We start from the raw sequence: 72,089 nt of genomic DNA on the forward strand, positions 1-72,089 counted from the left end.
TTCGAACGGAGTGCGAGGTTTTACTATTTCATTCCATTTACGACTTATGTTTACATTTTATGCCATCATTATTATTATTATTATGCCCGAAGGGGCCAGGATCATTATTATTATGTCGGGACCGGCATGCCCGAAGGGGCCAGAGTAGTATTATGTCGGAACCGGCATGCCCGAAGGGGCCATCATTATTATTGAGCCGGAAGCGGCTGCTTGAAGGGGCCATCATTATTATTGAGCCGGAAGCGGCTGCCCGAAGGGGCCATCATTATTATTGAGTCGGAAGCGGCCGTCCGAAGGGACTATTGTGATATTATATTTATACTGTGGGTTCTAGAATTTGTGTATGCTGTGTTTATATTGTGTATGCTAGAGATTGTGCAAATTACTATATGGCATGGTTCAAAATGTTGTTCCAGGTACTCCCGGGTTGCTTCTAAACTTGTTTACTGTTATGCTTCTCCTTGTTTATGATTCAGTAATGCTTTACATATTCAGTACATATTCCGTACTGACCCTCCTTTCTTCGGGGGACTGCGTTTCATGTCGCGCAGGTGCATACAGATGAGTAGAGGATATTGCCAGAAGATGTTCCAGTTGAATTGGTGAGCTCCATTTCCTTCCGGAGTGTCGCCGAGTCAGAGTACTTACGCTATGGTATTTCGTCTATATTAGAGACTTTGCAGACAGCGTCCTGTGGTACGTTTGTCGAGATGTCGACAGAGTAATGTCAGCTGAACCATTTGTGTATGTTAAAAGAGCATGTTTCTTAGATGATTTCAATTGGGTTAAAGTACTTATTTGATTGAAAGTTTTCATAATCCTTATAAAGATAATGATTTCTATGTGAAAAAGTTTCATGTTTTTTTTTTAAAGTTTTTTGAAATGACAGATTTTGATAGAGCGAATGTCTAAGGGTTCGTTCGACTCTGATGAGAGTCGGGTGCCCATCATGCCCTATCAAGATTAGGGTGTGACAGTATTGTGACATGGAATGATGATTTGAGTATTGATACTGAGAAGGTAAGAAACACTGTTCTGTGAAGAGGTATGGGAAGGCACACATGTGACCTAGATTATGAGCTTGTGGTCCGAGGTTAGTTCTGGAAACGAGAGGTATCATGTCTCGTTTCCGAGGTTCGTTTCGGAGCGGAGGTTTATGCTCGAGTTCGAGGAGTATTCCAGAACGAGTGGTACACATGGTCCCCTGCAGGTCATGATTACTGAGCAATGACATCAGTTAGCATGTGTGTACAGTGAGTGTGTTATTGTGGTTAACTTATTTCTGTTGTGGCTTACGTGATTGTGATTCTTGACATCTTGGTGATCTGATTTTAATTGTCCTTGGTTGACTTGTTGTGGTTTATTGATATTCATGTGTGTTAACTGGTTTGTTTGTTCTATTGATTTTATGAAATATGCATGATACTAATCTTAGTCGGCCTATGATATCTATCGGTACATAGTATTTGTACTGATACTACCTCTTTGCATTCTTTTGAGTGCAGATTGCGATACAGAGACTGCTACCTGCCCTCACATCTAGCGTGGAGGACGTTTGCTGATAGATTTAGGGTGAGCTTCTTCCTATGCCGGGCCGCCCGAAGTTCTTCTTCTTATGATGTCTTTTCTTATGCTGGACATTATGGATATTTATTAGCCAGATTTCATTCCTTAGACATTTTTAGATTAGAGTCTTGTACGATGACTTTCGAATTTTGGAGGTTTTGTAATAGTTATAACTTCCGTACTTATTTTAGTATTTTATGGCATGACTTATTTTGTTCATTTGATGTTTGAATGAGTAATAATTGGTTAGCTTGGCTATATAAAATCGGATTTGAATGGATAGATGTGTTGTGTGTTAGTTCGCCCACTAGGATTTAGTTGGGTGCCAGTCGTGGCGGGATGGGTCGTGACAGAGTTAGTATCAGAGCTTTATGTTCGTCGTTCTCATCGTACATAGACATGTCTAGTAGAGTCTTGCGGATCGGTATGGAGACCTCCATATTTATTTTCGAGAGGCTACCGGGCACTGCGAAAACTCCGTTTTTTTTTTTTTGCTTTCGTGCTAATTGATTCCAATTGGTATCTGCTGATTCAAATTGGTATCTGACTATCCTTCATTCTCTCGTAGATGGCAAGAACACGTGCGGCCGCAGCTAGAGGTGGAGGAGCTAGCAGAGGGGCGGCCCCAGCTGGGGGCGACGTCCTAGTGGTTGACCCTATGACTTTAGTGGTTCCTAACGAGGCAGCGGAAGATGCAGCCGCACCAGCCCAGCCTGCAGCAGTACCAATTCTGCCAGGAGCTACAGCTGCTCAGGGTATACTAGATGCTATGGCACAGGCTCTGAATTGGTTGCATGGGTTAGCACAGGCCGGAGCTATACCACCCGATCCAGTAGGTAGGGGCACAAGAGTAGTAGCCCTAGGTCTGGACAGAGCACAAGCTCCGGAGGTTCGGCATACAGCAGCAGTGGCACCTCACTTGGAGGAAGTTTCGGGTTTTGAGGCCTTCCCGAGGTTAGTTGCAGGGCCGGTGATGACTGGCGAGGAACATGATCTGTTTTGGAGGTTTACTAAAATGAAGCCTCCTGTGTTCTATGGTATTGAGTCAGAGGATACATATGAGTTCAGCATCGACTATCACGAGAGGCTCCATAAGATGGGGGCCGTGGACAAGTACGGCGTAGAGTTTGTGAGCTTCCAGTTCTTGGGTGATGCCAAGCTTTGGTGGAGGTCTTATGTGGAGTGTAGGCCTGCTGGATCTCCTCCGTTAACTTGGGTTCAGTTTTACTCTGTGTTTCTGGATAAGTACGTTCCGCGTACTCTGAGGGACTGAAGGAAGGATGAGTTCGCTACTATTGATCGGGGGAACTCGTCTATCACTGTGTATGAGTCCCATTTTCGCTCTTTGTCCCGATATGCTCTTCAGTTGTGCCCACTGAGGGGGAAAGGATACGGCGATCTGTGAAGGGGTTGAACATTGGGCTTCAGTTATCGGCTCTTCAGCTTGTAGCAACTAAGGCTTCATTCCAGGAGATAGTGGAGCATGTCCGCATTGTTGAGGGTATAAGGCAGGAGAGCCATGCGAAGCAGGTAGAGAAGAAGACCGTAGGGGTGGGATGTTCAGCAACTTCTTCTCGAGGGGTCAGAGTTCACAGGTATATTCAGGGCGTTCGGTTCAGTCCGCGATGCAGGTGTCAGTTGGGGGCTCATCAGTGGAAAATTATAAGGCTTCCCGTCAGCATGGAGGCTACACTGCTTTATCAACTTCTGTTCATCGGCCTATGCTGGACCATGCTTGCTTCGAGTGTAGTGAGATAGGGCATATCAAGAGCTATTGTCCGAGACTTAGACATAGTGGGCAGAGAACTCAGTATCAGGCTCCCGAGCTTCGTTTGCTCCAGATCGAAGGGGTAAGGATCGTGCACCAGCAAGGCGGGGTGGCCACACCGGGGGTCGGGGTAGTGGCGCAGACTAACCGAGGCGGTCCTCAGGCAGGTAGAGCTGGATAGCAGCCCGGCAGGGGCGAGGATCAAACTGGTAATGGCAATCGCATTGGCTCACAGGCGACAGGAGGGTGCATTTATTTATACGCTTTCCCAAGTAGACCCGAGGTTGAGGCCTCCGATGCGGTTATCACAGGTACTATCTCAGTTTATGACCGGATGCCTTCTGTTTTATTTGATCCCAACTCTACTTTTTTTTATGTGTCTACATATATTGTTATGGGTCTGGATATGAGGTGTGATACCCTTGATGCCCCTATTTATGTATCTACTCTAGTTGGGGAATTTCACGACCTAACTAGGGGGCCATGACTGGTACCTAGAACTGACTACCGAGCACCACTCGTTACGCTAGTCATCATACTCATCCTGAATACATATAAACTCCCAGGCAACACATAAATATACATAAGCCCTCACGGCTGCAAAAAAAAAAAGATATACAAAAATGTACACTGATGTATCCATGAAACATCTAATACCCACGCGTTCGTATCTACGAGCCTCTACTAGAGTACTGTGACATAAGGACGGGACAGGACCCCGTCGTACCCAAAAAATATGTATACACACTAAATAATGTATCGAAATGGCACCTCTAGAATAATGGATTGCTCTTGTAAATCTGCTGACAGCTCCTAAGAATCTGGGCCACCTCCCTGCCTACCTGTGGGCATGAACACAGCGTCCAAAAAGAAAGGACGTCAGTACGAACATTGTACTGAGTATGTAAGGCATAAACAATAATAACATATCGATGAGATAAAGAAGCATCAAGTAAGGAAACAACCAGCAACTGAATGTCACTTAAGACGGAATAATGCATGCTAACTTACATCATAAACATCATCATATCAAGTATGCGAATATAAACTGCCCGACCATGTAGGTACGGTGTGATCATCATTAGCCCGCGTCCAGGGTAAACATCTCTTGCCGCCCACTAGTGGTGTCTGCCCATGCCATCTAGGCATGGTGTACATGCTGCCCGGCTTAGCGGTGTCTGCCCGACCATATAGGCACGGTGTAATCTCATCATTATATATACTTATATAAAGCATACATAAGAACTCGAAGACAAACTGTAACTCTATCGGGGTGACGTAAGGTCGAGAACCCTCGATTCCATTATAGAGTAGCCATGATCATCATGCCTCACCTTGAAGGAACTAGCATTATAAGGTGAGTCTAGCAACAATGAATAACATCAAAGAATCGTATAAATATCATTAGCTTCGTAAAAGTATCATATCATGAGCTTTAGAATCTCTAGACTTAGACTCATCATCATCATTATCATATTCGTAACATATCTCTTAACTTTATCTCATGAGAAGCTCTTTATAAACATGGACTCATAGTGTCCGGAATGTAAAAAGGTCATGGGAAAACAAAACAAGTCATGTCATAGGAATCATGCCTTAGAAAAAGAAGGGACTAGCCTCACATAACTTTATGTCTCTTTAGCTTTATCAATTAAACGCTTCCCTCCAATGTTCACGATTCTACATCCAACAGAATTCGTACTAAGGTTAGATAATAGGAAACATACTTGAGCTTAAGCTAAAGCTAAGGAAAATTGGGAAGCATCTCCTTTGTTTTTACAACTTTCCCCATAAAATATAACAACTCCCAAACATCAACGACACACCCACAATATCATAATCGATAACTTCGTCAAGCTAGTCATTATTCAATTCTCAAAATTTCCTCTTAAGGTCATCCATAACCATGGCCATCATACAATACCACATCCATTTTCATATAATGCTTTTCCAATATTCTTAATATCATTTATAACAAGATTATACTCATAACATCTCAAGAATTATGATTTAAGTCACGTTACCATTCAAGAATATAACAATTTCCATATTTGAACTCCATGTTCTACTTTCTTCCTCAATCCAAGCTATTCAACCATTCAATTTTCTAAATAACATTAAATGATCATAAAACTCACCTGTGATAGTATAGGAACGAGTTTTGGAGGGAAATGCTTCACTTGAAGAAAACCCTAGCTCCATTCGCAAAGAAATTCTTGACTTCTAGCAACCCTAAAGAGCTTCCTTGCACTTGATTTCCTTGGATTAATGATGTTGATCTTTGATTTGTCTTGAATTTATGTAAGTGAAGGGTGTGTAAGGTTCTAGAGAGAAGTGGAGAAGTTGGAAGAATGAAATTTTAGAAGTGGGAGCACATTTAAATACTTGGAAAGTACTCAACCCGTCGGGTGTTATACGGACACTTATACTGTCCGTATAACATTATACGATCTGTATAAGTGATCGTATTTCACCATTAGGGAAATCATCTTTTCTGTTGGGTTATACGGACCCTTACACGGACCGTATAAAGTTATGCAAACCGTATAAGTGGTCGTATAACTCCACTTTTCTGAAATTATTTCTGTCATTTCATTTGATCTCCAATCCTTATGGAACGTTCTTAGCACTTGTTTAACACTTCATTAACAATCTAAGGAGCGTCATAACTCTTCCTCAAGTGATTACTAAGTCGTCATTAGCTAAATACTTTGCAAAACCTTTCTGAAACACAGCGTATACTTTATCTTTCTTAACGAACCTTCTTCTCTTATTTCAAACGTCTTTGGAATCTTAATTAGAACCGTTAAGTACTACTTCTTACCTGTAGAAACATCATATACTTCTCACCCGGCGTTATTCTATCTACCATGCGACGACGTGAAATTTTCTGAAGTGTAATACTCTTCCCCCTTTTAAAAACATTCGTCCTCGAATGTTAAGTTCTCGGGAATTCTACATAAATTTCGCCAGAGTTTTCGCTGTAATATGGCGCTACCATCCTGTCACAACAACCCACAATAACAATGCCTCATAGGCCTATAACACAATAGCAAGAAACTATGATCACACACGACCAAAAGCATAAAAAGAAAGCATATATACCTCATAATATTGATGTCTCATCTTGGATCTCTTCCGGGGGTTAAAATAAGTGCGGGTACTTGGACTTCATATTTTCTTCTGCTTCCCAAGTCATTTCTTCTCGGTTATTATTTCTCCATAAGACCTTGACTGAAGCTACTTCTTTGTTTCTAAGTCTCCGCACTTGCCTATCTAGTATGGCAACGAGTACTTCCTCATAGGTCAACTTTTCTGTCACTTGAACATTATCTACCGGCACGATCCTAGTAGGATCTCCAACACACTTGCGGAGCATTGATACGTGAAAAACTGGATAGACCGATTAGAGTTCTGAGGGTAAGTCCAGTTCATATGCTACTTGGCCTATCTTGCGGACAATCTTATAAGGTCTATGTATCGAGGACTTAATTTTCCCTTCTTGCCAAATCTCATCACACCTTTCATCGGTGATACCTTCAGGAATACCCAATCACCAATTTGGAATTCTAAGTCTCGCCAACGGTTATCCGTATAAGATTTCTGGTGACTTTGGGCTGTCAATAGTTGATCTCGAATAACTTGGATCTTTTCCACTGCTTGTTGGATCAACTCCGGACCTACTAGTTATATCTCTCCTACCTCAAACCACTCAATCGGGGATCTACACTTTCTTCCATATAGGGCTTCATATGGGGCCATATGTATACTGAAATGATAGCTGTTGTTGTATGCGAACTCAATAAGAGGTAAGTGGTCGTCCCAAATACCACCGAAATCTAGCACTAATGCCCGTAACATATCCTTCAAGGTCTGAATAGTGCGTTCGGCTTTCCCATCAGTTTGTGGATGGAACGCTGTGCTAAGCCTTGCTTGACTACCCAAACCTTCTTGGAGACTTCCAGAATATAGCCGTAAATTGTGCTCCTCTATCCGTGATAATAGATATCGGGACACGATGAAGTCGTACGATCTCTTTAAGATACAACCTTACATAATCTTCTACCAAATATGTGATTCTGACTGGAAGAAAATGAGCTGATTTCGTGAGTCTGTCTATGATCACACATATGGAATCATACTTGCGTCGGGAACGAGGCAACCCTACAATGAAATCTATGTTAATCACTTCCCATTTCCAAGTTGGAATTTTCATTGCTTGCAATAATCCTCCTGGATTTTGATGCTCAATTTTCACTTGTTGGCAATTTGGACATTGAGCTACAAATTCTGCTATGTCTTTCTTCATTCCATCCTACCAATACATTAGCTTGAGATCGTGATACATATTTGTCGCTCCTGGGTGAATGGAATACCGAGAGTAATGGGCTTCTTCTAGAATCCGACGACGTAGTTCGGTAACACATAGCCTGTGTCGGTACCTAAGAACTCTATCTGTAGAAACTTCAAATGAGGACTTCTCTTTCTCATTAAATGTATCTCTGTAGTGGCTCAATTGGGGATCTTTATATTAACACTCTCTCACCTCCATATCTAAGGATGAAACAGTTGGGTTGTGAATACCAATTCATGCATTGCCTGAATCAATTAGACGAACTCCGAGGTCGGCTAGCTGGTGGAGCTCACGAATTAATTTTTTCTTCTCCAGAGGAACCTCACATAGACTATCCATTGATTTGCGGCTAAGAGCGTCGGCCAGCACAATTGCTTTTTCGGGGTGATATAAAATACTCACACCATTGTCCTTCAGCAATTCTAACCATCGCCTTTGCCGTAGATTTAACTCCTTCTGCTTGAAAATATATTGGAGACTCTTGTGATCTGTATAAATATCAGCATGTACACCGTACAAGTAATGTCTCCACATTTTTTGCGCATGAATAACTTCATCCAATTCGAGGTCATGCGTTGGATAGTTCTTCTCATGTTTCCGCAGCTGCCTTGAAGCATAAGCAATGACTTTGCCGTACTGCATCAACACACAGCCTAACCTGACACCAGAGGTATTACAATACACAACATAACCATCTGGCCCTTCTGGGAGTGTCAGGACTGGGGCTAAAATTAATCTATCCTTCAATTCTTGGAAATTGTGTTCACAAGCATCGGTCCACTGGAATTTTGCCGATTTCTGAGTTAACTTTGTTAATGGTGCTGAAATAGAGTAAAACCCTTCCACAAAACTTCTATAGTAACCTGTCAATCCCAAAAACACTACAGACTTCGGTAGGCGTTGTAGGGTTTGGCCAAGTCTTCACAGCCTCAGTTTTCTGAGTATCAACTCGAATGCCATCAGCTGAAATAATGTGGCCTAGAAAATTCACAGAATTTAGCCAAAACTCGCATTTCGAAAATTTAGCATACAATTCCCGAGTCCGAAGAATTCCAAGGACAATACGCAAGTGATCTCCGTGCTACATTTCTGACCGAGAATATACTAAGATGCCATCGATGAACACGATCACAAATAGGTCTAGAAAGGGCTTGAATACATTATTCATCAGATTCATAAACACCGCCGGAGCATTAGTCAACCCAAATGACATCACCCGAAATTCATAGTGGCCATATCTCGTTCTAAAAGCTGTTTTGGGAATATCTTCTTCTCTAACTCACACTGGATGATACTCCGATCTCAGATCAATTTTGGAAAACCATTTGGCACCCTGTAATTGGTCAAACAAATCATCAATTCTTAGAAGCGGGTATTTATTCTTTATCGTCACCTTGTTCAGCTGCCTATAGTCAATGCACATCCGTAGGGAACCATCTTTCTTTCTCACAAATAGGACAGGTGCTCCCCACGGCGACGAACTAGGCCTAATGAATCCCTTCTCAAGCAAATCTTTCAGCTGTACCTTTAGCTCTTTCAATTCTGCAGGAGCCATTCGGTAAGGAAGAATAGAGATTGGTTTAGTATTCGATAGCACATCAATATCAAAGTCAATCTCTCTTTCCGGAGGAAGGCCCGGAAGTTCATCTGGAAATACATCCGGAAATTCATTCACTACCGGGACGGATTGAAAAGTCGGTGGCTTTGCTTCGGTGTCATGAACTCGGACTAAGTGAGAAATATAGCCTTTAGCTATCATCTTCCTTGCCTTAAGGCAGGAAATAAACCTACCTCTTGGAGACGCTATATTACCTTTCCATTCAAGCACTTGTTCTCCTAGAAATTGGAATCGAACTATTTTCGTTCTGCAATCCACATTAGCATAACAAGAAGCCAACCAATCCATGCCCATAATCACATTAAAGTCTAACATTTCCAGTTCTATCAAATCAACTTTAGTCTAACGATCACATACCACAATCACACAATTTTTGTACACCCATCTAGCTACTACGGGATCACCAACCGGAGTAGATACCTCAAAAGGTTTAATTGGCTCAGGTTTCACCCTAATACGACCAGCAATATAAGGGGTGATATAAGATAATGTAGAACCCAAATCAATCAATGCATAAAACTTATGAGAGAATATGGATAGTATACCCGAAACCACATAGGGGAGGACTCCAGATCCTGACGTCCGGCCAAAGCATAAATACGGGGCTTGGTGCCACCTGAACTAGATGCCCCCCTCTGCCCCTACCACGGCCTGTTGGAATCTGGGGAGTCTGCCCTATCGGGCGCACAGACGAAGAAGAACCAGCTATTGATCCTGTGGGCTGAACCCCAACTCTACCACTCATCGATGGACAATCGCGCATTATATGCCCAACCTAACCACAGGCATAGCAAGCATCTGAACCTCGGCGACACTGACCGAAATGTAATCTACTGCACCGGCTACATCGCCGCATTGGTGGTTTCCGCTGGCTAGGATCACCTCCAAACTGAGAACCTGAGACTCTCGAACTCTGACCCGAACCAGAATAAATAGGGCGATCAAATCTCTTGCCCGCAAACCTAGGAGGTGCACTAGTCGCGGAATGGCCTGAATATCTGGAATACTATTGCTGACCCCCTCTATACTCGTTACTAGCAGATCTGGCCCTCTTACTCTTCCCTCTATCAATATCACGCTCACCCCTTTGCGGATGTTGCTGCTCTTCTAGGTTCTGGGCATGGGCCTGAATATGGGAAATATCCATCCCCTCTTGCAATGAGGCTGTCAAACAATCTTTGAATAAATGTGGCCCTAGGCCACTCACAAACCTATGTACCCTGCCTCCCATATTGGCTACCATAGTAGGAGCATACCTAGCCAATGAATTAAAGTGAAGGTTATACTCCCGAGCACTTATATTCCCTTGCTTTAGATTCAGAAACCTATCAGCTCGGCCCCTTCGAATCTCGAGTGGCAAATAGTGGCGGATGAAAGCATCTACGAATTCTTGCCAAACTGGGAGAGATGCGTTTTCCTTTCTCGAAGATATCCAGTTATTATACCAAAGAACCGCCACATCCCGGAGTCTATAAGAAGCCAACTCCATAGATTCAGTATCAGAGGCATGGATAATTCTCAACGTTCTCAGCATGTCATCAACAAAATATTGCGGGTCTTCATCCAGCTTTGACCCGAAAAATTCTAGAGGATTTAAACTCATGAAATCACGGGCTCTAGCATTAGTCGCCCTGTCACATGGACCCGTACTTTGACGTTGAGCCTGAGCGGCAACTAGCTGTGTCAATAGCTGAATAACTTTGGTCATTTGTTGACCCGAAGCACCCGGTGGAAGAACTGGAGGCATAGGAGCTGAAGTAGAAACACCTTCCTGTTCTTCTAGAATAGGCGGAGTGTGGGAGGTATTGGATGGAGCCTCATTATGAGATTCACCTTCTTCTATATTTGTTGGTGGCTCCCTTTCCATCCGTCTTTCTGTCGTAGCCTTACCCTTCAGGGCGGCTATGGCTTTTCTCTTTACCGGCATTGCTAAAATCATAACGCACAATTAGGGAGAAGAAAATCATATAACATGATTCTATGGCACGATCTAATAAGAAGAAGAATGATCATTTTTTCTAAATGCCCCGCAGCTTATTGTTTATAAGTGTTGAGCGCTTCACACCCATAAATGAGACTCTGCTGGACACAGCTCGTAGACACACCCTAGGATGGAACTGCTCTGATACCACTTTTGTCACGACCCGACTAGGGGGCCATGACGGGTACCCGGAACTGAATACCGAGCACCACTCATTACGCTAGTCATCATACTCATCCTGAATACATATAACCTCGAAGGCAACACATAAATGTACATAAGCCCTCACGGCTGCAACAAAAAAATGATATACAAAAATGTACACTGATGTATCCATGAAACATCAACTACCCATGCATCCGTATATACGAGCCTCTACTAGAGTACTATGACATAAAGACGGGACAGGACCCCGTCGTACCCAATATATATATATATATATATACACACAAAATAATGTATCCAAATGGCACCTCCAGAATAATGGAGTGCTCTTGTAAATCTGCTGATTAGCTCCTAAGAATCTGGGCCACTTCCCTGCCTACCTGTGGGCATGAACACAACGTTCAAAAAGAAAGGACGTCAGTACGAACATTGTACTGAGTATGTAAGGTATAAACAATAATAACATATCGATGAGATAAGGAAGCATCAAGTAAGGAAACAACCAGCAACTGAATGTCACTTAAGACGGAATAATGCATGCTAACTTACATCATAAATATCATCATATCAAGTATGCGAATATAAACTGCCCAACCATGTAGGTACGGTGTGATCATCATTAGCTCTCGCCCAGGCCTCCCGCATCTGGGGTAAACATCTCATGCCGCCCACTAGTGGTGTCTGCCCGTGCCATCTAGACATGGTGTATATGCTGCCCACCTTAGCGGTGTCTGCCCGGCCATATAGGTACGGTGTAATCTCATCATTATATACTTATCATAAAGCATACATAAGAACTCGAAGACAAACTGCAACTCTATCGGGGTGAAGTAAGGTCGAGAACCCCCGATTCCATTATAGAGTAGCCATGATCATCATGCCTCACCTTGAAGGAACAAGCATTAGAAGGTGAGTGTAGCAATAATGAATAAAATCAAAGAATCGTATAAAGATCATTAGCTTCGTAAAGTATCATATCATGAGCTTTAGAATCTCTAGACTTAGATTCATCATCATCATTATCATATTCGTTACATATCTCTTAACTTTATCTCATGAGAAGCTCTTTATAAACATGGACTCATAGTGTCCGGAATGTAAAAAGGTCATGAGAAAACAATGGAAATCATGTCATAGGAATCATGCTTTAGAAAAAGAATAGACTAGCCTCACATAACTTTACGTCTCTTTAGCTTTATCAATTAAACGCTTCCCTCCAATGTTCACAATTCTACATCTAAGAGAATTCTTACCAAGGTTAGATAATGGGAAACATACTTAAGCTTAAGCTAAAGCTAAGGAAAATTAGGCAGCATCTCCTTTGTTTCTAGAACTTTCTCCATATAATATAACAACTCCCAAACATCAACGATACACCCACAATATCATAATCGATAACTTCGTCAAGCTAGTCATTATTCAATTCTCAAAATTTCCTCTTAAGGTCATCCATAACCATGGCCATCATACAACACCACATCCATTTTCATATAATGCTTTCCAATATTCTTAATATCATTTATAACAAGATTATACTCATAACATCTCAAGAATTATGATTTAAGTCACGTTACCATTCAAGAATATCACAATTTCCATATTTGAACTCCATGTTCTACTTTCTTCCTCAATCCAAGTTATTCAACCATTAAATATTATAAATAACATGAAATGATCATAAAACTCACCTTTGATGGTGTAGGAACGACTTTTTGAGAGAAATGCTTCACTTGAAGAAAACCCTAGCTCCACTTGCAAAGAAATTCTTGACTTCTAGCAACCCTAAAGAGCTTCCTTGCACTTGATTTCCTTTGATTAATGATGTTGATCATTGATTTGTCTTGAATTTATATAAGTGAAGGGTGTGGATTGTTCTCGATACTTAGAGAGAAGTGGAGAAGTTGGAAGAATGAAATTTTAGAAGTGGGAGCACATTTAAACACTTGGAAAATACTCAGCCCATCTGGTGTTATATGGACACTTATACGGTCCGTATAACATTATACGATCCGTATCGGTGACCGTATTTCACCATCAGGGAAATCATTTTTTCTGTTGGGTTATACGGACCCTTATACGGATCGTATAAGTGGTCGTATAACTCCACTTTTCTGAAATTATTTTCGTCGTTTCATTTGATCTCCAATCCTTATAGAACCTTCTTAGCACTTTTTTAACACTTCATTAACAGTCTAAGGAGCACCATAACTCTTCCTCAGGACATTACTAAGTCATCATTAGCTCAATACTTTGCAAAACCTTTCCGAAACACAGCGTATACTTCACCTTTCTTAACGAACCTTTTTCTCTTGTTTCAAACGACTTTGGAATATTAATTAGAACCGTTAAGTACTACTTGTTAATTTTAGAAATGTCATATACTTCTCACCCGGCGTTATTCTATCTACCATGCGATGACGTGAAATTTTTCGAAGTATAAGAGAGATTCTATGGTAGTGGATAATGTCTACCCTTCTTGTGCGATTACTTTTATGGGGTGTAATACTTGGGCGGATTTGATGATCTTAGACATGGTAGATTTTGATGTCATCTTGGGTATGAGTTGGTTGTCCCCGCACTATGCTATACTAGATTGCCATTCCAAGACTGTTACACTAGCTATGCCCGGGGCACCTAGATTCTAGTGGAAAGGTAACCTTAGTCCCCTCCCTAAGAAAGTAATATCCTTTGTTCGTGCTAGGAAGCTAGTAGAAAAGGGTTGTCTAGATTATCTGGCACATATCCATTACACCAGTGCACATACTCCATCTCTTAATTCAGTTCCAGTGGTATGCGAGTTTGCGGATGTGTTTCCCGCGAATTTGCCTGGTATGCCACTGGATCATCCTATCTCTATCCCACCTTATAGGATGGCGCCAGTAGAACTCAGGGAATTAAAAGAGTAGTTGCAAGATCTTCTAAGTAAGAGGTTTGCTCGCCCGAGTGCCTCTCCGTGGGGTGCTCTAGTATTGTTTTTTGAGAAAAAGGATGGCTCCATGCGCATGTGTATTGATTACCATCAACTGAATAAGGTAACTGTCCGAAACAAGTATCCTATTCCCCGTATTGATGACTTGTTTGATCAGTTACAGAGAGCTTCTGTGTTCTCTAAATTGATTTAAGGTCAGGGTACCATCAGTTGAAAATTCGAGATGAGGATGTTCCTAAAATTGCTTTTCGGACCAGGTATTGGCACTATGAGTTCTTGATTATGTATTTTGAGATTACAAATTCCCCAGCTGCATTCATGGATTTGATAAACAGTGTGTTTAAGCCCTATTTAGACTCATTTATAATTGTGTTCATTGATGATATCCTGGTGTACTCTAGAAGTATGGAAGAGCATGAGAAACATTTGAGAATTGCTCTTGGGGTATTGCGGGAGAAGGAACTGTATGTTAAATTCTCCAAGTGTGAATTCTGGTTATCCTCTGTGTCTTTCTTGGGGCATGTAATTTTGAAAGAGGGTATTATGGTGGATCCTCAAAAAATTCAGGCAGTCAGGGAATGGGCTAGGCCCATATCAGTGAACGAGATCCGTAGTTTCTGGGTCTGGCTAGCTACTATCGTCGGTTTGTGGAAGGGTTTGCCTCTATTTCTTCTCATTTGACCCGCTTGACTCAAAAAGAGGTACCATTTCAGAGGTTCAACGAGTGTGAGAAGAGCTTTCAAAAGCTCAAGACATTGTTGACTACAACACCGATTCTAGTATTGTCTGTGAAGGGCAAGGATTTTGTTGTTTATTGTGATGTTTCACGTTCTAGTTTGGGTGTTGTTTTAATTCAGGAAAAGAAGGTGATTGCTTATGCTTCTCGGCAGTTGAAGGTGCATGAGAAGAATTATCCTACTCATGATCTAGAATTGGCAGCAGTGGTGTTTGCGTTGAAAATATGGAGGCACTACTTGTATGGTGTCCATTATGAGGTGTACATAGACCATCGCAGTTTGCAGCATGTGTTCACTCAAAAGGATCTGACTCTAGACAGCGGAGATGGATGGAACTGCTGAAGGATTATGACATCACCATTCTGTATCACCTGGTAAGTCAAATGTAGTGGCTGATGCATTAACCAGGAAGTCGGCTAGTATGGGGAGTCTGGCTAGTTTAATTTCTTTGGAACGTCCTTTGGCTAGAGAGGTTCAGACTATGGCTAACAGTTTTATGAGGTTGGATATTTCCAACACAGGTGATAACGTCCAAATCCACCCTATTAATTAGAATGGGCACGGTCGTATGCAAATATAATTTACCCAACTATGAGTCGGGGTCGAATCCCACAGAGAACAATATGTAGGTGATTTAAGCAGATTAGGAATTATCACTAACAATAGCTATGCCCGAACGCATCAATGGTGATTTTTTTATAAGGTTTTGATAAAATACGGAAATATAAATTCTAATCTAGAAAGCAAGTAAATTGATCAATGACAACAAGAATGGAAGGAGGGAAACTACTTCTCAAGTAACGATCCAATCTATTTCACGAATTGTAAATAATAGCAAGTTTATGTTATTTAGCCTCGGATAATGACTCTAAATTAACTTCTTCCGAAGATTAACTAGACTACCCAATTGAAGATCCCTCAAGCAATTAGGAGCATTAAGAACACCCGAATATGGCTACAAGTGGTATTGCCTATTCCTAGGTCAACTTCCATTAGATGAGGGTTAACGCCCCAAATTCATGTTAATTATCCTATCCCAACTCCGTTTTTCCTCTTCCGAGTTTCAAACAAAGTAAATGGGCGAGTTCAAAGGTTAGCTAATCCCTTGAAAACATTCATGAACAAGAATAATTAAAATAGCAAAAACTTACTTGATTAAGAACAATGCAAATGAATAAATAAGCACAACAAGAGTGTCAATCTTAATTGTCACCAATAGATTTCCATCAACAAGGATTAAAAAGAAGAAAGAACAATTTGTGTAGGAACCCTATCTTCCAACTTGTGGGAGCTGCCAAAGATAATCTGATATTTTGCCTTAGTTTTCTATTTATATGAACTGGGATGGAAGAAATCGTCAAAATCCGAGTTCTGGTCGAAATTGCCGAAAATCCTTCATCGCGATCGCGCCATGTGTCTGCGCGATTGCGTGGATGACGTCAGCTTCCACTGCTCCCTTCATCGCGATCGCGTGTCGATACTGTGCGATCGCGTGGAATTAACAATGCGCGTAGGCGCGATCGCGTTAAATTCCAGCGCGATCGCGTGGAGTACATTTCCCGCGTGGGCGCGATCGCGTGGGTACTCTGCGCGATCGCGCAGAGTATTTTTCCACGATATTTTCCAGAACCTCCAGTAAATTCCAGTTTTGCAACTTTTTTGCTTGTTTTCCACACTTAGGCTCTAGGGACCTCGTATTACCTGAAACATGACAAAAACTACGTAAAATGACATAGACTTGCTTAAAAACAAGTAAAACTTATAGTTAAAAAGCATCGATTGTGGCATAAAATCACGCCACATCAACACCCCCAACTTAAAGTATTTGCTTGTCCTCAAGCAAGTCATACAAAACCATGACTCAATCTAACACCTAGATATTATAGAATAACAATGTCTACATTGGTTTTGACTCTGAACTACCGGCATGCATGTTTTCCTTTAAACGACCACCCCAACTTTCTACTTTAAAACAATATGCATAACTCAAGAACACTACGACTAACCATGAAGCTTCAATGAATGACATCATATTATCGAACATATTATGGTGCACACAAACGCTACTTTAGGCGGTCACTTTATTTTGTTCAATTTTCATCCTTATGCCCTCACATAGACCAAAGAATGTCCCAACACACATATATACGACAAGAATGGGACGAAGACGAAAGAGAAGAGAAAAACACTCACACTCACAAAGAAAATTCATATTTACACATGCAAATACCATAGGCTTGCCCTTATTTTCTATGTTCTCATCCTAGGATTGTTCGGTTGTGATCTCATTAGGACTTGTTTCGGCTTGTAACGTAGGTTTAGGGACGGGTCGGATACTTTTTGGATATTAGTGACTCACCCTCCTTGAACACTACAACATCTTTTCACCTTAGTTCGCCTCTTTTCTTTCCACCCCTTTATTTTCTTTCAGTTTTCAACCTCGATGTGGTTTTACTTCTAACCAACCTAGAATTCTTTTTGCGTTACAGTTTTCTGATTTTTTTATTTTTTTTATTTTTTTATATATATATATATATGCAGCTACCACATCGAATCTTCACTAGCAACCTCCACCACCCCCAACTTATGTTTTGAACATGTACTTCCACATTTAATTCACCTCCAACTTAGACATTTTGCCTCATCTAATTAATAGCATCAAGGAGGGAACGGGTGTGAAGATGAATTAATTTCACAAAGGGTAAGGTTTCATAATTGGCTAGCCAAGAAAAAGGTCAAAAAGGCTCAAAAGGGGAAACTAGGGGTATTTTCAGCTTTTGGAGAGGCTTATTTAGGCACAGTGACTTATTTACCCAAAGAAAGCCTAAGATCATTTCACAACCAAACTAACTTTCGTATTTCAAACAAGACCAACCGGGCAAGTTCTAGATTATACATGCATAAACAGAATCAAACTAACACTTCACACACACATCGGCATAAGGACAATAATTTTTACACTTGTGACCTCCTAAGTAGTAATTCATCACACACAACACCCCAATAATCACAATGTCATATAAAGAATGAATCATGTCAGACAATAACTGTTCTAAGTATGCATTTTTTAATTTTTCGAGGGGTCCAAAAATTTCAACAAACACAATACATGCCATTAGTTATCAAGTAGTACCAAATAAAACAAAATTATTCTATTCAACCTAAGCAACATCCTAAACATGCCAGTTTCAACAAAATAAAACTCTCCTCAGGAAAAGAACCCTGGCAAAGAAAAGCCGAGGAGGTTCCTACCCCTAACCAAAAAACTTGCAGTGTCCTCACTGCAGTACATCAACACAGAAAAAACTTTTTTTTTTTCATACCTCCTAGCACTGCGTGCTATGGTCATCTCTGATCACTCTCTGAACTGGAGCTGCTGGGCTCTGGCAGGACAAAATCGTCCTCATTTTCCTCCTCTTCATGTTGTGCGCCGCATACACTCCTCAGAATGCTCATCATTTTGTTCAGGAATTTGCTTTGCTTCTTGGCGTGCTCCCTTGCCTTTTTCTACCTCCTCTCTATTTTTCCCTGCTTTTCTTTGATATGCTTCATGTCCTCCACAATACCTGCTAATGTTGGACCAATAGGAACAGAGGGAGCTGTAGATGTGCCTTCTCCATGTGGGCCCGCAGGGAGACTAGCCACTAGCTGCTGAAGCCGATTGTCCATCCCATGGACCTGGGTGGAGATATATTAGAAAGGCCTGGCTGCTTCTTGTATTGGTGGTAGGATTGGTATAGCCATAGGAGGAGCAGATGCCCCACCAGTAGAATCTGATGCAGTAGATGTAAACTGCCCAAATGACGAGCCTGCTATATCAATCTTCCTTTTCTTTTGTATAGCAACAGACCCTCTCTTTTTCAAAGGATGAATTGGTCCCCCAGGCCCCTTTTCTTTGTCACCTGGCCTTGTGGGCACTCCATCAGTGGAGCACATGTAAGTGATCAATGACGGGAAGAATAGACTCTTAGTCCGTTCAAGCACCACCTCCCGGATTTCTTGCATAATGAGCCTCCCCACGTCGACAGGCAACCCTTCCATCACAGCACAAATTAATTTGGCCCTCTCAATGGGCACGTCTGACTCATGTTTGGAAGGCAACACCCTGGATGCGACAATATCAAGCCAAGTTTTGGCCTCAGCAGTGAACTCTGCAGAGTCAATTTTTCTCTGCATTGTTGTCAGCCACTTTGGTTGCTCCCCACCGTGGAGGTGGGTCACAAACCGTTGTTGCCGCAGTTGTTCATACATCTGTGTCATCTCGCTGTTGTCACCATCCTGCAGTTTGTAATAGGCATTTATTCTTGAGGCATTGCACAGGACATCCACACCTCTGACTTTGACAATTGCCCTATGTGTAATGTCTGCCTCTGCAGCATTTGCGTAGAATTCCCGCACAAGGGTATGGTTTGCCCTGATTGGTTCATCTGCAAAGCGTATCCAGCCACTTGTTACCAACCTTCCATAGAACTCGGGCATCTTTTCTTCCAGATTTTCTGTTACAAAGCCCCTCTCTTCAATGAAGCTCTTTCCCAGCAGCCTATCATACAGCTTCGAACATTTTGCTGACTGGAAGGTGGTGGTGTCATAATATTCAATCAAGGGTACTTGGGCAGCACTGGATGATGAAGCCATTTTTTAAAGTTTAAGTACCTACAAAACAAACACAATGCATATGAACACCTACAATGATGTATAATGAGGAGTTGGGTTAAGGAAATTGGTCCCCCAAGTTTTGAGCAGCTCTGCGCGAGCATTCTGTTTGGGCACTGCCATTTTTCCTTCAGCGCGATCGCGTGGTAACCAGGCGCGATCGCGCCAATTTGAGATATTCCTTTAGCGCGATCGCGCAAGGAACTGGCGCGATCACGCAAATTTGAGCCATTTATTCAGCGCGATCGCGTCTATTATCAGCGCGATCGCGCTGAGTCATTTCAGATTCTCAGAAACATTTTGACAAACAGGTGGCGTGCATGATTTTTTTGGGGCTTCGATTCAACGATTTTAAGCTTGTATTTTGCCCCATTTTTTTCTTCATATCAACATCCATCTCTCAACTCACATCACTCAACAACAAACAACCATTTATATAACAAGAAATTCAACAATTTTATCATATATTCATGCTTAAACAAGTGGAAGAAAAATTTTCTTTCACAATTTCTAACATGGAAAGATGATAAAAACAACCCTAGGATCAAGACAATGAAAGAATCACATACCTTGTGGTTGCAAGTTGAAGAATTCTTCTTAAAAATTGAAGTTGAATTTGAGAGAAAATAGAGAGAATTTTTGAGAAAAAGTGAAGGAAATGATGGGTTTCTACCGTTTTGCCTTTCTTTACTCTGTTTTGAAAACTGAAAACGCGCCTCTATGCGATCGCGTGGTGATGTGGCGCGATCGCGTAGAGTAATTTTTTTTTTTTTTTTTAGCAAAAACTTACTTGATTAAGAACAATGCAAATGAATAAATAAGCACAACAAGAGTGTCAATCTTAATTGTCACCAATAAATTTCCATCAACAAGGATTAAAAAGAAGAAAGAACAATTTGTGTAGGAACCCTAGCTTCCAACTTGTGGGAGCTGCCAAAGATAATCTGATATTTTGCCTTAGTTTTCTATTTATATGAACTGGGATGGAAGAAATCGTCAAAATCCGAGTTCTGGTCGAAATTGCCGAAAATCCTTCATCGCGATCGCGCCATGTGTCTGCGCGATCGCGTGGATGACGTCAGCTTCCACTGCTCCCTTCATCGCGATCGCGTGTCGATACTGTGCGATCGCGTGGAATTAACAACGCGCGTAGGCGCGATCGCGTTAAATTCCAGCGCGATCGCGTGGAGTACATTTCCCGCGTGGGCGCGATCGCGTGGGTACTCTGCGCGATCGCGCAGAGTATTTTTCCACGATATTTTCCAGAACCTCCAGTAAATTCCAGTTTTGCAACGTTTTTGCTTGTTTTCCACACTTAGGCTCTAGGGACCTCGTATTACCTGAAACATGACAAAAACTACGTAAAATGACATAGACTTGCTTAAAAACAAGTAAAACTTATAGTTAAAAAGCATCGATTGTGGCATAAAATCACGCCACATCAACAGGCAGGGTGTTGGCTTGTGCTGAGGCTCGGTCGTCGTTTTTAGAGCAAAGTAAGGCTAAGCAGTTTGAGGATGCTAAGTTGTGTAAGATACGTGATAAAGTGTTGCGTGGTGAGGCCAAATAGGTCGTGATTGATAAGGAGGGTGCACTGCGAATCAAAGGAAGAGTATGTGTGCCACGTGTGGGCGACTTGATCAAGACCATTCTGACAGAGGCTCATAGTTCAAGCTATTCTATCCATTCTGGTGCCACTAAGATGTATCGTGATTTGAGGCAACATTCCTGGTGGACTACGATGAAGTGTGATATAGTAGAGTTTGTTGCTCAGTGTTTGAATTGCCAATAGGTGAAGTATGAACATCAGAAGCCTGGGGGTACATTGCAGAGGATGCCTATTCCTGAGTGGAAATGGGAAAGAATAGCCATGGATTTCGTGGTGGCTCTTCCAAAGGCACTAGGGAAGTTCGACTCTATTTGGGTTATTATTGACAGGTTGAGTAAGTCTGCCCACTTTATTCTGGTGAAGATAACTTATGATGTAGAGAAATTGGCTAAAGTATACATTCGTGAGGTGCTAAGACTTCACGAGGTTCCTATCTCTATCGTGTCCAACAGAGGCACCACATTCACATCCAGGTTTTGGGAGTGTTTGCATGAGGAGTTGGGTACGAAGTTGGATCTTAGAACAACCTTTCACACTCAGACTGATGGGCAGTCTGAGCGGACTATTCAGGTTCTTGAGGATATGTTTCATGCGTCTGTGATAGATTTTGGTGGGTATTGGGATCAATTCTTGCCTTTGGCCGAGCTTTCCTACAATAATAGCTACCACTCAAATATTGATATAGCCCCATTTGAGGCGTTGTATGGAAGGAGGTGTAGGTCTCCTATTAGATGGTTTGATGCATTCGAGGTGAGTCCATGGGGTATCGATCTTCTGAGAGAGTCCCTAGAGAAGGTGAAGGTGATTTAAGCCAAACTTCTGGCAGCACAAAGTAGGAAGAAGGAGTATGCAGACCACAAAGTCCGAGATCTTGAATTTGAAGAATGAGAGCAAGTGTTGTTGAAGGTCTCACCCATGAAGGGTGTGATGAGGTTTGGGAAGAAAGGAAAGCTTAGCCCGAGGTACATTAGGCCGTTTGAGATCCTCAAGCATGTGGGGGAAGTGGCTTTATCTCCGGGTCTATCAAGTGCTCATCCGGTGTTCCATGTGTCGATGTTGAAGAGGTACCATGGTGATGGTTGCTACATAATCCATTGGGATTTAGTTTTGCTATATGAGAATTTGTCGTATGAGGAAGTGGCCGTTACTATCCTAGACAGGGATGTTCGCAAGTTTAGTTCCAAGGAAATAGCCTCGGTGAAAGTTCAATGGAAGAATCGTTCAGTGTAGGAAGCTACTTGGGAAATAGAATCTGATATGCGTAGCAAAATACCCTTAGCTTTTCGCCAAGAAAGGTAACTCCTCCGTAGATTTCTCATCTTTGTCCGTTCGGGAACGAACGGTGTTTTAATTGGTATCTGGTATAACGACCCTTCTAGTCATTATGGGAAATGTAGGATCACCCCACAAAATGTAACCTTTCCAAGGGTAGAACAAGCTAGTAGGAACTAAATCGTGTGAGCTTGTGAGCTGAAATTTGACTTGTTTGTGGTTGTTGCTTGATTGTCTTGAGTCCGTCGGGGGGGTAACGTAGAAAATTAGAACTCCGTTGGGAATTCCTAGGCCACGGGTATATTCGTAAGGCGTCTTTATGTATATATACATGTTTGTTTTGTGTTTTGAAGCCTCAGATGAAATGTTATGTGATAGGGGACAAAACTGGTCAAAAAGTCAAGCTCACTGCCCAAAATGGACAGGTGTGGCGGTGGGAGTACTATTGCGGCAGTATCGCTATAGCAGCGCCATGACTGCTGCCAGCGGCCATCTATGTTCTCGGTGGCCGCTGTGGTAGGTGGTGGACCGCTATGGCGACACCGCTATAGCGGTGGACAGACCGCCATAGCGGTCAAAGAGGATTCTCGTTGGATCGCTGACCGCTATAGCGGGACCGCTGCAGCGGTGTGATGACTGCTGTAGCGGTCGACGGAAAACAATAGCCCAAATTTTTTATACTTAGTCTCATATTCTCTATTCACAAAACACCAACACACTTCCCAACAAGCACCTAAGGGGAAATTCCAAGTCAGGGCAAGAAACTCTTAAGAGGTAAGTTCCATCAATTCCCTTCTATCATTCCATTCTCCTTCATGATTGTTACCCCCCTTAGTAGGTCTTTAATAGTGAAATTGAAATAGAAACCCTAGAATACAAATAAACCTTCAAAACTTGATGGGTTATGGTTATTATCACTTAGTTATCATCTAAAGGCTGGGGTTAATTTATCTTAATCATGAATTGAACACTTAGAGTCATAAAATAAGTGAATGGAGACCTAGAGTTCTATAAAAATGTGTGTACAGTGAGTTTGTTATTGTGGTAAACTTATTTCCATTGGGGCTTACGTGATTATGATTCTTGACATCTTGGTGATCTGATTTTGATTGTCCTTAGTTGACTTGCTGTGGTTTATTGATATTCATGTCCGTTGACAAGCTTGTTTGTTCTATTGATTTTATGAAATATGCATGATACTAATCTTAGTCGGCCTATGATATCTACCGGTACATAGTGTTTGTACTGATACTACCTTGCTGCATTCTTTTGAGTGCAGATTTCAACACGGAGACTGCTACCTGCCCTCACATCTAGCGTGGAGGACGTTTGCTGATAGATTTAGGGTGAGCTTCTTCCCATGCCAGGCCGCCCGAAGATCTTCTTCTTATGATGTCTTTTCTTATTCTGGACATTATAGATATTTATTAGCCAGATTTCATTCCTTAGACATGTTTAGATTAGAGTCATGTACGATGACTTTTGGATTTTGGGGATTTTATAATAGTTAGAACTTCCGCACTTATTTCAGTATTTTATGACATGACTTATTTTGTTCATTTGATGTTTGAATGAGTAATAACTGATTAGCTTGGTTAATATAAAACCAGATTTGAATAGATAGATGTATTGTATGTTGGTTCGCCCACTAGGATTTAGTTGGGTGCCAGTCATGGTGGGATGGGTCGTGATGCATGTTTAGGTCAATTTTGTAATCAAAGCTTTTCAATTAAAAATAAATCAATATTGAAATAAATATGAGATGAATCAATAATTTGATTAATTAATCAAGCTTCTTGACTTTAAAAAAGAGATTAATTATAGTAACTAAGTCGTGAAGGATTTTAATTTGACGGTTAGAATACGTACGTAATTAAAACACTTGTTTTTTGTGCAAATTGATTTTCTAATTGATAAAATAGATATAACTAATACTTAAGTTGTACGTAAAATACACATAAAATACATTAGGGTATTTTGCCGATGAAATGGCAAAATATCGCCAAAACCTGTTTTAGAAAGTATTTTTTGATTTTCTCAATAATTCTTTTACTTTGTTTGCGATTCAAGAAACTTGACTAGTTAATTTGAATTTTTGAAGGGCAAAAATTGGGTGTCAACAGGCCCCTGCTGAAGAAAGAAGGCCTCCACTATTTTTTCTATCTCTGAATTCACCATTACTTGATCACTTTCCCACCTAGTCAACTGTGACTACCATACCATTCACCCCAATTCACGAGGGTCACATTGGTACTTCTTACCATACCCTGTTACACCCCAGAAAATTTCGTATTACTAAGGCTACAGACGGCTTAATGTGAGCTCGAGGAGGAGCAAATATCACAAGTATAAAGAATGAAATTCTACTGTAGTAGCATGAGTATGATATTCGGAATTCGTACAATATGACTGGAATAATATGTTAAAAGATATATAGCCCTCGTAACCGTAAGCTGAGGTGGGGCCCACATGATGGGATTTTTATAAAGGACATATGATAAGTTATATGGACAATATATGTGAAGTTAAACACAACTCAAGAAGGACCCTTGAGCCCAATCCAAGTGTAAGCCCTCCAAAAAGATATTTTTAAGTTACGTTTTCGAGTGATCTGACTTTGGGAGGCCATAACCCTATCATTATTTGGGAATTTGGGAAAACTCCTAAAATTAAAGTTGTAGATAATTGAAATACCTTTCCAACCATAGGTCGTGGGCCTGTATGTGACATCGTGATAAAGAGTTATGGACGTTTTAAGGAAGAAAGGTCAAGCTGGGCAGTGAAATGGGCCCAACCCGATTCCAAACCAGGTCAGGCCCATTTCCCTTACTATTTAAGGGACATTTTCAGCCTTTAGCCTCATTTTTACACCAGAAAAATCCAGAATAATTGAGAGAGAGAGAGAGAGAGAGAGAGAGAGAGAGAGAGAGAGAGAGAGAGAGAGAGAGAGAGAGAGGAGAGTTAGAGAGAGGAAGTGGAGAATCGATCAAGTTCGAGGCCCCGAATCCCGAGGCTCGTGAAGGATAAAGTGTAGTACGAGTTATCATCGTCGTTTTAAGCTAAATATTGATCCTGGGGGAGGATATTTTCGTGGTTGAGCTGCTGCTAAGGTATGTATAAGATTCCTTTTATGTTATTAATAAGTTTATTTAGAGTTTTAACGGATTAGAATGGAGAAAATAGCGTTATAAATTCGTTTGTTGTTTTGTTGAGATTTATGGATCGGGGGCTGTTTTAGTTGGATTAAATGGATGGACTTAGCTGAGTTATGATGTATAATAATTGTTGATGTTGTTGACAGGTTGTTGTTCCAGAATTTGGGAGAATAAAGTGTATGAAGATATCATATACAAAGCGTATACCAGGCTGTTTTTATATGATTTTCGTGGCTGTTTTGTGATAATATTTTGGGGCTGTTTGGTGGTTGTTATGAATTATTTTGTGGGCTGGAATATCGTGGGATTGGCTGTAGTTGTTGTTGTTGTTGTGTTTGTTGTTATACTATAGATATACGAAAATAAATGAGTGTATACAAGCATTGGTATACGAATGTATATTGGGCTGTCTTAGAAGTGATTTAAGAATGGATTTAATTCTATTTTGATATGAAATTGTTGGTGATGTTGTTGTTGGTATTTTGATTGATGTTTGGCTAAATTGGAATCTCGAGGATTGTTAAGTTTTCAAGGGAAATGCTGCCCGAATTTCGTTAAGTTTCGTTCGTACTTGGATTGGTTAGTAAGTGATGTGGATGATCTAACTGTGGCTTATGTTATCTTAATTTTAGACCTACGAGCTCGAGAAGTAGACGTTGGACATTTAACTAAGCGTTAAAGGTATGTAAAGTTAACCCTTCTTTCTTTTTGGCATGATCCTTATGAAACTTACAGACGATGTGTATATGATTCCAAAGAAGTTCCTATTCCTAGAGCCACTAGGATGGCTAATGTTCTTGATTTCCAAAATCTATTTCATTATGTCTTGATACGTGTATATGATTCCAAGAGCTCTATTTGGATATAATCCATAGTGATATTCGAAAGGTACTTGATATGACTATTGTCTTGATTTTCAAATGATAGTTCGTTTTGATTATTCTATTGAGTCTCAAATATGATTTAATTTGCATATGGTTGCTCACTACTCTACTCATGCATGCCTCAACATATCTTTCACTGAGTCCCGGACCAGGATACGTTTTCGTGCACAGTTTCACTGCATTATTCACCGAGTCCCTCACTAGAGGGCCGGGTACGCTATACATATATATATAATAGTGTTATGATGTGATAGTGTTGTGATGTGATGGTGTTATGATGTGATGGTGTTATGATGTGTTTATGGCGCCAAGGATGATATGTGGCGACCTTATTCACCGAGTCCCATAATGGGCCAGGTATGATATATGATATTGATATGCATGATTTATGTTTCAAAAGGCAAGTGTTTTGGTATTCTGGATGTTATACTTGTCTCCTGTACTCCCTATTTTAGTATGATTCTATTTACTGTATTTCATGCTTTATACACTCAGTACATATTCCGTACTGACCCCCTTGCTTCGGGGGGGGGGGGGCATTTCATGCCCGCAAGTACAGATAGTCGGTTTGGTGACCCTTCAGCATAGGACTTCTACTCAGCTGTCTTGGAAAGCTCCGTTGTTCCGGAGCCTAGACTTTTGGTACAGATCTTATGATGTATACGTATATGTTTATCCAGGGGTACGGCGGGGCCCTGTCCCATCACATTTCGCTATCGATTCTCTTAGAGGTCTGTAGACATATGTGTGGGTTGTGTATAAGTTCTGTTCAGCTGTGTCTATACGATGTGCTATGATATGATGTTCGTCTGTAGTGGAAGCCTTGTCGGCTTGCATATGATATTGATATGTAGTGGCAGCCTTGTCGGCTTGCGTATCATTTTATAATTTGATTAGTTGTGACTCCTCAGGAGACAGTTTATCTGGATATATATAAACATGACGACGTTATGAACCTTGCAGTTCTTTTGCAAGTTTCCATATTGTTCTTAGATTCAGTTTGACTATATCCAACAGGTATGTACGAGTGTCCAGGTCGGGCACTAGTCATGGCCCACGGGGTTGGGTCGTGACATACCCCGACACCAGTTAACACTACTTAAATTCCCGGAGCCACTCACTCTATCCCCTCTTACCTTACACCACAAAATACCCATCCCGGCATCACTATACAACCAAGCATCATCTCGCTACCAACGCCAAAACTACCCCCACTCACCGAACTCACCCCGCTGTTGCCTTCCACACACCTGTCACCCCGGACACCTTTTCACCCGATCAAGAAATTGATCACTACGAGGAGACAGAAAAGGCATGGAAGGATGAGCAGGAAAAACAGGAAGAAAGGCTCAAGCGGAAGATGACCACAATACTAAAGCGAACCATGAAAATTGCTCACACTGGCACGTACCTAAGTTATGACGATTTGTGTATGCAACCAAATTTAGATTTACCCGAAGGCATCAAGGTGCCGCGTTTTGAGATATTTATTGGGACAGGTAATCCGAAAGCGCATCTACGGGCCTACTGTGACCAATTGGTCGGCGTCCGAGATAACCAAGTGCTTATTATAAGGCTCTTCAGCCGAAGTTTAACCGGAGAAGCCTCATAATGGTTCACGGCGCAAGACATACACCGTTGGATTACATGGGAAGACATGGTTGTGGTCTTCATGGAAAGATTCTTTTTAGCATGGAAACGGTATCGGACAGGTACTATTTGGAAAAGGTCAAAATCCACCGAGAACTTCCGTGAGTAAGCAAGAAGGTGGAGAACAAAAGCTGCTCGAGTATAACCGCCATGGCCGAGGAAGAATTAGTGTCGGTCTTCATCCGTTTGCAAGAAACAAACTTCTATGACAGAATGCTTTCAATGGCTGGAAGACTATTCTCCGAACTAATCAAAATGGGAGAGGCCATAGAAGATGGTCTCAAAACAGGGCAAATCATAAGTATGACTGGAAAGGTTGTTGGGTCAAGCTCAACTGGGTTTATAAGGAAGAAGAAGGAACACGTGGAAAGCATATCCCACACTCCTAGCCCAAAACCCAAAAGAAGGGAAGAATTCCTGATGGAAGCATATGTTTTACCTCCCCCAAATACTTACATACCAACTCCTTACAATACGCGCAGCCGGCCTTCCAATCACCACCCTCAAATTACCAAACTCCACAAAATACCTTCCAATCACCTTCCCCGAATTACCAAGTGCCACAGCCAAATTATCAAACTCCCCCACCCGCTTACCGTCCACCACAAAATAACCAACCCAATACCTACCAAAATCAGCCACCACCAAATACTTATAATGCGCCACGTCAGAACTTCGAAAAGAATCCTGCTCGAGTGTTCACTCTGTTAATAGAATCACGAACTGATTTGTTCAAAAGATTGTGTGAGGTCGGAATGATCCAAACGCTTCCCTCAAAGGTTGTTGACCCAAAGAATCGGTTCTACCGAGCTGACCAAATATGTGCCTACCATTCTAATGGAATAGGACACAGTACTGAGGATTGAATCAATCTTAAGTATAAGATCCAAGACATGATTGGCCGGAAGGAGATTGTGCTCCAAACAGCTCCTCCAAATGTGAACACCAACCTCTTGACAAACCATGGCAGCAACGTGATTCATATGATTGAAAGAAAAGAGGACTAGGTCGCAGGCAGTCCCACAATCCATGAATTTGTGAAAGAACTTGAGTGCATAATGGTGTCGTCTTCTCTACAAGAACACCCACTATTCAAAGTGCTAATCCCTGTGCCAGTTGTTGCATACGTGGCCCAAGTAACCCCTGCACCGCCTAGAAAATAATTTGTGGTCCAAGTCACTACTGCCCATGAAATTATGAGATCGAGAAGGTGCTATACTCCTAAAGATCTAGCCCAAGGAGCACCTCGAAAAGAGGGAAATAAAAAAAGGCGATCACTGAGGGTGAAGAAAAAGATTTATGATGCTAGATACAGCCCAAAGAATACTCCATTGTGGAGCACCTGAAGAAAACACCAGCCTAAATCTCGGTGTTGGCACTTTTATAAAGTTCACCCCAGCACCGCTTGGCTCTGATGAAGGTGTTGGAGGAAGATCAGGTCCCAGCTGGTAGGAGTAGTGAAAATCTAGCCAAAATGGTCGCCCATGTTTTGGAGGAACACTGAATTACATTCACAGAAAAAGAGTTGCCCAAGGAAGGCACGGATCACACACATCACTGTCATGTGCCGCAATAAGGTAGTGACTCGTGTGCTGATCGACAAAGGAGCGGGACTCAATATTTGTCCCGAGTCTACCCTAGCTCAGCTGGGATATGACCTTGAAAAGGTTCTTCAGAGCCACACTAATATAAGAGCATTTGACGGAGGCCGATGTGATGCCACCAGAGCAGTTGACCTGGACACCTAAATAGGTCTAGTAGAGTTCACTATCGAGTTTTAGTTTATGGAAATACCTGCCAACTATAATTTACTCTTGGGGAGGCCATGGATCCACATGGCAGGAGCAGTACCATCTTCACTTCACTAGTCTCTGAAATTCATCTGGGGAGAACAAGAGGTGATAATCCATACAGAGGCAAGCATGCACAATTTCCCAGATAATTTTGTGCCTGTCATCGAAGCGGCACCCAAAGAAACTCATACCCACCTGGTTTGCCAACATAGTTTCAGTACCCAAAAATAATGGAAAGATAAGGATCTGTGTGGATTACGAGATCTCAACAAAGCTAGTCCAAAGGACAATTTCCCACTGCCAAACATCGACATACTCATAGATAATTGTACCAAGCACGAGCTACAGTCATTTGTGGATTATTTCACTGGTTACTATCAAATCCTAATGGATAGAGTGGATGCGGAGAAAATAACTTTCATCACTCCATGGGAAGTGTACCATTAGAGAGTGATGCCCTTCGACCTAAAAAATGCCTGTGCGACCTACATGAGATCCATGACTACCATTTTCCACGACATGATTCATAGAGAAATTGAAGTATACGTGGATGATGTCAATATCAACTCAAAGGAAAATTCTGAGCATACTACTCATTTGAGGAAATTCTTCGATAGGCTCCGAAAGTTCAACTTAAAATTAAACCCAGCTAAATGTGCATTCGGAGTATCGACCGAAAAATTATTGGGGTTCATAGTTAGCCAAAGGGGCATAGAGCTATACCCAACGAAGATTAAAGAAAATAAAGAATTACCTACTCCCAAAACCAAGAAAAAAGTCATGAGTTTCTTGGGAAGGTTAAATTACATTGGATGATTCATAGCTCAATCCACCATCATTGTGGAACCCATCCTCAAGCTTTTAAAGAAAGACGCTCCCACCAAATGGATAGAAGAGTGCCAAGAGGTATTTTATACTATTAAGAGATGTCTGTCCAATCCACCAGTCTTGGTACCACCAAGGCCCGGGAGCCTACTATTGCTATACTTATCGGTTGCTGAAAATGCCTTCGGTTCCATGTTAGGACAACACGATAAAGAAGGAAAAAGGAACGTGTCATCTACTACTTGAGCAAAAAGTTCACTGCATGAGAAACAAGATATACACTAGTGGAGAAAACCTATTTTGGTGGGTGGCACAGAAATTGAGACATTATTTCAGTCCTTTGAGCTCTAAATCCCCCTCTGGCTACCTCCAGTCCTCTCTGCCTCTGACATGACGTTTTAGCTTTTTAATTATCATGTTTGTATTATCTAGACTACTGCTTTGGATAATTACTTCATCCTGCCATTACACATGTCTGTGTTTGTTATCTTTCTGATGATGTCAAAAGGGGGGAAGACAATGTTGAATTAAAGGGAATGTTGAACTCAGGGGGAACATTGTAAGTTGAACTCAAGGGAACATCAATCTATGAGTTTGTTTATCATCAAAAAGGGAGAAATTGATAGTTCCAAGTACATTCGTACTTTGATGATTGTCAAATTGTTTCAGATGTTGTTCTTCTGGTTCACACAGAAGTAGTATTATATTGCTAACATGTTGCAAGTGCCTTGATAAAATGGTCTACTTGGCAGGGGGGAAAAGTGGGAAGCTGGTTCTCAGGGGGAACATCAGTTTATGAGTTTGTAATCATCCAAAAGGGAGAAATTGATAGTCCCAAGTAGAGATTAATGCAATTTTTAGATTTTCAATTTTTTGATTTTTCGGTTAGGTTTCTGTTTACATTTTAGACAACTTTGGTGTTCGGTTCGATGTTCAATTTTTAGAGTTCGGTGTTTCGGTTTAAATCGAAATTTAATTTTTTAAAACAATAATTGAAGTTGCTCAGATTCGAACTTTAAACCTAAATTTAATACATTACCCAAAAAAAATTAAAATAGTCCAAGCCATTAAGTTTAAGCCAAAAAAAAATCAAGTGTAAAAAGCCCCAAAAAAAACCCAATTGTAATATCCTTAACAAAGGAAGGTGATTAGGATGTGTCTTTACGATTAATGTATGTCATTTATGTGTTTTCTTAATTATTCTTACTGTATGTATATAACACCTAGTAATCCTATATCATGGTTATGGTTTTATGTTCTTGTGTATCCTGTTTGTTTGATTTTGATTTCAACTTATCAGTTTTATGTTTTATTACTTTTGACAATATGAATTAGTGTAAATGGAATTGCTTCTAATATTATAAAAAAGAAATCGAATTGAAAAAACCGAAACCGAGTCGAACGGAACTTCAAAAAACCCAAACTAAAAGAACTGAACCGAACTAGTTTGGTTCGGTGTTCGGTGTCCACCTTCAAAAATTTGAAATCGAAATAGCCGAACCAAAGTTTGAAAAAACAGAACCGAAGAACCGAACGCCCACCGAAGAACTGAACGCCTACCAGGTCAATAATCTGCTCTCTGTGCACCTTGCACTGTCGGCAGAGAGAGCTGTAAAGCTGAGCCAGTTGCTGCACACAAGTACAGCTGTGAGTTGTCCCATGCTTTAGGTCAAAGTGAATAAGTGGTCTCTATCCATCCCACATGCTCCTACTATATATACCACATGATGGTAACATATTGAGTAGACTTGAAAACCTAATCTAAAATCGTGCAAAGCTCCCGATACAAGTTCTCAAGATCTCTCAAGAACAAAGTCACCTACAAGTTGAAGAACCTGATACACATACAAGATTTAGTGTATGTTCTTTAGGTTCTTGTAAATCTTTGTTTATTTGTGCTTAAATTGTAAACCAACTCTTCTATGTTAAGAAGTTGTTTGTAGGTGGATTGAAAAGTCTCATAGTGTACTTGTTGGAAGTGTGTTTCCGCAAGCTTTTGAAGGGTACACTAGGCTAGAGTTATTCTAGGTGTATTAATGGTCCTTGGTTAGAGTTAGTCAAGTGGAGGTGCTTACAATCGGAGTATTGCAAGGGTGGAGGGACTACGAGGTTAGTTCCTAGGTTACATAAGCGTTATTATAAGGGTGAGAGATTATAGGAGTTATCCCCTAGCGTACGATAGAGTTGTAACCTGAAGTTGCTCGTGTAGTGGAGTTAAAATCCTACTAGGGTAGGTCGTGATTTTTAATCCCTTGAGCAAGGAGTTTTTCACGATAAAATCTTGTGTTGACTTTCTTACTGCACTGCATAAGGGAACTGGTACACAGCCAGGTCCGTCATACATTATTTGGTGGACACGCAACCTGCATCAATTGGTATATAAATATGTTGATGTCCTTTCTTTGAATCATAAGCCCAAATTCAAGAAAAGTCCACGGACACCCACTTTTGACACGCTGTTTAACTTGTGCCCGCTTTTTAATATTTTTTGCACGTATACCACTTTGAACATATGCCATTTAACCATATTATCTCTCGGATGTAAATCTATTACAAGATTCTCAGAAGAATAAGTAGTCTAGACTAGTAATGTGCAGAGTTGATCAATCTATATTTTAACAATCACCCAAAGTGCATCAAACTTCTTGAAAGTATGTGGTAAGCTTACCACTGTGATCCTTTCCCACTTCCACACTGGTATAGTCATAGTTTGAGTCAAACCTCCCAATTTTTAGTATTCATACATGTGCCGTTGATAATACAAGCAATAAGGTACATGATCTACATGTCCTTCTTGGTCTTTTTTCACCATAATTATTCTTTCAAGTCCTAATACATCTTTGTAGCCCCAGGATAAATGGAATACCGCAAGTTATGTGCCTTCTCTAGGATTAGTCTACTCAAGTCTCCTATATTTAGAATACAAATTCGACCATTAAACTGTATTACACTATCATTACCAATTACCACAATTGATGATTCACCCATCAAAACCTTGTGAGTAAGAGCACATAAATAAGGGTTATCATACTAGTGAGCTTTAATTTGTTCAGCGGGTGACGGGCAGGTAACAATATTAATGAAATGTTAAAAGGCCCTAGACCCTCATTTTACCCCATTTCGATAATTGAGCTTGAAGAAACTGCTTTTAAGGATATTTGGACGAAAATCTTGGAGGTAATTCCTACTCACTTCTTCATCCTTCCTTTAAACCATAATCATGTTAAGATTCCCCCTTCTCCCTTAATGAACCCAAGGTAGTAAGAGTTGAAAGAAGGTTTGGAACAACATTGTTCCTAGGATTATTAATGAATAAATTGGTGATGTTTTGTTAAATATTGACTAATCTAGGCTAATTATTGCTTTCTATCTAGGGTGAGCATGGCATCCGCTGACCGCAACGACTCTTCTATTACTTATATCTTGCTTTCTATTCAGAGACATGATTTGAGACTACTTATTTATTATTATTATTCAGACCTTTAGTGTTCGGATTTAGATGCTCATGTATGACCAAACCAGATACTTGGTGGATTTCATTTACTTCCGCACTTGTTAACATTATATTATATCGTGAGACTTACGTTATTTTACTTTCTTCTGCTATTTTCTATTATTATGAATGTTGAGTTAAGGGTTCGCCTACCGAGGTGGGAAAGGTAGGTGCCCACATGACCTAATGCTGAAATAGGTCGTGACAAGTTAGTATCAGAGCCCTAGGTTACCCGGTCTTTAATACAAGAGTGTATCTAGTAGAGTCTCGTGGATCGGTATGATGAGCTCCGTACTTATCTGCTGGAGGCGATGGGACATTTAGGAAATCTCATCTTTTTTCCTTCCATCGTGCTACTTTATTCAAATTAGTATCTGGAAGGACCAAATTAGTATCTGACTCTTATCTTTTCTCTCACAGATGGTGAGGACTCGAGCTATTATAGCCCAAGGTCAGGTGCCAGAGCCCGCAGCTAGGGCTGGCACCCGAGGGCGAGTGACAGCCAGAGGGCGCGGCAGAGCGAGAGGCCACGGAGCTGCCCCAGCAAGGGATAGAGCTCTGATGATGGGCTAGCGATGAGAGAGGTCTCTATCTCCAGCGCCTAAGTATCAAGGTAGAGACCAAACCGCAGAGGATAGCGTGGCCCCAGCACAGACACAGTCTAAGGTTACTTCTGATCAAGCCATGCATGATAATGTGGCCAGAGTATTGCTTCATCTCGATGCCCAGCCGGCGGCCACCGGTGTTACTACTCCCGATAGGGGTTCATAGACTAGGGGAGGGCACAGACCCCTGAGCAGGGACCTACGCGGGTAGCATATCCTGCCGCAGCTATGGCTCCCCACATTGATGCTATACTCGCCCCTGGGAAGGATATTAGGCCAATATATGGCGTCGTTATGACTATTGCTGATCAAGACCTGGTGGGAAGGTTCAGAAAATTAGAGCCATCGAGGTTCACTGGTACTTCGTCTGGGGATGCCTATGAGTTTATTCTTGATATGTATGAGCTGTTGCACTATACGGGTATAGTGGAGACCCACGGTATTAATTATGTGTCCTGCCAGTTTTGCTGCGACGCGAAGAAGTAGTGGAGGTATTTCGTGGCGTGCAGACCTGAGAGTTCTCCTCTTTTGACTTGGACTCAGTTCTACCAGGCCTTGCTTGAGAAGTATGTGCCCTGGTCTTTGAGAGAGGCTCGTAGGGAGCAGTTTTTACACCTTGAGCAGCGGGACATGTCCTTGGAGTCTTATGTGACCCGTTTCCTCTACTTGGCCTGATATTCTACTCTATTGATCCCTACTGAGGTCGATAGGATCAGACGCTTTGTGGGAGGACTAGTGGGCTCTCTACAGATTCTTTGTCTTTAGATAGAGTCTATGGCGGCTTCCATCCAGTCCATTATTGGGCATGCTTCTATGGTTGAGGGCGCCAAGGCCCGTACTTTTAGTGTTGGTGAAAAGAGGCCATGTCAGACTGGCAGTTTTGGGGGTTCTGGTACGAAGGGCGCCGGTCAAACTTCGAGGCTACCCCAGCCCTATTCTGGTCGTCCCGTGCATTCAGCACTACTAGTTTTCTCTAGTGATCCACCTAGACAGAGAGTTTCTAAGAGTTCGTTCTCTAGACCAGTGGACAGGGCTGCTTCATTCGGGTCTTCAGTTTTCGTGTTTCAGCATTCGACTCCTCTTACTTGTTTCTCTTGTGGAGAGGTTGGGCATGTAGCCAGGAGATGTCCCATGCCTGGGCGGGATTATCAGCAACTAAGGACTCTTGTATCATCCGGTGGCCGAGGAGGGACTTCTTATAGAGGCGGTGTTCAGTCAGGCCGCGATACTTTCCATGGTTCTAGAGGTGGGTCCCAGCCAGCTAGAGGTGGTACTCAGAGTGCGAGAGGAGGATCCCAGACTGGGCGTAGTGGAGCCCATTAATACTCATTTTCTGGTAGACCCGAGGAAGAAGCCTTAGATGTAGTGAGCTCAGGTACTATTTGTGTCCATCATAGAGCAGCATCTGTGTTATTTGATCGTGGATCCACTTATTCGTATGTATTTGCATTTCATACCGTTGATTGGAATTTACCCTATGATAGCATATATATACTTATTCATGTGTCTACTTCAGTCCGAGATTCTGTGGTTGTTGATCGAGTCTACCGGTCTTGTTTAGTTACTTTTATGGGGTATGACACCTGGGTAGATTTGATGATTTTGGATATGGTGGACTTTGATATTATATTAGGTATGTCCTGGCTTTCTCCTTATCATGCGATCTTAGACTGTCATGCCAAGACAATCACTTTAGCCATGCTGGGCATCCCTAGGCTTGAGTGGAGCAGTACTCCTAGTCCCGCTCCGAAGAATATTATTTCCTTTCTTCGAGCGAAGAAGTTAGTAAGTAAGGGGTGTTTAGCGTATTGGGCGCATGTTCATGATACGACTATTGCATCTCCATCATTTGAGTCTATTCCTACTGTGAGCTAGTTCGTGGAGGTATTTTCGTCAGATTTGTCGGGTATGCCACCCGATCGTGATATTGATTTCTGTATTGACGTGGACCCGGGTACTCGTCCTATTTCCATCCCACCATATCGGATGGCACCTGCCGAGTTGAGAGAGCTTAAGGAACAATTATAGGATTTATTGAGCAAGGGGTTCATTAGACAGAGTGTCTCCTCTTGGGGTGCTCCAGTGTTATTTGTGAAGAAGAAAGATGGGACCATGAGGATGTGCATTGATTACCACCAGTTGAACAAGGTCACTATCCGGAACAATTGCCCTATGCCTCGTATTGATTATCTATTTGACCAGCTTTAAGGTGCTTCGTGTTTTCTAAGATTGATTTACGTTCTAGCTATCACCAGTTGAAGATTAGGGTGGAAGATATTCCAAAAATAGCATTTCGGATGAGATATGGCCACTATGAGTTTCTAGTGATGTCTTTCGGGCTTACCAATGCCCCATCTGCATTAATGACCTTGATGAGTGGCATCTTTAGGTCGTTCCTTGATTCTTTTATGATTATGTTTATTGATGACATCTTAGTGTATTCCAAGAGTATAGTGGAGCATGAGAGCCATCTTCGTACCGTCCTTGGGTTGTTGAAGAAACATAGCCTATTTGTGAATTTTTTTAAGTGTAAATTCTGGTTAGAGTCTGTGGCATTCTTGGGTCATGTGGTGTCTAAAGAGGGAATTATGGTTGACCCATAGAAGATTGAGGTTGTGAGGGGTTGGGCAAGGCCCACTACTGTTATCGAGATTCGTAGTTTTATGGGTTTGGCCAGTTATTATCGTTGCTTTGTGAAGGGTTTTACCGTCATTGCTTCGTCTTTGACCAGATTGACTCAAAAAGATGTCCTCTTCCAGTGGACGGATGATTGTGAGGAGAGCATTATAAAGCTCAAGCTTCTTTTGACAACAGCCCCGATCCTAGCCTTACCTGCGGAGGGCAAGGACTTCGCGGTCTATTGTGATGCTTCCCGTATGGGCTTGGGTGTGGTGGTAATGCAGGAGGGTAGAGTGATAGATTATGCTTCCCGTCAGTTGAAAGTTCACGAGAAGAATTACCCTACCCATGATTTGAAGTTATTGGCCGTAGTCTTCGCCTTGAAGCTTTGGAGGCATTACTTGTACGGTGTCCATTGTGAGGTTTTTACCGATCACCGTAGCCTTCAGCATGTGTTTACCCAGAGATAACTTAATTCCAAGCAGCACTAATGGATGGAGCTCCTGAAGGACTATGACATCTCCATTCTGTATCACCCTGGTAAAGCCAATGTGGTGGCGGATGCCTTAAGTCGCATGGCAGTGAGTATGGGGAGTTTAGCTCGATTGATTGTTTTCGAGCGTCCGTTGGCCATGGAGGTTCAGACTCTGGCCAACAGTTTCGTCCGCCTCGACAACTCGACCCCGGGCAGGATTTTGTCTTATATACATGTGAGATCATCGTTATTGGAGCGGATCAAGGCTCATCAGCTTGAGGATTCTCAATTGAGCAAGATCCGAGATAGGGTGTTGAGAGGGGAGGCCAAGGAGGCCGTGATCAATTCTGAGGGCATTCTGAGGATTAGGGGACGCGTATGCGTTCCTCGTGTTGGTGATCTGGTTCAGTTGATATTATCTGAGGCCCACAGCTCTCGCTATTCCATTCATCCGGGAGTGACTAAGATGTACCGTGACTTGAGGCAGCACTATTGGTGGCGCCGTATGAAGAGGGATATAGTTGATTTTGGGGCTAAGTGTGGAAATTGTCAACAGGTAAAGTAACAGCACCAGCGACCTGGTGGGGTGCTTCAGAGGATGCCCATTCCCGAGTGGAAGTAGGAGAGGATTACCATGAATTTTCTCACGGGTCTTCCGAAAACCTTTGGCAAGCTTGATTCTATTTGGTTGATAGTGAATCGATTGACTAAGTCCGCTCACTTTGCTCCGGTTCAGGTTTCTTATACCGCAGAGAAGATAGCCAAGATGTATATTCTAGATATTGTGAGATTACATGGTATCGCTATTTCTGTTGTATCTGATCGGGGTACTATCTTCACTTCCCGATTCTGGAGAGCATTTCATGATGAGTTGGGTACCCGATTGGAATTTAGTACAACTTTCCATCCCCAGACCGATGGCCAGTCTGAGCGGACCATTCAGATGCTCGAGGACATGTTGAGAACGTGTGTTATTGACTTTGGTGGTCATTGGGATCAGCACTTTCCCTTGGTGGAGTTTGCATAAAACAACTGCTATCATTCGAGTATTGGTATGGCTCTTTTTGAGGCCTTATATGGTAGGAGGTGTATATCTTCGATTGGTTTGTTCGATGGGTTCGAGGCTCGACCTGGGAGCACGGATCTATTGAGAGATTCCCTTGATAGAGTGAGAGTTATTCAGGCCAGATTCGTGGCAGCTCAGAGTCGGCAGAAGATGTAAGCGGACTGGAAGGTTCGGGATTTGAAGTTTGCGATTAGTGATCAGGTTCTATTAAAGGTTTCACCCATGAAGGTTGTTATGAGGTTTGATAAGAGGGGCAAGTTGAGCCCTAGATACATTGGCCCGTTTGAGATCATGGAATGTATCGGTGATGTAGCTTATGAGTTAGCATTGTCGCCGGGCTTGGCGGGAGTTCACCCGATTTTTCATGTTTCAATGCTGCGAAATACCATGCCGATGGTACCTACATTATCCATTGGGATTCTATATTGCTTGATGAGAAATTGACTTATGAGAAGGAGCCTATCGCGATCTTGGATAGGCAGGTTCGAAAGTTGAGGTCCAAGGATATTGCTTCTGCGAAAGTGCAATGGAAGCACCGTCCTGTGGAAGAGGCTACTTAGGAGATTGAGTCTGATATGCGTAGCCGATATCCCCAGTTGTTCACTCATTCAGGTATTTCCTACTTTTCTTCTTTTCTTTGCTCGAGGACGAGCAACGGTTCAATTGGTATCTAATGTAACGACCCGTTTGGTCGTTATAGTTCTTTTGGCACTTTTGCTCATTCTCGAGCATTGATTGGCTCACTTTTGACCCGAGGGGACCGCTGGTATGCTTCCCGGGGTATCTAGAATGGATTCGAGCAACTTTGGTAAAAACATGGGCTAAAAGTAAAAGTGGTTAACCCAGAGTTGACTTTAGAGCAAACGAACCTTTTTCGGAATTTCATCAATTCTGAGAGGCCCGGATAGTCGTTTAGAACTTGTGTGTGCGTTTGGTTCGGTTCCTAATGCATTCGGATGCATTTCGAAACATTGGATGGGAAAAGAAAATTAAGGCATCGGTGGTTGACTCGGTCAACAAGACCTCTGTTGGAAATTTCGAGACCACAAGTGTGTTCGTAGCGCATTTATATGTGGGACTATGCGTCTGGTATGTGAGCAGATGGCCTTGGAGTTAGTTGAAAAATCGGATCGAAAGGAAAATCTTGGGGTAAGTTGCTGGTGTCTGGTGCCCATTTTGGTGGTACCGCTGGGGCGGTGGCCTTGCCGCTGAAGCAGTACGAGCCATTTTAGGCTTGACCGCTAAAGCGGTCAGGTGGCCGCTGGAGCGGTCCAGGTACCATTTCAGTGGGTGACGGGCAGTTAATAATATTAATGAAGTGTTAAAAAGCCCTAGACCCTCATTTTACCACATTTCGATAATTGAGCTTGAAGAAACTACTTTTAAGGATATTTGGAGGAAAATCTTGGAGGTAATTCCTATTCACTTCTTCTTTCTTCCTTTAAACCATAATCATATTATGATTCCCTCTTCTCCCTTAATGAACCCAAGGTGGTAAGAGTTGAAAGAGGGTTTGGAAGAACATTGTTCCTAGGATTATTAATGAATAAATTGGTGATGTTTTGCTAAACATTGACTAATCTAGGCTCATTAATCATAGATCTTACACTTTTAATGTTGAATTTCGGATTTGGAGATTTAGGGTTTATACCCAATTTAGGGGTTTTGCATGAAATCAGAATCTAGGCTAATTATTGAGCTAAATCAGCAATTAAGGGTGGGATTATGGTTGCCTAGTATTTAATTTGGTATTTTGCCTGCGAATTTCTCGTTTGGCCCTTGTGGGCCCGTTTTCCCAATTTCTAGGGTTAAAATGGACCTAATTGATATCATAGCAATATTAGTATCATTCTCCATGATTTCTAATTTAGAATTCGATTAAGCTTAGACTACTTTGGTTCTGAGCTTCAGAGGAAGAGCAAGGCGATAGAGTGACTTGTTGGTGTTGTGGTTCGACAGTCCAGGTAGGTTATAGCTTACCTCTAGTGAGACTATGCATAGCAAATCACAAATTTAGAATATAATGTCGGAGACAGAATGCGAACCTTTAGGTATGAAGTTGGGTTGGATATTGCCTTAGGTTGGCCCATATATGTGTTGGGACTGGCCACCCCGTTATGTGTGTTTATTGTTCCATTTTGATGGTTGATGCTACAAGTAGTGGTAAATATTAGAACCTGTGCTACTATCTAAATTGAGATATGGTTGACATACTGTTGTTGGTATTTGCATTGTGATACATTGTTGACGTACCTGTTATTGGTACTAGTAATATTGACAATTTGACATAATGTTGGCATGCCCTTGATGGTATTGTGATATGATACATTGATGGCGTACCCCTTCGTGGCATTTGTGATATTGAACTTGATTGTTGATACTTGATGTACCCATTGCACTCATTCTCACACATTTTTATGCATGGCCGATACCCGGTGATAATCTGATATCGTTGATTGAGTAAATTGATATTTGATAAACTCCTTATTTGAGTGATTGCAAGGCCGATGTCCGAAGATCCATTCCGGAATCGTTGATTGTATGAAACTGATGTTTGATAAACTCTTTTACTTGAGTGATTGTGAGAAGGCTGATGTCCGAGGTCCAATTCCGGAATCGTTGATAAGTGCATTGCATACATTCCCTCATATTCATGATGCATGGCCGATAGCCGGTAATTATCCGGTATTGTTGATTGAGCACCTCTTTTACTTCAGTGATTGTGAGAGGCCGATGACCGAAGATCTATTCCGGCATCGTTGTTGCATGGCCGATTCCGATGTTATTCCAGAATAGTTGTTAGTGCATGGGCTCCGTGGGTCCCCCAAAGTGGTGCCGGTGAGACTCCCCCTGTGAGCAATTAGCTAGGGTCCCGTCTGTCTGTTGAGCAAATATCTGGGACGGGTGGCACTTAGACTTCACGAGTCACACTGGGTTGTGCTACCGAGACGTCGATATTTCCGTCCGGAGTACATGTGTACACCTCATTTGCATGGCATTACATCTCATCCATTCCATTATTGCATTATGACTTGATTGAGATGTTGTGATGATGGGATTGTGATGACTCTGTTATGATAATGGATCGGGATGATTCTATTGTGATGATTGAATTGGATATATACATATTTCGTACTTGGTGTACTTGGGTTTAGAGGCTTTACGTAGGTGATGATGAATACTTGGTTGTGATCTTATTATCTTGTTGGATTCCTTGCTATCTACTTATTTTTTGAATTGTGTTATCTATGTTTTGTCGGCCGATGATGCCTACCAGGACTGTTGTTTGTACTGACCTGTACTTGCTGCATTCTTTCATGAATGCAGAGTATCAGGCCAGATCTACTTCTCTGACTCGTGGCTGATCGACTCTTCAGCTTCCATTCGAGTTTTCCAGGGTGAGCATGGCGTCCGCTGACCTCGAAGACTCTTCTATTACTTATGTCTTGCTTTCCATTCAGAGACATAATTTGAGACTACTTATGTATTATTATTATTACTCAGACCTTTATTGTTCGAATTTAGATGCTCTTGTATGACCAGACCAGATACTGGGGTGGATTTTATTTACTTCCACACTGTCGTTATTTTACTTTCTTCCGCTATTTTCTATTATTGTGAATGTTAAGTTAAGGGTTCACCTACCGAGGTGGGAAAGGTCGGTGCACACATGACCTAATGCTGAAATGGATCGTGACAAAGCATAAGAATCTGAGAATTCAACTCAAAACCTTAAGGCAGTGAAGGGAATTGCCTATACTAAAAATTTTAAAATCGTTACACAACCAATAGGGGACAAGTGTAGCATTATCGCACATCCTCCAACATGTGTAATCCAGCACGTGAATTTGATTTTTCATATTGTTATGTGTTTTAAGCCGAGAGAGGAGTCTCGAGAGAAGTGGACCTTGAGTGAAATGAGACAAAGTAAGCTCAGCTGGCTAATGAGTAAGCCTTAAACAATATTAACGGCTTGATGGGTTGAATTCAGGGAAGTAGAGATAACACTAATAGAAAACAAGAAATTAATGACAGACAAAATTTTGTAGCTAAACAACAAAAGTTTCCATACTAATCCCATTTAGCTACGGATTAATGAGGGATTATAAGAAAATTCAATTAGCTAGAAACTATTTAGCAATGGATTAACTGGGAATTACCGACAAATTTTGTAGTTAATTCCATATTTTCCAGTAGTGTAAGTGAATACCAGCTTCATTTAAGTTAAGAGAGAGGTTCAAATAATAGAACATGAAAAAGAAAATGACTGTACAAAGGGCTGGCTCACATGGATTTAATACCATGGGAAAGAATTTAATCATCTAATCCAAAACTTTAAGGGGCCATTTTCTTCGCGGACTAAATTATTTCAGAATTATAACTCTAGGATTATAATTCTTAGACTAATTTATTCCACCTGGGAGGTGAGATAAAATAACTCCAAGTTTGATCGGATAAGGTGTGATATCCATGACTAAGTTTGGGATTAAGTTTATACTTATTTGGTTGAATCAACCAATTAACAAAGTATAAATTTAATGTCAAACTTAATCTTGTGATATCCGACCTCATCAAATGAACCCCTAAATATCATATTGGGGAACAAGTTATTCCTAGATTATATGAATGTCGGGATTATGATACATGATTAAATAAAGATCAGATTATTTAATGGATATACTTTTATCGGTTGACGCTTGATTCATTGGACAAAAATTGGGATATACAGAGTGTTATACCCCATTTTAGCCGGGTGGAAGCGGAGTACAACATATTGGAGATTCCTAAATTGCTTTGTTTTAAGGAGTCGCCACCTAATTAATTTAACGGTGAATTAGGACACCTAGATATTAACTAAGGTAAAACTAACTAAACCTCTGTTAATAGTCTGCTTAACCAGTATGATTCTAGGTAAGGGTTCTCTATTATCCTAAAGGGAAGGGGTTAGGCATCCTTTAGAATCCGTTAACTACGATTATCCGGCCAAACTTAGGTTAATTAATTAAGGCTAAAGATGCGAATGCAGTGTTTGAATTTTAAGAAAAAAAAAACGGCTAAGAAGTATTGCTAGATTTGAAGAAAATATGATGATATCGTGTAAAATAAAATTTACAGAAAATAATAGTTTGCATAAAAGATGAGTTTAAATGCTATTTGAGAATAAGACTTATAAAAAGCTGCTTAGACTTTAAATGAGAGCAATAATGATGCTATTTAAGATAATGCCTGTAAAAATATAGTAACTTATAAAAAAAGAAGATTTTAAATGCTGTTTCAAATAAAGCTTATAAATGTTGCTATTGCTTCAAAGGGAAGTATAATAATGCTAAAATAAGATTTGCAAAATATGATAATTTGCATATGAATAAAGGAAAATACGAATTTATGCGATATTTCAATAAATATTTGAAACAACTCAATAATGAGGTATTAATTGATTGTGCAATTTAAAACAAAACATAAAAATAGCTAACGTGAACTTTCTTTGTCCTTTATTAATTATACTTCAAACATATGTGTAATTAACTCAAAACTAAAAAGTTATTTATAAAACATATTTAAGTTTATATCGCGTGTTAGTGACGTTTTGAAATGTGTTTGATAGTAAGGATAAATATGATTCCCTTTACTTAAAATATAAAGTCATGCCATTTTGCAAATCAATTATTCTAAAAATAAATATTAGACATTTTTAACATGAAAAGAAGAAAGTGAAAACTTATGGAATTAATTTAGTCTTCCTTAAACTAACTACCCATTGCTAAAACTAAACCCACTAATTTCACTAAGGTTTATCTAAATTAACAAAACAAAAATGTTAGCCATGCAATACAAATTAAATGCATAAAGGAAATAAAATAGAGGAATGAATAAAATTGAATGGGTTCAGCCCATTCTTTGGACTGCTGCGATCCATTGCTATTGGGGTTTGGCCCAATTATTTTTAGACTGTTGAGGCTGTTCTTGTCTATTGGGCTTTGGCCCGGAATTTCGTTTCCATTTTTTCTTTGTTGCGGACAGAATTGATGGGAAATGATCCGAGAAGATTGCATTGGGCTTTTAGCCCAACATCGAATGCAGGAGAAAAACGAGTCACGCGGACTCGTATATGACAGTCATGCATAAAACGAAAGGAAAAGGATTAGTATATAATCAACGAATAAGACCAAACATCTATAATGTAAACTTAAAACAGATCAGTAGATTATGTATATATTGTGTATATATATTCAAAGCATACTTTATGTATACACATTCATAGGGATGTAAAGAAGGTCAATATTGGAAAGCTTTCAGTAGGCAACAAATGGTTAATTCAGCAGGCAGTAAATGGTTAATTCAAATGCAACAGTTTCAGCAGTAAACAAAAAACAACAACAGCCACCACCCAGTTGAATCCCACAGTTTCAGCAGTAACATTTCAGCAAAAGACTCAGCTAAAAGCTATAGCAGAGATCTCCTCAGATTGTAGAACAACAGCAGCAGTTTTGTCAAGGCATCAGTAGGCTAATTAAGTCAAGGCATGGCATGGCATGGCATGAAGGATTCAAAAATAGATAAGAAGGCATTTAACAAACATATGCAATGAAGCAAGAAGAAAGACCTATATGTTAACCAGTTACATCCAGATCATGATGCAAATGAGGTTATACCATATGCAGATGAGTAGATGATCATTGAAAATGAGTTCAGATGAAGTGATGTACAGACAAAGAAACAAACATGAAACATTTAAAGCTAAGGAGAAGAAAGGGGTGAGCAGGGTCACACTTAGGGGGTTCAGGTTAATTCAAACACTCACGGTAATATAATGCAACGTATAGTCTAGCAGGCATGTCATTTAGGCAGATATTTTCAAGAGGTTAGTCTATGACATATGTACTTATGCAAGATAGGGCATAAGTAGATTTAATAATCTCAAGTCACAAAAGGCCATCAATTTCAGCTAAACTGAGCAGAATCACAGCTATGCATGTAACAACAAGAAGTTAATGGCAAAGCAACAAATGGTCAGGATAAATTCAGAATCATCTTTTGGAATCTTTGCACATATTAGATATAGGCAGGACCATGTTCAGGAATGAGATGAAGGTAGTAAGTATGTTAGCTTACATGAGGGTCACAATAGGATTACATGAATGGGTCTGGACTAAATCATGTGTTTATATGTGACAAGATCAACAATTTGAGTTTCAGGCAAAGCAACATTAACAATATGGTGGAACAGCACCTAAACTTCTTATTAGTAATATTATTAGTTCATAAGTTGCATAACTTAATGATTCATACACATTGATTTAGAAAGCACCAGTTAAACAGTTCCAATTTTAGTTTCAAGAAAATGAACCTTCATACAAAACTCAGACCAAACATTACTATTGTAATTACACACTTATCATTCTTTCCAGAGAAGGGGATCTCTAAACACCATAACACACCAGTAACTATTCCTATGGACAGAATTCAAACACTTTCATTTGACAATAAGCACCATGTTTTGGGTTATACACTCTTTTATCAAAGGATCAACTAAACCAATAAGAACCAACAAATGCTTCAAGTCATACATGGTCCAATTAATCAGCAGCCATGCTTCCCAGCTAACTAGAACATTATTCTCAAAATGCCACAACCAACAAACTAAGCAAAGCAGCAAAAATACATCAAGGCAGAAAGCCAGAAACAGATAAGGATCGAGTTGGCCTATCTAGGAAAAGGAAGAAAATGCAGAGGTGTTCTTCACAAACTTAGGCTCATTCTATCAATAAATGAAAGCATCCATACCATTGTTTCAGTCTTCAAGAATGTTTTGACAAGACGAGACCGTTGAAAACAAAGCATTTTCGGTTGGGGGGGGGGGGGGGGAATCAGAGTAGACTATCATATTTAACAACTAATTGGCGCTTAAGCAGATATGTAGCATAACAGGCCTTTTTCTGGGTTAAGAGCTACCATATTGCATGCTTTAATCAATACAAACAACCTCACAGTAGCCAACTAATTGCAAGTTTTATAGCCTATGATGCCCAATTCTATATTTAATTTAATTGCTTACAGAGGCGAACAAACAGAACAACAAAGTATTTTGTATCGAAATATGGAGGCAACAGACACCAGCTAGGCTTAACACTACACTCTCATCAAATGAAAGCATGTGTTTCCTTCAAACTGAGCGGCTCCCTTAGTATAGTATTGCCCTCATATTATAGTAGCCAACAACTTAACAGAGAAAAACACAATGATGGGCATAGAACAGCAGCAAATTTCAACCTATCGACATATCTAAGACATACGAAAGGCACTAAAAAAAGGGGGCCACAACATTCGACGAACATCACCTAATACACATACTAAATTCATATTCAATTTGGCATACAAAGATGCCTGGAAACTGCAGGATATACGAAGAAAAAGGAAAATCACGGCATGAACTAATTTCCATTACTGGTTAAATTGATTCATATAATCTTTACTCTTTTTTAAACTAAAATCAAAACTAAACACGAATATGATTCAACACAGACTAACTATTCTAACATATATACATATATTTAGACTATATACACAGATCACATAGAATCAGTAAAATGAACTGCAACAGAACTATTAATCCTAAAATAAATTGAAAGGCACCAAAAGGAAAAGGAGAATCACCCCTTTTGGGTGCAGCGAAATGGGGTGCGGGGTTTCAGATTTACCTCGAAGACTACCCAAATCCGAGCTCGAGAGGCTCGGATTCACAACAACAAACAGAGCAGACGAAAACGAGAATTGTTTTGGGGTTTTTGACTTGATATCTTGAATTATCACAACTAACTGCAGGCTTAATATTTTGGGACTTTTGTGCGGCTCAAAGAACTCTATTTTCAAGGAATTTCCACCACCGGAAAATTCGTTATTTTCAGGGGATTTCACCAATGGAAAAACTTGTTCTTTTCAAGAAATTTCGGGGTTCAAGATCTGTATCCCTTTTTTGGGGGGCTTTCCCACCTCCTTTCCAAACGACTCAACTCGCCCCTCTTTATAGGGTTTTGCTCTTTTTTTTTTTTTTTTTGTGTTGAAGAAAAAGGGAGGAGCGGGAGAGAGAGAAGATTGGGGGACAAGGGTGAGTGGGGAGCGGAGAAGAAGGAGGGAAAGAGGGGTGAGTGGGAGCGGCGGCGAGGGTTTCGGGGTAAAGGGTGAAGGGAGGCGGAGATGAAGGAGAAGGGAAAAGGGGGCGGAAATGAAGTGAAGGGAAACTAGGTTTCCCTTATTTTGCTGAGAAATGAATTGGACCCGGTCCATTTGTGGACCGGGTCAAATTTTAGACTGGGTATTTAAAAGAATGGACTATTAAATTAAACATGGACTGATCTAAAAATTGAGATAAAAAATATGGTCTAGTCCAAAAATATTAGGAATTAATCGGACTTTGATTTGGGGTCCGGTAAGTCAATATACGGACTAAGTGCAAGAAATAGTTTGGCCTCTAAATTTGAATAAAAGACCCATTTTGATTAACGATGTACTAAGGGTGCCAGAATATCACCTAATACGGAAATAAAAAGATCCGGATAATAAAATTATATGATGTTGCAATGACCGTGCAATAATATTTAATAACAAACGCTATCATTAAAATGTGCGAAATAAATGCGATGTGTATGCGCCAGTTGGTAGAACGTTGAGAAATGCAAGTTTCAATAATACTAAATAATAGCAGCAAATAAATAGCGGTAGTAATACTGCTAATAATGATAACAATAATGGTAATAATGATAATGTTGATGATAATGGTGATAAAAATAATAATAGATATAACAATAATAGTAAGTAACAAATATTGATAATTAAAAATGATAACAATTAATAATAACAATAAAGATGATAATAATTAATAATAAAATAATAATAATAAATAACAATTATTGATAGTGACAAAATGTTAATAAATTAATAATAATAACAATAATAGTGGAAATAATAAGATAACAATGATAATAATAATAAGAAATAATAATGATGATAATAGTAATAAATAACAGTTGTTGATAAGACAATAATAATAAAAAAATAACGATGATAATGATGATTAATGATTGATAACAAAAATAACGCTGATGATAATGATTAATAATTAATAATAATAATAATAATAATAATAATAATAATAATAATAAAAATAATAATAATAACGATAATGGAAATAACAGGAATAATAATAATTAATGACAATCAGTAATAAAAATGATAATTTTAAGAATAATAATAGTAATAATAATAATGATAATAATAATAATAATAATAATAATAATAATAATAATAATAATAATAATAATAATAAAACGGGGCGTTAATAAAAGACTAATAATTATAGTAAAATTAAAATGTATATTTTTTAATTTCTCAAAATACCAGAGGTATAAATAGGTATTTCGGGGGAGAGGCGGGACAAAATTGGGTGTCAACAACTTGTCCCTCTTTGCCTGGTAATGATGAAAGAATTTTTGGGCAAACACGTTGACTTAGTAGCCTATTTTGTCCCGGATAAAGGATTGTGGAGGACTAAGGGTAGAGAAAATTACGGCCGAACTCTGGTCTCTGAATCGCCTACATATCTCGGGTTGCACGAGAATCAGGCCGTGTGTAGTTCTGGGAAGACTACGACACCTATGACTGGTAACTCACGATTTGATGCGAATCTTCGCAAAAAAAATATTGTCCCAGTGTCGAATTATGATGACACTGGGTATTGTGATAGAAACCTGAAAATTGATTGTGCTGGAATGTGAACGGGAGATTTGGATTTGGAGCCGAGTGTTCGAGGTAGATCTTTGACCCTTGTCGAGAAGTCTGCTTGTCCTTCCCGACGTATTGCCCCAGTTCGCTGCCGAAGAAATAGTTCCACGTTGCGCTAAAGCTCCTGCGAAACTAAAAACTAGATGAAAATAGTCAGTAAAAAATAAATATTGAAGTAAAGCGATACCAGTGCGGTGCAATGCGGCTGCGAGCGCACGCAGGGCTTTTGAAAATAATAATAAGACAGGGCAGGTGCGGTGCGATGTCTTATGCAGAAATTTTCAAAGGGCGATGCGCAGCCTTATGCGGAAACTACAAAGGGGCGGTGCATGGCCTATGCAACATGAAAGTGATGCAAAAGGCGGTGCGCAGCCCATGCATCGTATGAAAGGCGGTGCGCAGCCTTATGCGAAAATTTTAAAGGGCGGTGCATGGCCCAAGCAATATATAAAAGTGATGCAAAGGGCGGTGCGCAGCCCATGCATCATATGAAAGGCGGTGCACAACTTTATGCAGAAAATTAAAATAAGGCGGTGCATGGCCCAGGCAATATATGAAAGCGATGCAAAGGGCGGTGCGCAGTCTTATGCGGAAACTACAAAGGGGCGGTGCATGGCCTATGCAACATGAAAGTGATGCAAAAGGCGGTGCGCAGCCCATGCATCGTATGAAAGGCGGTGCGCAGCCTTATGCGAAAATTTTAAAGGGCGGTGCATGGCCCAAGCAATATATAAAAGTGATGCTAAGGGCGGTGCGCAGCCCATGCATCATATGAAAGGCGGTGCACAGCTTTATGCAGAAAATTAAAAAGGGCGGTGCATGACCCAGGCAATATATGAAAGCGATGCAAAGAGCGGTGCGCAGCCCATGCATCATATGAAAAGCGGTGCGCGGCCTTATGCAGAAATTTTCAAAAGGGCGGTGCATGGCCCATGCAACATGAAAGTGATGCAAAAGGCGGTGCGCAGCCTTACGCGAAAATTTTAAAGGGCGGTGCATGGCCCAAGCAATATATAAAAGTGATGCAAAGGGCGGTGCGCAGTCTTATGCGAAAACTACAAAGGGGCGGTGCATGGCCTATGCAACATGAAAGTGATGCAAAAGGCGGTGCGCAGCCCATGCATCGTATGAAAGGCAGTGCGCAGCCTTATGCGAAAATTTTAAAGGGCGGTGCATGGCCCAAGCAATATATAAAAGTGATGCAAAGGGCGGTGCACAGCCCATGCATCATATGAAAGGCGGTGCACAGCTTTATGCAGAAAATTAAAAAGGGCGGTGCATGACCCAGGCAATATATGAAAGCGATGCAAAGGGTGGTGCGCAGCCCATGCATCATATGAAAAGCGGTGCGCGGCCTTATGCAGAAATTTTCAAAAGGGCGGTGCATGGCCCATGCAACATGAAAGTGATGCAAAAGGCGGTGCGCAGCCCATGCATCGTATGAAAGGCGGTGCGCAGCCTTACGCGAAAATTTTAAAGGGCGGTGCATGGCCCAAGCAATATATAAAAGTGATGCAAAGGGCGGTGCGCAGTCTTATGCGGAAACTACAAAGGGGCGGTGCATGGCCTATGCAACATGAAAGTGATGCAAAAGGCGGTGCGCAGCCCATGCATCGTATGAAAGGCGGTGCGCAGCCTTATGCGAAAATTTTAAAGGGCGGTGCATGGCCCAAGCAATATATAAAAGTGATGCAAAAGGCGGTGCCCAGCCCATGCATCTTATGAAAGGCGGTGCGCAGCCTTACGCGAAAATTTTAAAGGGCGGTGCATGGCCCAAGCAATATATAAAAGGCGGTTGAGCCCGAAATGTCCTATTTTAGGGTGGAAAAACCCAAGTGTCCTATTTTAGGGTGGAAGAACCCAATATCCTATTTTAGGGTGGAAGAACCCAAGTATCCTATTTTAGGGTGGAAGAACCCAATATCCTATTTTAGGGTGGAAGAACCCAAGTATCCTATTTTAGAGTGGAAGAACCCAATATCCTATTTTAGGGTGGAAGAACCCAAGCATCATATTTTAGGGTGGAAGAACCCAATATGTCCTATTTTAGGGTGGACGAACCCAAATGTTGTGCGTTTGCGAACAATGATGATGTGCCTTTGCGGGGCATTTGAAAGTAATAATGCAATGCAGGTGCGGTGTTTTTGCAGTGCGGGACATTTGAAAGCAGTAGTGCGTATGCAGTGCGGGAAATTCAAAGCAATAGTGCATATGCATTGCGTGGTATTTAAAATAGTAGAGCATGCAGTGTGGGGAATTTAAAGCAATAGTGCATATGCGGTGCGTGGTATTTTTAAAAATAATAGTGTATGCAATGCGGGGAATTTAAAGCAGCAGTGCGGGGCATTTAAAATAGTAGTGCATGCAGCGCGGGAAATTTAAAGCTATAGTGCATATGCGGTGCGTGGTATTTAAAAATAATAGTGTATGCAGTGCGGGGAATTTAAAGCAGCAGTGCGGGGCATTTAAAATAGTAGTGCATGCAGCGCGGGAAATTTAAAGCTATAGTGCATATGCGGTGCGTGGTATTAAAAACAATAGTGCATGCGCAGAGCATTTGAAAGCAATAATATTTGTGCGTGTTATAGGAAGATTCAAACCGCTCGGTGCGCAGTCCCTGCAAAGCTGTAAGCATACTTCGGCTTCCGCAACTGGAAGCCTTGGCGATATTTCACCTTGCTAAAATGTTTCCATGAGTAAAATTCCTGCGCTCAAAGAAAATTATGAGTTTCGAAATTTGTGTTGATTTTGAATCATCCTTGAACCACCCTTTGTTTCATGACTTTCGTGAGGTTTTCTTGATGCTAAGATTCGTATGCCGTGCATTATCGCTGAGGAGTAGCTAAAAATCGGTTCTGCGTTACTCAAAGAAACTTTGTTAGTATAAAAGGAAGTGGTTGCCTTGCGTTGAACATTGAGGTTTGGCTTTGAATCTGTGCTACTCGTTGCTATGCCATTGCGGAAATCTGATTATGTGAATATGGCTTGGGATAAGCCGTCTGCAAAATTTCTCCAGTTCGACTTGGGGGGAAATTGGAATTTTTATTTATTAAGACCGGACCCAACATGGGCGCCTACGTATCCTGCTACTAACAGGAATCAGGTCGACCGTAGTTCATTTCAAAAATCTAGAAAAGATTACAAGATAGCGGCTACTCCTAAAGATGGGCATGTGGAGAATGATATTGTCCAGTGGCGAGATGATGTCCCTATCAGTCTGCTTGACTTGTTGCACGCTTTCTTTTCAAACGCCTTGGTGCCAGTTTCGATGAATCGCCCTTAACAACAGTTGTGTTTGTGTTTGCAATATCACTGGTTGAAGGCTCTAGCTGTAGCTTTATTTTGCCACTTTCAATCATGCTTTGAATCTTAAATCTTAGTGCTGGACATTCTTCAATGTCATGTCCTTGAATGTTTGAGTGATAAGCACAACTCTTAGATAAATCAAAGTTTGGCGGTGGATGCTTAGGTATAAATCCCTCCTTTGGTTGTAGAATACCTTTAGCACTCAACCTCTCAAATATATTTGCCAGTGGTTCATTTAGAGGAGTGAAGCAAAAAGATTTCCTCTTCTTTTGATGTTGAGAGCTTGATTGTGCTGGGTGAAACCGTTGTTGGTGGCCTTGCTGGGAGTTTTGCTGACGAGGACATTGCATGGTGGCGTAAGATTGAAAAATTTGGTGACTTTTATGGCATTGCGCTTGATGCATAGTCGTGGAAGCAAATTGGTTTTCCTTCATTTCACTTTGCAGATTTCCCAGTATCTTCGCTTGGAAGGTTTGGTGAACGTCTTGTGTTGCTGAGCTATCTATAATTCTTCCTTCTTGAATGGCATTTTCTAGTTCTCTACCAATCCTAATCAAATCAGAGAAGTTGTGTGCACAAGCTCCGAGCAACTTATCATAATATAAGTCTTTTTGAATTTGGATGAAGGTTGAGATCAATTCCCTCTCGGATAATGGAGGATGTATTTTTGAAGCTTCTAACCTCCATCGTATGGCATATTCTTGGAAAGACTCATGTGGCGTTTTCTTTATTCTAAGCAAATCGGCTATGTGCGGATCGCCTCCATTGTTAAACTCGAATTGCTTTATAAATCCGCGGGCCATATCTTCCCACGTAAGCCATTTGCTAAAATCTTGTTTAGTGTACCAATAGAGTGCTGATCCTGATAAACTTTGAATGAACAATCTCATTCGTACGGCTTCAATATGTCCAATACCAATTAATCTGCTGCAATAGTCCTTTAAATGAGCGACGGGATCTCCCTTCCCATTGAAAGTGTTAAACTTAGGTATTTTGCACCCTGACGGAAGATCAACGTTTGGATGCACACACAAATCTTCATACTTCAAAATCTGGAAATTCCTTGAACATAACTCTTCATTAATGACTTTCCTCAAATTGTGGAGTTCTTTTCCCAAATCTTCATGGTAAAGCGACTTGATTTCCTTTCCAGGCCTCCTGTATGGGGATATTGCCAGTTCGTTTTTCTTACTTTTCTCGAATTGAGCGGTGGTTATGGCAAATTGAGGATTAGGAATTATCGCTACTTGATCGGGAGTGTAGGTTGAAGGTATTTGTGGAATGGTATAGGTAGGATCTAAGTGAGGCAAAATGGCTAAGGAAACGTTGCTGGAAGTTGGGGTTGTGTTAGGAAGAAGGCTTAAGGTATTTCCCAGATTGGCTACAATATTTTTTCGAACCACCTTTCCCTTGCTATCGTTTTGCTCTTGCACCAAACCCATACCGATGTTGAAAGCTTCAAATCTCTCTGCCATTATAGTCTCGTCCTTAATGCAGATTCGCAGCCAAAACAATGTTCAATGCCAGACAACCTTTTAAAGAGAAAAGTAAAACTTCATAAACAAAATAAAATGTTAGTGCATGAAGTAAAAGCTTCATAAACAATATATATATATATATATATATATATATATATATATATATATATATATATATATATATATATAGATATATATATATATATAGATATAGATATCTTTTTTTTTTAAGTGATCTAATTAAACAGGCTCTAGATTAGAGACGACTTGAGTCATATAAAGGAAACGAATGGACGATAATGAATCATCAGCTATTTAGCACTGACGGTTGAGAATGAATCGGAAGAAAGAAAACTATATTGGAGTAGAACATGCCATTTGAAAAAAGGTTGACTCATATCGAACGCCAAAGCTTGGTTCCGAGTTAATTCATACCAATTCCAGCATATTTTAAAAAAAATTGCCCCAGTTTAGGACGTTTTGAAAAATGTTTTGGGTTGCATTCCAAAATTGTCCCAGTTTCATGCTCCTTCGTTTGGGGAATATTAAAATTTATAATAAATAAGACCGGGCCTTATATAGGCTGCCTACGTATCCTGTATCCGACAGGAAATCAGGTCACACGTAGTTCGGGTGGTGTGTAAAAGTTTTTTTTTTTTTTTTTTTTTTTTTAGAATAATGCAAGAGATTAGCTTAGAGAAGATCATGATTGATCGGGCGCAAGACAGTTGAATTTAATATACCCGAGAGTTATGAAGCACTGGCGGGTTGCAAAATGTCAAGGACATGAGACCTATGAGATTGTCCTTCGACTTGTACGCCAAAATTGAAATTAATAGGTGCGCGAAGATGAATTTCAGCGACCCAGAATGACGCGATTGACTGAGCGAAGGCTCCGCAGAAGCAAGGTACTTGAACAACTTGATGACAAAAATCCAACAAATATCGAGAAGTGCCGTTTGATAGATTGGACCAATAAATTTGGACATCTACCAATTTAAGAAACGATAAATGTTGAGAATGATAGAAATCTGAAAGTAAAAGTTCCATGACGTAAACCGAGTGCAAAATGGATTCTACGAGGCATGGAGCTAATGGGTCAAATGTTTCGTCGTTTGTGACAGAAGATCATACCCGTAAAAGAAGGACACAAAAAGCTCTAGAATTTGCGGATTGATGCGAGACAAATTGTTCGACACTAATAGATTTGAGTAACTAAGCAAATAACGATAAGAGAATGCCTATTAAAACAAAGTTGGAATGATAAGAGTTAACTTTAAGGATTTTCAAGGCTAGTTCATGTATGCGAAAATTAGGAAATTTCCTTCGACGATTAGAAATTTGTCGGGAGCCATGCTAAGAATGCGAACGATCTTAGAGTGGCTAAAGTGCGCTAACCGCGGAATAAATAGTTTTTTTTTTTTTTTTGAAGTGAGGATGATGCAAAAATAATTAATGAACAATATGCAATTGTGCGGCAAAGCAAATATGAAATTTTACTTTTCTTCTGAAACAAAGATGATGTTAGCAAATATCAAGTAATAACTTTTCACAAATAAATTCAAATAAGAGCCTTCAAATAAATTTAATTAATGAGCTTGGCATCAGGTGATAATCGCAAACAAATTCAAAAACAAGCATATTGCAAATAAATTTAAGTAAACCACTTAGCAAGCAAGCAAACGCCTTACAAAGTTTATAACACAAACATTGATAAGACGTCCTAATATGCAGGGATCTCTTTATGCCAGAGGTAGGCCTAACGCGAATTTGAAGGATAAAATATACGATTATATATCATCCCAATGTGCTATTAATTAAAGACCCATACAAAGTTTAAAAATCTTGGTACAAAGGAAATTATTACAACTTGACTTTCATAAGCTAATTAACAATGAGAAAAGTCCTTCGTCATCCTTGAGCCTCTTGGTTGCTTGGATATATTCACCGATCTTTCGTCGATTTTGGATAATGTATGACACAGCCAAAACTCCTCCCGTTTTGATGCCTTCTTTAACACAGATCTCTCTTTGCTCAGCTAAAACTGTATCTAATTCTTGCATGCTTTGCTCGTAACTAATTGCCTGCATTGTACCGATTTATGGCTACCTGCGTTCACAAACGGTTAGTTCTACCTAAATAGCACATGGTCCACATAACGCACATGTTTATCCTTCAAATCAATGCACATAACGTGATAACTGTCGCTTGGGGTCATAAACCCACTCGGACATTTGGAAGAGGTTAACTAATGGACTTAATACACCTTGGGTATTAAGCCTCCCAGGCTCGTGCATGTCCTTAAAAGGGTTTTGGCTTAGCTCTATCTTAGGCTGACTAAGAGTTGTTTTCCTATGACACAAGGCTCCCCCAAGCGGACAACTTGGGAGTGGAAAGTCTGTGGCCGTCGACTGCACCGCTGATCGACTAAATCCACTAGACCAATCCAACTAAAGGGGTAATTTAGTAGTGCACGGGCGCAAACTGCGAAGCCGCTTTAAGTGTGTGAATATGTGTGAGTTTTCCAGGAGTGGAAGAAATATGAGCGGAATGCCAATTTAAGGAAAGCAATAACATACATATTACATAGAAAATTTACATAATAAAACAATCACTTAAAAGAACATAAAAAAATAAAGCAGGCAAAAAATAAAGAAAACAACCAAACATCCAACAGAATTAATTATTAACCTAAGTTGTTATGGTTAAGAACCTAAAAGATCCCCAGCAGAGTCGCCAAGCTGTTATACCCCATTTTAACCGGGTGGAAGCGGAGTACTACATATTGGAGATTCCTAAATTGCTTTGTTTTAAGGAGTCGCCACCTAATTAATTTAACGGTGAATTAGGACACCTAGATATTAACTAAGGTAAAACTAACTAAACCTCTGTTAATAGTCTGTTTAACCAGTATGATTCTAGGTAAGGGTTCTCTATTATCCTAAAGGGAAGGGGTTAGGCATCCTTTAGAATCCGTTAACTACGGTTATCCGGCCAAACTTAGGTTAATTAATTAAGGCTAAAGATGCGAATGCAGTGTTTGAATTTTAAGAAAAAAAAAACGGCTAAGAAGTATTGCTAGATTTTAAGAAAATATGATGATATCGTGTAAAATAAAATTTACAGAAAATACTAGTTTGCATAAAAGATGAGTTTAAATGCTATTTGAGAATAAGACTTATAAAAAGCTGCTTAGACTTTAAATGAGAGCAATAATGATGCTATTTAAGATAATGCCTGTAAAAATATAGTAACTTATAAAAAAAGAAGATTTTAAATGCTGTTTCAAATAAAGCTTATAAATGTTGCTATTGCTTCAAAGGGAAGTATAATAATGCTAAAATAAGATTTGCAAAATATGATAATTTGCATATGAATAAAGGAAAATACGAATTTATGCGATATTTCAATAAATATTTGAAACAACTCAATAATGAGGTATTAATTGATTGTGCAATTTAAAACAAAACATAAAAATAGCTAACGTGAACTTTCTTTGTCCTTTATTAATTATACTTCAAACATATGTGTAATTAACTCAAAACTAAAAAGTTATTTATAAAACATATTTAAGTTTATATCGCGTGTTAGTGACGTTTTGAAATGTGTTTGATAGTAAGGATAAATATGATTCCCTTTACTTAAAATATAAAGTCATGCCATTTTGCAAATCAATTATTCTAAAAATAAATATTAGACATTTTTAACATGAAAAGAAGAAAGTGAAAACTTATGGAATTAATTTAGTCTTCCTTAAACTAACTACCCATTGCTAAAACTAAACCCACTAATTTCACGAAGGTTTATCTAAATTAACAAAACAAAAATGTTAGCCATGCAATACAAATTAAATGCATAAAGGAAATAAAATAGAGGAATGAATAAAATTGAATGGGTTCAGCCCATTCTTTGGACTGCTGCGATCCATTGCTATTGGGGTTTGGCCCAATTATTTTTAGACTGTTGAGGCTGTTCTTGTCTATTGGGCTTTGGCCCGGAATTTCGTTTCCATTTTTTCTTTGTTGCGGACAGAATTGATGGGAAATGATCCGAGAAGATTGCATTGGGCTTTTAGCCCAACATCGAATGCAGGAGAAAAACGAGTCACGCGGACTCGTATATGACAGTCATGCATAAAACGAAAGGAAAAGGATTAGTATATAATCAACGAATAAGACCAAACATCTATAATGTAAACTTAAAACAGATCAGTAGATTATGTATATATTGTGTATATATATTCAAAGCATACTTTATGTATACACATTCATAGGGATGTAAAGAAGGTCAATATTGGAAAGCTTTCAGTAGGCAACAAATGGTTAATTCAGCAGGCAGTAAATGGTTAATTCAAATGCAACAGTTTCAGCAGTAAACAAAAAACAACAACAGCCACCACCCAGTTGAATCCCACAGTTTCAGCAGTAAAATTTCAGCAAAAGACTCAGCTAAAAGCTATAGCAGAGATCTCCTCAGATTGTAGAACAACAGCAGCAGTTTTGTCAAGGCATCAGTAGGCTAATTAAGTCAAGGCATGGCATGGCATGGCATGAAGGATTCAAAAATAGATAAGAAGGCATTTAACAAACATATGCAATGAAGCAAGAAGAAAGACCTATATGTTAACCAGTTACATCCAGATCATGATGCAAATGAGGTTATACCATATGCAGATGAGTAGATGATCATTGAAAATGAGTTCAGATGAAGTGATGTACAGACAAAGAAACAAACATGAAACATTTAAAGCTAAGGAGAAGAAAGGGGTGAGCAGGGTCACACTTAGGGGGTTCAGGTTAATTCAAACACTCACGGTAATATAATGCAACGTATAGTCTAGCAGGCATGTCATTTAGGCAGATATTTTCAAGAGGTTAGTCTATGACATATGTACTTATGCAAGATAGGGCATAAGTAGATTTAATAATCTCAAGTCACAAAAGGCCATCAATTTCAGCTAAACTGAGCAGAATCACAGCTATGCATGTAACAACAAGAAGTTAATGGCAAAGCAACAAATGGTCAGGATAAATTCAGAATCATCTTTTGGAATCTTTGCACATATTAGATATAGGCAGGACCATGTTCAGGAATGAGATGAAGGTAGTAAGTATGTTAGCTTACATGAGGGTCACAATAGGATTACATGAATGGGTCTGGACTAAATCATGTGTTTATATGTGACAAGATCAACAATTTGAGTTTCAGGCAAAGCAACAATCACAATATGGTGGAACAGCACCTAAACTTCTTATTAGTAATATTATTAGTTCATAAGTTGCATAACTTAATGATTCATACACATTGATTTAGAAAGCACCAGTTAAACAGTTCCAATTTTAGTTTCAAGAAAATGAACCTTCATACAAAACTCAGACCAAACATTACTATTGTAATTACACACTTATCATTCTTTCCAGAGAAGGGGATCTCTAAACACCATAACACACCAGTAACTATTCCTATGGACAGAATTCAAACACTTTCATTTGACAATAAGCACCATGTTTTGGGTTATACACTCTTTTATCAAAGGATCAACTAAACCAATAAGAACCAGCAAATGCTTCAAGTCATACATGGTCCAATTAATCAGCAGCCATGCTTCCTAGCTAACTAGAACATTATTCTCAAAATGCCACAACCAACAAACTAAGCAAAGCAGCAAAAATACATCAAGGCAGAAAGCCAGAAACAGATAAGGATCGAGTTGGCCTATCTAGGAAAAGGAAGAAAATGCAGAGGTGTTCTTCACAAACTTAGGCTCATTCTATCAATAAATGAAAGCATCCATACCATTGTTTCAGTCTTCAAGAATGTTTTGACAAGACGAGACCGTTGGAAACAAAGCATTTTCGGTTGGGGGGGGGGGGGGGGAATCAGAGTAGACTATCATATTTAACAACCAATTGGCGCTTAAGCAGATATGTAGCATAACAGGCCTTTTTCTGGGTTAAGAGCTACCATATTGCATGCTTTAATCAATACAAACAACCTCACAGTAGCCAACTAATTGCAAGTTTTATAGCCTATGATGCCCAATTCTATATTTAATTTAATTGCTTACAGAGGCGAACAAACAGAACAACAAAGTATTTTGTATCGAAATATGGAGGCAACAGACACCAGCTAGGCTTAACACTACACTCTCATCAAATGAAAGCATTTGTTTCCTTCAAACTGAGCGGCTCCCTTAGTATAGTATTGCCCTCATATTATAGTAGCCAACAACTTAACAGAGAAAAACACAATGATGGGCATAGAACAGCAGCAAAGTTCAACCTATCGACATATCTAAGACATACGAAAGGCACTAAAAAAAGGGGGCCACAACATTCGACGAACATCACCTAATACACATACTAAATTCATATTCAATTTGGCATACAAAGATGCCTGGAAACTGTAGGATATACGAAGAAAAAGGAAAATCACGGCATGAACTAATTTCCATTACTGGTTAAATTGATTCATATAATATTTACTCTTTTTTAAACTAAAATCAAAACTAAACACGAATATGATTCAACACAGACTAACTATTCTAACATATATACATATATTTAGACTATATACACAGATCACATAGAATCAGTAAAATGAACTGCAACAGAACTATTAATCCTAAAATAAATTGAAAGGCACCAAAAGCAAAAGGAGAATCACCTCTTTTGGGTGCAGCGAAATGGGGTGCGGGGTTTCAGATTTACCTCGAAGACTACCCAAATCCGAGCTCGAGAGGCTCGGATTCACAACAACAAACAGAGCAGACGAAAACGAGAATTGTTTTGGGGTTTTTGACTTGATATCTTGAATTATCACAACTAACTGCAGGCTTAATATTTTGGGACTTTTGTGCGGCTCAAAGAACTCTATTTTCAGGGAATTTCCACCACCGGAAAATTCGTTATTTTCAGGGGATTTCGCCAATGGAAAAACTTGTTCTTTTCAAGAAATTTCGGGGTTCAAGATCTGTATCCCTTTTTTGGGGGGCTTTCCCACCTCCTTTCCAAACGACTCAATTCGCCCCTCTTTATAGGGTTTTGCTCTTTTTTTTTTTTGTGTTGAAGAAAAAGGGAGGAGCGGGCGAGAGAGAAGATTGGGGGACAAGGGTGAGTGGGGAGCGGAGAAGAAGGAGGGAAAGAGGGGTGAGTGGGAGCGGCGGCGAGGGTTTCGGGGTAAAGGGTGAAGGGAGGCGGAGATGAAGGAGAAGGGAAAAGGGGGCGGAAATGAAGTGAAGGGAAACTAGGTTTCCCTTATTTTGCTGAGAAATGAATTGGACCCGGTCCATTTGTGGACCGGGTCAAATTTTAGACTGGGTATTTAAAAGAATGGACTATTAAATTAAACATGGACTGATCTAAAAATTGAGATAAAAAATATGGTCTAGTCCAAAAATATTAGGAATTAATCGGACTTTGATTTGGGGTCCGGTAAGTCAATATACGGACTAAGTGCAAGAAATAGTTTGGCCTCTAAATTTGAATAAAAGACCAATTTTGATTAACGATGTACTAAGGGTGCCAGAATATCACCTAATACGGAAATAAAAAGATCCGGATAATAAAATTATATGATGTTGCAATGACCGTGCAATAATATTTAATAACAAACGCTATCATTAAAATGTGCGAAATAAATGCGATGTGTATGCGCTAGTTGGTAGAACGTTGAGAAATGCAAGTTTCAATAATACTAAATAATAGCAGCAAATAAATAGCGGTAGTAATACTGCTAATAATGATAACAATAATGGTAATAATGATAATGTTGATGATAATGGTGATAAAAATAATAATAGATATAACAATAATAGTAAGTAACAAATATTGATAATTAAAAATGATAATAATTAATAATAACAATAAAGATGATAATAATTAATAATAAAATAATAATAATAAATAACAATTATTGATAGTGACAAAATGTTAATAAATTAATAATAATAACAATAATAGTGGTAATAATAAGATAACAATGATAATAATAATAAGAAATAATAATGATGATAATAGTAATAAATAACAGTTGTTGATAAGACAATAATAATAAAAAATAACGATGATAATGATGATTAATGATTGATAACAAAAATAACGCTGATGATAATGATTAATAATTAATAATAATAATAATAATAATAATAATAATAATAATAATAATAATAATAATAATAATAATAATAATAATAACGATAATGGAAATAACAGGAATAATAATAATTAATGACAATCAGTAATAAAAATGATAATTTTAAGAATAATAATAGTAATAATAATAATGATAATAATAATAATAATAATAATAATAATAATAATAATAATAACTGCAGTGGAATAATAAAACGGGGCGTTAATAAAAGACTAAAAATTATAGTAAAATTAAAATGCATATTTTTTAATTTCTCAAAATACCAGAGGTATAAATAGGTATTTCGGGGGAGAGGCGGGACAAAATTGGGTGTCAACACAGAGTATAAAATAAAATGTGTTTGGTGTAAACTAAGTAAATTGCGATACTTTTATTTTCAATTTTAACCTTGCATTTAAAAAAAAAAAATCGGGGAAAAGTTTTGAAGAAGGGAAAATGTGTTATTTTGGTATTTTATCATGGAATTCATAATCCTAGATTGTTGTTGGCCCACATAAAATATGGTTTAATTTTAATTCCTCAATTATGTATAAACGGTCCAGAATTACTAATCCTGATTTAAAATAAAAAAACCAAACACTACTCTATGGAGATATAATTAGTGATTCTGATATGCTGGAAAAGACGTTCTCCACCTTTCATGCCTCGAATGTGCTCCTGCAGCAGCAATATCGAGAGAAAGGTTTCAAGAATTATTCTGAATTGATTTCTCGTCTTCTCATGGCTGAACCAAATAATGACTTGTTAATGAAGAATCACGAGAATTGACCTACTGGAACTACCCCATTCCCTGAAATGAATGAGGTGCACTCCCATTACTCAAGACACGGAAAAGGTCGTGGCCCCAGTTGTGGTCATGGTCGTAGTCGTGGTCAAAATTCTTCCCTTGGGACTAATTATTCATCAAAAAAGAATCACCACCAGAAGAGAAAAAGAAAGATGAGAAATGCGAAGTGGCAGAAACAAGTGGCTCAAAAAATAGATGCTACCGATGCGATGGAAGAGGACATTGATCAAGTACATGTCAGATGCCGAAAAACTTGGTTGAGCTTTATCAAGCATCACTAAAGAAGAAACACAAAAATCCTGAAGCTAATTTTATCTTTGAGGATCAAGTTGATCTTACTCACTTGGATGTGGCCGAAGTTTCCGAGCACCCTGAAGGAAAAATAGATCACTTGATTGATGAAGGATCTGTTGTTAAGGATGATTTATTTGCTTAATTTTAGTTTTTGCTAATTCGTAGTAGTAAGCAAACAAAGATCATGTAATCACAGTACTAGTCTATTTCCGTTTTCATGCTTATTTCCATTTTTATCATAGTAGTAAAAGTTCAAAGAAAAGGACATAAATGGTCCCTTAACTATGAGAGCAGGTTCAAAATAGTCCCTTAACTATGCACTTAACAGTTTTGGTCCTTTAAGTTTGCCATAAGTTAAAATGGTCCCTTAACCACGAGGTTTGGTTAAAAATAGTCCCTTAAGTATGAAATTAACAATTTTGGTCCTGTAAGTTCGTCAGAAGTTAACACTTTTAGTATCCGACAAAATATTCATTGAACTCTGTTTTTTAGATTCGATCTATGAAAAAAAAGGAAAAATTTAGCGAGAACTCACATATAGAGGTACATATTGCTAAACAAAAGGCCAAATAGTTTGGGACAAAACCGACGGGCATTAGTTAGTTATAGGGAAAAACCAACAAACTTGATAATGTCAAAAAATAGTGTCTCATAACACAAAGACAGAGGACTATGTAGATTAAAACCAAGGGAGTCCATCGCTAAGTAAAATACACCGGACCTTGGAAATAAATTAGAAATAGCATAAACTAAAAAATTGTCACTACTAAAAAAAGGAAAAAAAAAATAATGGACGGAAACTGATGGATAAAATCGAGGGACACTATTTTAAAATTTTTAATATTTTTTTATTTTTTTAACGAAAACCAATGAACGTTCGTCGGTTATTTTCGAGGAAAAATGCGCGAAAACTATTTTTTTTAAAAAAGAAAACCACTACAATGGAAGATTTACTTTTATACTGGGTCTGCAGTAAAAACGAGTCTAGTGTATCTTACTTAGCCAATGGAATCCCTCAGTTTTAATCAACAGAGTCCATCGGCCTTTGTGTTCCGAGACACTATTTTCTAACATTATCAAGTCTGTAGGTTTTTGCCTCGGTGTTTCCCGATAACCAACTAATGTCTGCCAGTTTTGTCCCGAGGTATTTGGTTTTTTCTTTAGTAATGTGTATCTCTGAATGTGAGTTCTCGCAATTTTTTTTCTTTTTTTCGTAGTTCTCGTCAAATCTAACAAACAGAGTTTGATGAATATTGTGTTGGAGACTAAAAGTGTTAACTTTTGGCGAACTTAAAGGACGAAAACTGTTAAGTGCATACTTAAGGGACTATTTTTAACCAACCCTCATAGTTAAGGGGCCATTTTCATTAACTTGGGGAAAACTTAAAGGACCAAAACTGTTAAGTGCATAGTTAAGGGACTATTTTGAAGCTACTCTTATAGTTAAGGGACCATTTATGTCCTTTTCTCAGTAAAAGATCATGTAATTATAGTACTAGTCTATTCCTGTTTTTATGCCTATTCCTGGTTTTATATATTAAACATTTTGATTTTCAATTGATATTAGTAATATTTGCTATTACTCTTATTTATGTATGTCCTTTGAAGATATGGATATCTCTCAAAATGAGTTTGAAATAAAATTCAATTATGAAGACATTTGTTTGATTGATTCTGCTACAACGCACACGATATTCAAAGACAAGAAATATTTTTCTATTTACTCATGAGCAAGATAAATGTTACTACGATTTCTGGTAGAACTAATTTGATTGAAAGCTCCGGAAGAGCCATCATAACTTTTCCTAAAGGAACAAAACTCAATACAAACGATGACATGTCCTCTCCTAAGTCTTGAAGGAACTTATTGAGTTTTAAAGATATTCGCCAAAATGGATATCATATTAAGACAATGGATGAGATGAATCTTGAATATCTTGGTATTACCAAGAATGTCTCGGGCAAGAAATATGTTATAGAAAAGTCCCTGCTTTATCTTCTGGCTTATATTGGACAAACATTAGTGCAATTGAGGCACATTCTATTGTTAACCAGAAGTTTACTAATTCCAATACTTTCGTACTTTGGCATGATCGACTGGTACATCCCGGATCTATAATAATGAGGTGAATTATAGAAAACTCAAATGGGCATCAATTAAAGAACCTGAAGATTCTTTCAAATGATGAATCTTCTTGTACTGCTTGTTATCAAGGCAAGTTAATTATTAGGCCATCACCAACAAAAGTTGGGATTGAGTCCCCTGCATTTTTGGAACGCATACATGGGGATATTTGGGAACCTATTCACCCATCTAGTGGGTCGTTTAGATATTTTATGGCCCTAATAGATGCTTCTTCTAGATGTCTCATGTGTGCCTACTGTCATCTCGTAACCTGGCATTTGCAAAATTATTGCCACAAATAATTCGATTACGGGCACATTTTCCTGATAATAAGATCAAGTCTATTCGCCTTGACAATGCTGCTGAGTTTTCATCCCAAGCATTTAATGAAAACAAGGTTGCACACTTCTGTTTGGGGTCATGCAATTTTGCATGCATCAACACATTTTAATCTCAGACCGACAAATTATCATAAATTCTCACCATTGCAATTAGTTTTGGGTTAAAATCCTAATATATCTCATTTAACAATTTTTGGATGCGCTGTATATATGCTTGTAGCACCACCAAATCGTACTAATATGGGTCCTTAAAGAAGGTTAGGAGTATATGTTGGGTTTGAATCAACTTTCATTATTCGCTACCTTGAACCATTGATGGGAAATTTGTTCACTGCTCGATTTGCAGATTGTCAATTTGATGAGACACTTTTTCCAAAATTAAGGGGAGAAAATAGTGAAATCAAAAGGGAAATTTTGTGGAATAATCCATCATTGTCTCATCTTGATCTACGTGTATCTATTTCTGACCAAGAGGTTCAAAATAAAATTCACCTGCATAAAATAGCAAATCAAATGCCAGATGCATTTACAAATTTGAAAAGAATTACCAAATCGCATATCCCTGTAGAAAATGTCCCAATTCAGATTGATGTCCCTGTAGGATCATCCACTAGTGTCATAGCTAATTATTCCAAAGCACGCCTGAAGCGTGGTAGACCATTGGATTCTAAGAATAGAAATCATAGAAAATGAAAAACAAACGGACAACAAGACAGTATGAAAGAATCTCATACATGAATTCAAGATTTGAGCAATCTTATGATCCTTGAAGAAATCAATGAGCCTGAGACTCAAGAAAATGAGGAACTATCAATAAATCCAATTGATGATGGAAACAATTTGAATCGATTAGAAATAGTGGTGGATTATGTCTTTGCATATAATGCTGCAACAAAAATTATGCAAGATAGTGACGATCTTGAGCTTCAATCTGTTGGAGAATGTCGACAAAGATGCGATTGGCCAAAGTGGCTAAAAGCAATTAAATCATAGTTGAACTCACTTGCGAAACGTGAGGTTTTTGGACCTGTAGTCCAAACACCTAAGGGTAATAAACCTGCTGGCTACAAATGGGTCTTTGGGCGAAAAAGAAATGAGAAAAATGAAATACAAAGATATGAGACCCGTCTTGTTGCACAGGGATTTTCACAGAGACCTGGTGTCGATTATGAAGAGACATACTCACCAATTATAGATGCAATAACATTACGCTATCTCATTAGTTTCGCTGTCCATAAGAGACTTGAGATGCATTTGATGGATGTGGTTACAGCCTACCCTTATGGCTCACTTGATAGTGAGATATATATATATATATATATATATATATATATATATTCCTAAAGGATTTAAGATGCTTGAAGCATATAGTTCAAAGTCTCAGGAAATATACTCAATCAAATTGCAAAGATGTAACGACTGGTCTGGCCGTTATTAGACTTTCCTCCGTTCGTATGTAAAAGCCGAGTTGCATTGTCATATATTTGGTCCACGAGGAAGTTTTATGCGTATTTTAGACTATAGACGAAATGCTAAGGATTAAAAAATGGTGGGGTCGGATATCGCCGCTTTGCCGCAACAGTTAAAGAATCGCCGCAGCGAGATCGCCCCAGCGGACCTATCAACCGTTGCAGCGGTCGACGCGAACCATACCCAGTTAAAAACATTATTTCGTGATTTAATCCCACTTTTCTACCAAACCTTCTTCTAAGTCGTTACTTGGGAGAAACACTGGGTAGAGCACATAGAGACTTGAGTAAGTTAACCCTTCTAACCACTTCTTTTGTTATCTTTTCTACAGTTAATTCCTCACCGCTAGGTTTAACCTCCCGATAATAATAAACATGGAGTTCCTAAATTTCTCACACATTCAAGGGATGAAATAGGCAGCAAAAAATCGGAAACGGGTAGTTCACTAAATCTTATTATAGATCATTATTCTAGGTGGATAAACGGAACTCAGAGAACATCGATTCGATAATTAAAAAAAAGGGTTGGCACTCGAGTTCTTGAAGTAGAAATATAGAGGCAGGGGTAGTAAACTATAGAATCTATATTACTGTGCATGATTTATTTTGACTCTCATTATTGAAATTCATGCTACTCCAGGACTTCCCTATCGTGGTCTCCGGATATGCAAGCAAAGGATGAAGACTCCATGATTGTTCGTGGCACCTGCTCGGCCTCGAGGTAGGTTATGGTTTACTTGAGTTGGACTTTGATTAGCGAAACGTGTATATATATTATAGAATTGTCAGGAGAAAGCATGATTAGGTGTTCAGACGCGGAGTTCGATTGGATATTAGATAAGTTGATATAACTTGTTTAATTACGTGGTCTTGTCGTCATTGAGTGAGTAGCTGAACCAAGGTGAATAATTGTTATGCTTGAGGGAATATGGTGGTGTTTATGTTCTTAGAGTGAATAAGTCAGAAGGTGGGGATTCACATACATACTGAGTTGATCATTATAGAGCTTGTTGTACTATTGGGCGGGGTGACTTGTGTGGTAATTGCATGTGTCTTCATTAGAGTATTCACGTCGTGATTTAGCCGATTTCATATTTGTGTGATTAATGAGCGAAGTTATTTGGGTCTCGTTATGAGTTGTGGCATGATGCCTTGTGATCTTGATATTGATATTGTTGACAGATCATATTTCATATCTGCTAACGAATTGGAAATACGTGAGATATACAATGTGATGAGAAACAGAATATATATATATATATACAAAAAGGCACATTTGAGAGGGGTGAGGATACTACTTTTGCTACATCCTTTTGGGGTATGGATGTGTTTTCAGGTTATTGCTTGAAGGTTTCAAAGGTCGGAGTGGAGGACATCTTCCTACAACTTCTATGCATCTCATTCCAAGGCATAAGTTGTGTCATTTTATTTTAAGTCTATTCCTCTGTATTGTAGAAGCTCTTGTACACGTCTAGACTAGTTCCCGGGAAATTGTAAGCTCTAATGTTATAAAGAATGTCATTCATGTTTTCTCACTTAATGTTTATGATTATCAACTATTGAAAGGAAAAATTAGTTTTAAAAATGGGTTGGTTGGTGAGGGTTCCCCTAATAGGAGGTAATCAGGTAGGTGTCCGCACGATCTGTAATTTGGTTCGTGACAGTTGGTATCAGAGCCTGGGTTACCGGTCTCACGTGTTCAAGAGCAATGTCTAGTAGAGTCTCGTGGAATGGAACGGTGACGTCCGTACCCATCCCCAAGTGGTTATGAGGCATCTAGGAAACTTCTTTTCTTTCTTACCCATCATGCTATCTCAGTCAGTTTCATCTCCAAGTCAAATCCAATTGGTATCTGGATGATCCAATTGGTATCTCGACGAGTCTAATTGGTAACTGGTCAACGGTATCTAGCGGTGTCGTACAATTGATGATCTGTGAATTATGAGTGCATGTGACGTGCATATACGATGAGTTCACTGTGTTGTACGATCCTGTTAGCCGTCAGAAGAGCACCTACTGACTTAGACTTTTTGCTGCAGCGGTGTGCGCACTGCCATAGCGAGTTCACCGTGGTGGAACTTAGTCCGCTACAGCGGAATTCCATGTCTTTAAAATTCTCACTGTTGCGAAGCCTGCTTGGCCATAGCGAATTGACTATAGAGGAAACCCACCGCTGCAGCAGTCAATATTTTCCCAGTGACCAGATTCCCTATTAAACATTTTTCTCAACCTATGTAATTCATGAGAAACTCAAGGGAAACCAGAATTCCAAAAGCAGCAACTTCATAAATGCACCTACCCTGACGAGGGAAAAAGTCTTTTAGTGCCAAATCACAAGTATCCAAAAACAAATACTGAAACACAAACAAAATTGATCAAACCATCCAACCAAACAACCCAAAACAAAGTAAAATCATCGTTTGAAATAAAGGCCCTACAAGGGCTAGGAAACCCATGCTTAGGGGGGGGGGGGGGAGGAGACACCTAGGCCACCGCCTTGTCCTTGCTTGTCACCTTCTAATAGCCATTTTCGGAGCCGCTGGAAGAGTCACTGTCGAGCCCGGATCGACTCAAGAAGGAGAACTGATGGATGTCGTTCTTGGTCACGTAGGGAAGCTTCGACTTGGGGTCCAAAGCCTTTAAAAGGCTCTTAATGCCCATCCATATTCGAGCAAATAGCTTGTCCCTACACTGCCTCTTCTGCTTCTTCTTATCGAGGTCTGCCCGAAGGCTTCCCTGGGCCTTAGCCATAGAAATATAGACCCCCTGCAAAATGTTTTCCGATTCCTGCATCTTCGTCTGAGCATCTATATATTTCCTCACCTCGTCCAGAGTGAAGCCACTCCACCCAACAGCAGCACTAGACAAACCAGCCTCCCTAGAAGGTCGGGCTAAGCCTAACATTACACTCTTCATAGTCGCCGTCTCGATCTCAATCTACTCGATAGGTCCCTGAGCCGGAGGCTGTGAAGGGCCAGCCCCAACCCCACCCTCCTCCTGATCATCACTGTTGTCATCATCAGATTCAAGCTTTCTCTTATTGCTTCAGCTTTTCGACCCCTTCACCCTCAATGGGTCAAAGTTAACATCTGAGTTGACAATATTATCAGTGGGCTTCTTAGGAAATCGAGCCCGCTTGCACAACAAAGTAATAAGGGAAGGGAACATCAAACTCGAACCCGGCTTTGCCAAAAAATCCTTTCACTCCAGGATCACCTTTCTTCCCACATTCACCGGCACGCCATCCAACACACAAGCCACCACAAATTCCCCGGGGTAGGTAACGTCAGTAGTGTTACTTGAAGGGAGAATTTCGCGAAACAGAATGTTCAGCCACCTGCAAGCGTCAGCAGAAAAGTAATGACTTTTAATCCCGATCCAGCTATTAACCTAAGTGATCTTATGCCTTTTATTCTCCGAAAACAGCATAGATACAAACGAAGGACCATTACCGTAGTGGTCCTTAGCATTCATCTCGTCGTCCGGGATGTTGTCCAGCTCATAGATTACGCTAATCACCTCAGCCCCAATTTTCACCCTGACACCCCGAATCAAGATCTCCGGATCCGGAGAGGACCAATCCACAGTGGGGAGCATAACACAACACTCTCGGACCTAATTAGTATTGCATTTACCAGGGCCCTCAACCAATTTGTTCCACCTAATAGCTTGTAGGCTGTTGTAAAAATCCGAAGTATACTCATCCACCTCGTCCACAATAAAACCTTTCTCAGCCAACAACACTTTGCTCAGCTGCTCCACATAGCGCCTTTTGCATTGAGGAGTAGGGAACTTTTCATAGGTGGGAGCTCTTTCATTTTGGGCCATTTGTTCAGATAAAAGTAAGTACCTTCGCAATGAAACCATATTAGTTATTATTGTATTACAATCGATCTGCAATTAGATGTAGGATAGACCAAAAGAAAAGGCCGCAGAATTTGACACACGAGTGAAGTTGTCTTGTCTTTGTTTTTGTTTCTGCCTCTGCAAACTTTTGCTACAACGGTACAAATTTTGGGGTAGCAAGCCCTCTACGGTGAGCCCGCGAACTGCTACGATGAACATCCCCCACTTCCCTTACTAACACGCCAGCGCTCTAGTGAGTACTATTGTAACGACCCGTGCGGTCATTATTTAAT

General features: G+C 39.8%; 1 protein-coding gene across 1 annotated transcript; it reads right to left on the reverse strand.

The window, feature by feature from the left end:
• Window positions 1-53,208: 53,208 nt before the first annotated feature.
• Window positions 53,209-54,777, reverse strand: LOC132609793 (uncharacterized). Its single transcript, XM_060323951.1, has one exon. It carries the CDS (start codon window positions 54,775-54,777, stop codon window positions 53,209-53,211), a length of 1,569 nt encoding a protein of 522 aa, XP_060179934.1.
• Window positions 54,778-72,089: the final 17,312 nt, after the last annotated feature.

Source organism: Lycium barbarum, chromosome 1 (assembly GCF_019175385.1).
Source record: "Lycium barbarum isolate Lr01 chromosome 1, ASM1917538v2, whole genome shotgun sequence".
In the NCBI taxonomy this organism is placed as follows: Eukaryota; Viridiplantae; Streptophyta; class Magnoliopsida; order Solanales; family Solanaceae; genus Lycium; species Lycium barbarum.

What these genes read in the sequence shown, in the direction of transcription:
- LOC132609793 (XM_060323951.1), bottom strand. Translation starts at nt 54,777, where the DNA reads ATGGCAGAGAGATTTGAAGCTTTCAACATCGGTATGGGTTTGGTGCAA.